The sequence below is a fragment of the Lithobates pipiens genome, unplaced genomic scaffold (genome assembly GCF_037356315.1).
Source record: "Lithobates pipiens isolate NorthernLeopardFrog02 unplaced genomic scaffold, aLitPip1_a1.2 Scaffold_51, whole genome shotgun sequence".
NCBI classification, from domain to species: Eukaryota; Metazoa; Chordata; class Amphibia; order Anura; family Ranidae; genus Lithobates; species Lithobates pipiens.
The window spans coordinates 822,584-894,672 of NW_027507874.1; the positions used below are offsets into that span (position 1 = coordinate 822,584).

Below are 72,089 nucleotides of genomic sequence, written 5' to 3' on the forward strand. Positions count from 1 at the left end.
TGTACACACACAGCCTGGCTTACCACACCGTTGGTAACTCCACCATGGTCGGTCCCAAGTCCATGCTGAGAAAGGAGGAGGGTAGATTTGAAGGGAAATGGCCAGTAGTACAAACCCTAAGTCTCTAAAGGAGTACTGGGGTTGTACACACAGCCTGGCCACTGCAGTGGTTTGACACTTGTCAAACTTTTTGTCCAGGATTGAGTGTGCTACACAACCTAAGTCTGGAAAGTACTGGGGTTGTGTACACACACAGCCTGGCTTACCACACCGTTGGTAACTCCACCATGGCCGGTCCCAAGTCCGTGCTGAGAAAGGAGGAGGGTAGATTTGAAGGGAAAGGGCCAGTAGTACATACCCTAAGTCTCTAAAGGAGTACTGGGGTTGTACACACAGCCTGACCATTGCAGTGGTTTGACACGTCACACTTTTTGTCCAGGATTGAGTGTGCTACATAACCTAAGTCTGGAAAGTACTGGGGTTGTGTACACACACAGCCTGGCTTACCACACCGTTGGTAACTCCACCATGGCCGGTCCCAAGTCCGTGCTGAGAAAGGAGGAGGGTAGATTTGAAGGGAAAGGGCCAGTAGTACATACCCTAAGTCTCTAAAGGAGTACTGGGGTTGTACACACAGCCTGGCCACTGTAGTGGTTTGGCACTTGTCAATTTTTTTGTCCAGGATTGAGCGTGCTACATAGCCTAAGTCTGGAAAGTACTGGGGTTGTACACACACAGCCTGGCTTACCACACCGTTGGTAACTCCACCATGGCCGGTCCCAAGTCCGTGCTGAGAAAGGAGGAGGGTAGATTTGAAGGGAAAGGGCCAGTAGTACATACCCTAAGTCTCTAAAGGAGTACTGGGGTTGTACACACAGCCTGGCCACTGCAGTGGTTTGACACGTCACACTTTTTGTCCAGGATTGAGTGTGCTACATAACCTAAGTCTGGAAAGTACTGGGGTTGTGTACACACACAGCTTGGCTTACCACACCGTTGGTAACTCCCCCATGGCCGGTCCCAAGTCCGTGCTGAGAAAGGAGGAGTGTCAATAACCATTGTTCAATGAGCTTTTAGGCAGTTATCTGTGCAAAGGGCTAAAAAGAGATTGTACAGTCCACTTTAGGACTACATTACATGACAGTAATGTTTACTGTACATCTTTTCTCTGCTGTCCTGTCTGGTGTGCGTAGTCTCTACTGTAAAGTGTGGGAAGAGGGTATACCCCTTTACGGAGGACAGACAGCAGTACCTGTTCGCTCAGTGTGATGAATTGTCTGGAAGACCTTACAGTTAGAAAACATACACATGAGGGAACACAAACTTTTTTTTTTGTCCAGGATTGAGTGTGCTACATAACCTAAGTCTGGAAAGTACTGGGGTTGTGTACACACACAGCCTGGCTTACCACACCGTTGGTAACTCCACCATGGCCGGTCCCAAGTCCGTGCTGAGAAAGGAGGAGGGTAGATTTGAAGGGAAAGGGCCAGTAGTACATACCCTAAGTCTCTTAAGGAGTACTGGGGTTGTACACACAGCCTGGCCACTGTAGTGGTTTGGCACTTGTCGATTTTTTTGTCCAGGATTGAGCATGCTACATAGCCTAAGTCTGGAAAGTACTGGGGTTGCACACACACAGCCTGGCTTACCACACCGTTGGTAACTCCACCATGGCCGGTCCCAAGTCCGTGCTGAGAAAGGAGGAGGGTAGATTTGAAGGGAAATGGCCAGTAGTACAAACCCTAAGTCTCTAAAGGAGTACTGGGGTTGTACACACAGCCTGGCCACTGCAGTGGTTTGACACTTGTCAAACTTTTTGTCCAGGATTGAGTGTGCTACACAACCTAAGTCTGGAAAGTACTGGGGTTGTGTACACACACAGCCTGGCTTACCACACCGTTGGTAACTCCACCATGGCCGGTCCCAAGTCCGTGCTGAGAAAGGAGGAGGGTAGATTTGAAGGGAAAGGGCCAGTAGTACATACCCTAAGTCTCTAAAGGAGTACTGGGGTTGTACACACAGCCTGACCATTGCAGTGGTTTGACACGTCACACTTTTTGTCCAGGATTGAGTGTGCTACATAACCTAAGTCTGGAAAGTACTGGGGTTGTGTACACACACAGCCTGGCTTACCACACCGTTGGTAACTCCACCATGGCCGGTCCCAAGTCCGTGCTGAGAAAGGAGGAGGGTAGATTTGAAGGGAAAGGGCCAGTAGTACATACCCTAAGTCTCTAAAGGAGTACTGGGGTTGTACACACAGCCTGGCCACTGTAGTGGTTTGGCACTTGTCAATTTTTTTGTCCAGGATTGAGCGTGCTACATAGCCTAAGTCTGGAAAGTACTGGGGTTGTACACACACAGCCTGGCTTACCACACCGTTGGTAACTCCACCATGGCCGGTCCCAAGTCCGTGCTGAGAAAGGAGGAGGGTAGATTTGAAGGGAAAGGGCCAGTAGTACATACCCTAAGTCTCTAAAGGAGTACTGGGGTTGTACACACAGCCTGACCATTGCAGTGGTTTGACACGTCACACTTTTTGTCCAGGATTGAGTGTGCTACATAACCTAAGTCTGGAAAGTACTGGGGTTGTGTACACACACAGCCTGGCTTACCACACCGTTGGTAACTCCACCATGGCCGGTCCCAAGTCCGTGCTGAGAAAGGAGGAGGGTAGATTTGAAGGGAAAGGGCCAGTAGTACATACCCTAAGTCTCTAAAGGAGTACTGGGGTAGTACACACAGCCTGGCCACTGCAGTGGTTTGACACGTCACACTTTTTGTCCAGGATTGAGTGTGCTACATAACCTAAGTCTGGAAAGTACTGGGGTTGTGTACACACACAGCTTGGCTTACCACACCGTTGGTAACTCCACCATGGCCGGTCCCAAGTCCGTGCTGAGAAAGGAGGAGTGTCAATAACCATTGTTCAATGAGCTTTTAGGCAGTTATCTGTGCAAAGGGCTAAAAAGAGATTGTACAGTCCACTTTAGGACTACATTACATGACAGTAATGTTTACTGTACATCTTTTCTCTGCTGTCCTGTCTGGTGTGCGTAGTCTCTACTGTAAAGTGTGGGAAGAGGGTATACCCCTTTACGGAGGACAGACAGCAGTACCTGTTCGCTCAGTGTGATGAATTGTCTGGAAGACCTTACAGTTAGAAAACATACACATGAGGGAACACAAACTTTTTTTTTTGTCCAGGATTGAGTGTGCTACATAACCTAAGTCTGGAAAGTACTGGGGTTGTGTACACACACAGCCTGGCTTACCACACCGTTGGTAACTCCACCATGGCCGGTCCCAAGTCCGTGCTGAGAAAGGAGGAGGGTAGATTTGAAGGGAAAGGGCCAGTAGTACATACCCTAAGTCTCTTAAGGAGTACTGGGGTTGTACACACAGCCTGGCCACTGTAGTGGTTTGGCACTTGTCGATTTTTTTGTCCAGGATTGAGCATGCTACATAGCCTAAGTCTGGAAAGTACTGGGGTTGCACACACACAGCCTGGCTTACCACACCGTTGGTAACTCCACCATGGCCGGTCCCAAGTCCGTGCTGAGAAAGGAGGAGGGTAGATTTGAAGGGAAAGGGCCAGTAGTACATACCCTAAGTCTCTAAAGGAGTACTGGGGTTGTACACACAGCCTGACCATTGCAGTGGTTTGACACGTCACACTTTTTGTCCAGGATTGAGTGTGCTACATAACCTAAGTCTGGAAAGTACTGGGGTTGTGTACACACACAGCCTGGCTTACCACACCGTTGGTAACTCCACCATGGCCGGTCCCAAGTCCGTGCTGAGAAAGGAGGAGGGTAGATTTGAAGGGAAAGGGCCAGTAGTACATACCCTAAGTCTCTAAAGGAGTACTGGGGTTGTACACACAGCCTGGCCACTGTAGTGGTTTGGCACTTGTCAATTTTTTTGTCCAGGATTGAGCGTGCTACATAGCCTAAGTCTGGAAAGTACTGGGGTTGTACACACACAGCCTGGCTTACCACACCGTTGGTAACTCCACCATGGCCGGTCCCAAGTCCGTGCTGAGAAAGGAGGAGGGTAGATTTGAAGGGAAAGGGCCAGTAGTACATACCCTAAGTCTCTAAAGGAGTACTGGGGTTGTACACACAGCCTGGCCACTGCAGTGGTTTGACACGTCACACTTTTTGTCCAGGATTGAGTGTGCTACATAACCTAAGTCTGGAAAGTACTGGGGTTGTGTACACACACAGCTTGGCTTACCACACCGTTGGTAACTCCCCCATGGCCGGTCCCAAGTCCGTGCTGAGAAAGGAGGAGTGTCAATAACCATTGTTCAATGAGCTTTTAGGCAGTTATCTGTGCAAAGGGCTAAAAAGAGATTGTACAGTCCACTTTAGGACTACATTACATGACAGTAATGTTTACTGTACATCTTTTCTCTGCTGTCCTGTCTGGTGTGCGTAGTCTCTACTGTAAAGTGTGGGAAGAGGGTATACCCCTTTACGGAGGACAGACAGCAGTACCTGTTCGCTCAGTGTGATGAATTGTCTGGAAGACCTTACAGTTAGAAAACATACACATGAGGGAACACAAACTTTTTTTTTTGTCCAGGATTGAGTGTGCTACATAACCTAAGTCTGGAAAGTACTGGGGTTGTGTACACACACAGCCTGGCTTACCACACCGTTGGTAACTCCACCATGGCCGGTCCCAAGTCCGTGCTGAGAAAGGAGGAGGGTAGATTTGAAGGGAAAGGGCCAGTAGTACATACCCTAAGTCTCTTAAGGAGTACTGGGGTTGTACACACAGCCTGGCCACTGTAGTGGTTTGGCACTTGTCGATTTTTTTGTCCAGGATTGAGCATGCTACATAGCCTAAGTCTGGAAAGTACTGGGGTTGCACACACACAGCCTGGCTTACCACACCGTTGGTAACTCCACCATGGCCGGTCCCAAGTCCGTGCTGAGAAAGGAGGAGGGTAGATTTGAAGGGAAATGGCCAGTAGTACAAACCCTAAGTCTCTAAAGGAGTACTGGGGTTGTACACACAGCCTGGCCACTGCAGTGGTTTGACACTTGTCAAACTTTTTGTCCAGGATTGAGTGTGCTACACAACCTAAGTCTGGAAAGTACTGGGGTTGTGTACACACACAGCCTGGCTTACCACACCGTTGGTAACTCCACCATGGCCGGTCCCAAGTCCGTGCTGAGAAAGGAGGAGGGTAGATTTGAAGGGAAAGGGCCAGTAGTACATACCCTAAGTCTCTAAAGGAGTACTGGGGTTGTACACACAGCCTGACCATTGCAGTGGTTTGACACGTCACACTTTTTGTCCAGGATTGAGTGTGCTACATAACCTAAGTCTGGAAAGTACTGGGGTTGTGTACACACACAGCCTGGCTTACCACACCGTTGGTAACTCCACCATGGCCGGTCCCAAGTCCGTGCTGAGAAAGGAGGAGGGTAGATTTGAAGGGAAAGGGCCAGTAGTACATACCCTAAGTCTCTAAAGGAGTACTGGGGTTGTACACACAGCCTGGCCACTGTAGTGGTTTGGCACTTGTCAATTTTTTTGTCCAGGATTGAGCGTGCTACATAGCCTAAGTCTGGAAAGTACTGGGGTTGTACACACACAGCCTGGCTTACCACACCGTTGGTAACTCCACCATGGCCGGTCCCAAGTCCGTGCTGAGAAAGGAGGAGGGTAGATTTGAAGGGAAAGGGCCAGTAGTACATACCCTAAGTCTCTAAAGGAGTACTGGGGTTGTACACACAGCCTGACCATTGCAGTGGTTTGACACGTCACACTTTTTGTCCAGGATTGAGTGTGCTACATAACCTAAGTCTGGAAAGTACTGGGGTTGTGTACACACACAGCCTGGCTTACCACACCGTTGGTAACTCCACCATGGCCGGTCCCAAGTCCGTGCTGAGAAAGGAGGAGGGTAGATTTGAAGGGAAAGGGCCAGTAGTACATACCCTAAGTCTCTAAAGGAGTACTGGGGTAGTACACACAGCCTGGCCACTGCAGTGGTTTGACACGTCACACTTTTTGTCCAGGATTGAGTGTGCTACATAACCTAAGTCTGGAAAGTACTGGGGTTGTGTACACACACAGCTTGGCTTACCACACCGTTGGTAACTCCACCATGGCCGGTCCCAAGTCCGTGCTGAGAAAGGAGGAGTGTCAATAACCATTGTTCAATGAGCTTTTAGGCAGTTATCTGTGCAAAGGGCTAAAAAGAGATTGTACAGTCCACTTTAGGACTACATTACATGACAGTAATGTTTACTGTACATCTTTTCTCTGCTGTCCTGTCTGGTGTGCGTAGTCTCTACTGTAAAGTGTGGGAAGAGGGTATACCCCTTTACGGAGGACAGACAGCAGTACCTGTTCGCTCAGTGTGATGAATTGTCTGGAAGACCTTACAGTTAGAAAACATACACATGAGGGAACACAAACTTATTTTTTTTGTCCAGGATTGAGTGTGCTACATAACCTAAGTCTGGAAAGTACTGGGGTTGTGTACACACACAGCCTGGCTTACCACACCGTTGGTAACTCCACCATGGCCGGTCCCAAGTCCGTGCTGAGAAATGAGGAGGGTAGATTTGAAGGGAAAGGGCCAGTAGTACATACCCTAAGTCTCTAAAGGAGTACTGGGGTTGTACACACAGCCTGGCCACTGTAGTGGTTTGGCACTTGTCATTTTTTTTGTCCAGGATTGAGCGTGCTACATAGCCTAAGTCTGGAAAGTACTGGGGTTGTACACACACAGCCTGGCTTACCACACCGTTGGTAACTCCACCATGGCCGGTCCCAAGTCCGTGCTGAGAAAGGAGGAGGGTAGATTTGAAGGGAAAGGGCCAGTAGTACATACCCTAAGTCTCTAAAGGAGTACTGGGGTTGTACACACAGCCTGGCCACTGCAGTGGTTTGACACGTCACACTTTTTGTCCAGGATTGAGTGTGCTACATAACCTAAGTCTGGAAAGTACTGGGGTTGTGTACACACACAGCTTGGCTTACCACACCGTTGGTAACTCCACCATGGCCGGTCCCAAGTCCGTGCTGAGAAAGGAGGAGTGTCAATAACCATTGTTCAATGAGCTTTTAGGCAGTTATCTGTGCAAAGGGCTAAAAAGAGATTGTAAGGTCCACTTTAGGACTACATTACATGACAGTAATGTTTACTGTACATCTTTTCTCTGCTGTCCTGTCTGGTGTGCGTAGTCTCTACTGTAAAGTGTGGGAAGAAGGGTATACCCCTTTACGGAGGACAGACAGCAGTACCTGTTCGCTCAGTGTGATGAATTGTCTGGAAGACCTTACAGTTAGAAAACATACACATGAGGGAACACAAACTTATTTTTTTTTGTCCAGGATTGAGTGTGCTACATAACCTAAGTCTGGAAAGTACTGGGGTTGTGTACACACACAGCCTGGCTTACCACACCGTTGGTAACTCCCCCATGGCCGGTCCCAAGTCCGTGCTGAGAAAGGAGGAGTGTCAATAACCATTGTTCAATGAGCTTTTAGGCAGTTATCTGTGCAAAGGGCTAAAAAGAGATTGTACAGTCCACTTTAGGACTACATTACATGACAGTAATGTTTACTGTACATCTTTTCTCTGCTGTCCTGTCTGGTGTGCGTAGTCTCTACTGTAAAGTGTGGGAAGAGGGTATACCCCTTTACGGAGGACAGACAGCAGTACCTGTTCGCTCAGTGTGATGAATTGTCTGGAAGACCTTACAGTTAGAAAACATACACATGAGGGAACACAAACTTTTTTTTTTTGTCCAGGATTGAGTGTGCTACATAACCTAAGTCTGGAAAGTACTGGGGTTGTGTACACACACAGCCTGGCTTACCACACCGTTGGTAACTCCACCATGGCCGGTCCCAAGTCCGTGCTGAGAAAGGAGGAGGGTAGATTTGAAGGGAAAGGGCCAGTAGTACATACCCTAAGTCTCTAAAGGAGTACTGGGGTTGTACACACAGCCTGGCCACTGTAGTGGTTTGGCACTTGTCAATTTTTTTGTCCAGGATTGAGCGTGCTACATAGCCTAAGTCTGGAAAGTACTGGGGTTGTACACACACAGCCTGGCTTACCACACCGTTGGTAACTCCACCATGGTCGGTCCCAAGTCCATGCTGAGAAAGGAGGAGGGTAGATTTGAAGGGAAATGGCCAGTAGTACAAACCCTAAGTCTCTAAAGGAGTACTGGGGTTGTACACACAGCCTGGCCACTGCAGTGGTTTGACACTTGTCAAACTTTTTGTCCAGGATTGAGTGTGCTACACAACCTAAGTCTGGAAAGTACTGGGGTTGTGTACACACACAGCCTGGCTTACCACACCGTTGGTAACTCCACTATGGCCGGTCCCAAGTCCGTGCTGAGAAAGGAGGAGGGTAGATTTGAAGGGAAAGGGCCAGTAGTACATACCCTAAGTCTCTAAAGGAGTACTGGGGTTGTACACACAGCCTGACCATTGCAGTGGTTTGACACGTCACACTTTTTGTCCAGGATTGAGTGTGCTACATAACCTAAGTCTGGAAAGTACTGGGGTTGTGTACACACACAGCCTGGCTTACCACACCGTTGGTAACTCCACCATGGCCGGTCCCAAGTCCGTGCTGAGAAAGGAGGAGGGTAGATTTGAAGGGAAAGGGCCAGTAGTACATACCCTAAGTCTCTAAAGGAGTACTGGGGTTGTACACACAGCCTGGCCACTGTAGTGGTTTGGCACTTGTCAATTTTTTTGTCCAGGATTGAGCGTGCTACATAGCCTAAGTCTGGAAAGTACTGGGGTTGTACACACACAGCCTGGCTTACCACACCGTTGGTAACTCCACCATGGCCGGTCCCAAGTCCGTGCTGAGAAAGGAGGAGGGTAGATTTGAAGGGAAAGGGCCAGTAGTACATACCCTAAGTCTCTAAAGGAGTACTGGGGTTGTACACACAGCCTGGCCACTGCAGTGGTTTGACACGTCACACTTTTTGTCCAGGATTGAGTGTGCTACATAACCTAAGTCTGGAAAGTACTGGGGTTGTGTACACACACAGCTTGGCTTACCACACCGTTGGTAACTCCCCCATGGCCGGTCCCAAGTCCGTGCTGAGAAAGGAGGAGTGTCAATAACCATTGTTCAATGAGCTTTTAGGCAGTTATCTGTGCAAAGGGCTAAAAAGAGATTGTACAGTCCACTTTAGGACTACATTACATGACAGTAATGTTTACTGTACATCTTTTCTCTGCTGTCCTGTCTGGTGTGCGTAGTCTCTACTGTAAAGTGTGGGAAGAGGGTATACCCCTTTACGGAGGACAGACAGCAGTACCTGTTCGCTCAGTGTGATGAATTGTCTGGAAGACCTTACAGTTAGAAAACATACACATGAGGGAACACAAACTTTTTTTTTTGTCCAGGATTGAGTGTGCTACATAACCTAAGTCTGGAAAGTACTGGGGTTGTGTACACACACAGCCTGGCTTACCACACCGTTGGTAACTCCACCATGGCCGGTCCCAAGTCCGTGCTGAGAAAGGAGGAGGGTAGATTTGAAGGGAAAGGGCCAGTAGTACATACCCTAAGTCTCTTAAGGAGTACTGGGGTTGTACACACAGCCTGGCCACTGTAGTGGTTTGGCACTTGTCGATTTTTTTGTCCAGGATTGAGCATGCTACATAGCCTAAGTCTGGAAAGTACTGGGGTTGCACACACACAGCCTGGCTTACCACACCGTTGGTAACTCCACCATGGCCGGTCCCAAGTCCGTGCTGAGAAAGGAGGAGGGTAGATTTGAAGGGAAATGGCCAGTAGTACAAACCCTAAGTCTCTAAAGGAGTACTGGGGTTGTACACACAGCCTGGCCACTGCAGTGGTTTGACACTTGTCAAACTTTTTGTCCAGGATTGAGTGTGCTACACAACCTAAGTCTGGAAAGTACTGGGGTTGTGTACACACACAGCCTGGCTTACCACACCGTTGGTAACTCCACCATGGCCGGTCCCAAGTCCGTGCTGAGAAAGGAGGAGGGTAGATTTGAAGGGAAAGGGCCAGTAGTACATACCCTAAGTCTCTAAAGGAGTACTGGGGTTGTACACACAGCCTGACCATTGCAGTGGTTTGACACGTCACACTTTTTGTCCAGGATTGAGTGTGCTACATAACCTAAGTCTGGAAAGTACTGGGGTTGTGTACACACACAGCCTGGCTTACCACACCGTTGGTAACTCCACCATGGCCGGTCCCAAGTCCGTGCTGAGAAAGGAGGAGGGTAGATTTGAAGGGAAAGGGCCAGTAGTACATACCCTAAGTCTCTAAAGGAGTACTGGGGTTGTACACACAGCCTGGCCACTGTAGTGGTTTGGCACTTGTCAATTTTTTTGTCCAGGATTGAGCGTGCTACATAGCCTAAGTCTGGAAAGTACTGGGGTTGTACACACACAGCCTGGCTTACCACACCGTTGGTAACTCCACCATGGCCGGTCCCAAGTCCGTGCTGAGAAAGGAGGAGGGTAGATTTGAAGGGAAAGGGCCAGTAGTACATACCCTAAGTCTCTAAAGGAGTACTGGGGTTGTACACACAGCCTGACCATTGCAGTGGTTTGACACGTCACACTTTTTGTCCAGGATTGAGTGTGCTACATAACCTAAGTCTGGAAAGTACTGGGGTTGTGTACACACACAGCCTGGCTTACCACACCGTTGGTAACTCCACCATGGCCGGTCCCAAGTCCGTGCTGAGAAAGGAGGAGGGTAGATTTGAAGGGAAAGGGCCAGTAGTACATACCCTAAGTCTCTAAAGGAGTACTGGGGTAGTACACACAGCCTGGCCACTGCAGTGGTTTGACACGTCACACTTTTTGTCCAGGATTGAGTGTGCTACATAACCTAAGTCTGGAAAGTACTGGGGTTGTGTACACACACAGCTTGGCTTACCACACCGTTGGTAACTCCACCATGGCCGGTCCCAAGTCCGTGCTGAGAAAGGAGGAGTGTCAATAACCATTGTTCAATGAGCTTTTAGGCAGTTATCTGTGCAAAGGGCTAAAAAGAGATTGTACAGTCCACTTTAGGACTACATTACATGACAGTAATGTTTACTGTACATCTTTTCTCTGCTGTCCTGTCTGGTGTGCGTAGTCTCTACTGTAAAGTGTGGGAAGAGGGTATACCCCTTTACGGAGGACAGACAGCAGTACCTGTTCGCTCAGTGTGATGAATTGTCTGGAAGACCTTACAGTTAGAAAACATACACATGAGGGAACACAAACTTATTTTTTTTGTCCAGGATTGAGTGTGCTACATAACCTAAGTCTGGAAAGTACTGGGGTTGTGTACACACACAGCCTGGCTTACCACACCGTTGGTAACTCCACCATGGCCGGTCCCAAGTCCGTGCTGAGAAATGAGGAGGGTAGATTTGAAGGGAAAGGGCCAGTAGTACATACCCTAAGTCTCTAAAGGAGTACTGGGGTTGTACACACAGCCTGGCCACTGTAGTGGTTTGGCACTTGTCATTTTTTTTGTCCAGGATTGAGCGTGCTACATAGCCTAAGTCTGGAAAGTACTGGGGTTGTACACACACAGCCTGGCTTACCACACCGTTGGTAACTCCACCATGGCCGGTCCCAAGTCCGTGCTGAGAAAGGAGGAGGGTAGATTTGAAGGGAAAGGGCCAGTAGTACATACCCTAAGTCTCTAAAGGAGTACTGGGGTTGTACACACAGCCTGGCCACTGCAGTGGTTTGACACGTCACACTTTTTGTCCAGGATTGAGTGTGCTACATAACCTAAGTCTGGAAAGTACTGGGGTTGTGTACACACACAGCTTGGCTTACCACACCGTTGGTAACTCCACCATGGCCGGTCCCAAGTCCGTGCTGAGAAAGGAGGAGTGTCAATAACCATTGTTCAATGAGCTTTTAGGCAGTTATCTGTGCAAAGGGCTAAAAAGAGATTGTAAGGTCCACTTTAGGACTACATTACATGACAGTAATGTTTACTGTACATCTTTTCTCTGCTGTCCTGTCTGGTGTGCGTAGTCTCTACTGTAAAGTGTGGGAAGAAGGGTATACCCCTTTACGGAGGACAGACAGCAGTACCTGTTCGCTCAGTGTGATGAATTGTCTGGAAGACCTTACAGTTAGAAAACATACACATGAGGGAACACAAACTTATTTTTTTTTGTCCAGGATTGAGTGTGCTACATAACCTAAGTCTGGAAAGTACTGGGGTTGTGTACACACACAGCCTGGCTTACCACACCGTTGGTAACTCCACCATGGCCGGTCCCAAGTCCGTGCTGAGAAAGGAGGAGGGTAGATTTGAAGGGAAAGGGCCAGTAGTACATACCCTAAGTCTCTAAAGGAGTACTGGGGTTGTACACACAGCCTGGCCACTGCAGTGGTTTGACACGTCACACTTTTTGTCCAGGATTGAGTGTGCTACATAACCTAAGTCTGGAAAGTACTGGGGTTGTGTACACACACAGCTTGGCTTACCACACCGTTGGTAACTCCACCATGGCCGGTCCCAAGTCCGTGCTGAGAAAGGAGGAGTGTCAATAACCATTGTTCAATGAGCTTTTAGGCAGTTATCTGTGCAAAGGGCTAAAAAGAGATTGTACAGTCCACTTTAGGACTACATTACATGACAGTAATGTTTACTGTACATCTTTTCTCTGCTGTCCTGTCTGGTGTGCGTAGTCTCTACTGTAAAGTGTGGGAAGAGGGTATACCCCTTTACGGAGGACAGACAGCAGTACCTGTTCGCTCAGTGTGATGAATTGTCTGGAAGACCTTACAGTTAGAAAACATACACATGAGGGAACACAAACTTATTTTTTTTGTCCAGGATTGAGTGTGCTACATAACCTAAGTCTGGAAAGTACTGGGGTTGTGTACACACACAGCCTGGCTTACCACACCGTTGGTAACTCCACCATGGCCGGTCCCAAGTCCGTGCTGAGAAAGGAGGAGGGTAGATTTGAAGGGAAAGGGCCAGTAGTACATACCCTAAGTCTCTAAAGGAGTACTGGGGTTGTACACACAGCCTGGCCACTGTAGTGGTTTGGCACTTGTCAATTTTTTTGTCCAGGATTGAGCGTGCTACATAGCCTAAGTCTGGAAAGTACTGGGGTTGTACACACACAGCCTGGCTTACCACACCGTTGGTAACTCCACCATGGCCGGTCCCAAGTCCGTGCTGAGAAAGGAGGAGGGTAGATTTGAAGGGAAAGGGCCAGTAGTACATACCCTAAGTCTCTAAAGGAGTACTGGGGTTGTACACACAGCCTGGCCACTGCAGTGGTTTGACACGTCACACTTTTTGTCCAGGATTGAGTGTGCTACATAACCTAAGTCTGGAAAGTACTGGGATTGTGTACACACACAGCTTGGCTTACCACACCGTTGGTAACTCCACCATGGCCGGTCCCAAATCCGTGCTGAGAAAGGAGGAGTGTCAATAACCATTGTTCAATGAGCTTTTAGGCAGTTATCTGTGCAAAGGGCTAAAAAGAGATTGTACAGTCCACTTTAGGACTACATTACATGACAGTAATGTTTACTGTACATCTTTTCTCTGCTGTCCTGTCTGGTGTGCGTAGTCTCTACTGTAAAGTGTGGGAAGAGGGTATACCCCTTTACGGAGGACAGACAGCAGTACCTGTTCGCTCAGTGTGATGAATTGTCTGGAAGACCTTACAGTTAGAAAACATACACATGAGGGAACACACTTGTCAAACTTTTTTTTTTTTGTCCAGGATTGAGTGTGCTACATAACCTAAGTCTGGAAAGTACTGGGGTTGTACACACACAGCCTGGCTTACCACACTGTTGGTAACTCCACCATGGCCGGTCCTAAGTCCGTGCTGAGAAAGGAGGAGGGTAGATTTGAAGGGAAAGGGCCAGTAGTACATACCCTAAGTCTCTAAAGGAGTACTGGGGATGTACACACAGCCTGGCCACTGCAGTGGTTTGACACGTTACACTTTTTGTCCAGGATTGAGTGTGCTACATAACCTAAGTCTGGAAAGTACTGAGGTTGTGTACACACACAGCCTGGCTTACCACACCGTTGGTAACTCCACCATGGCCGGTCCCAAGTCCGTGCTGAGAAAGGAGGAGGGTCAATAACCATTGTTCAATGAGCTTTTAGGCAGTTATCTGTGCAAAGGGCTAAAAAGAGATTGTACAGTCCACTTTAGGACTACATTACATGACAGTAATGTTTACTGTACATCTTTTCTCTGCTGTCCTGTCTGGTGTGCGTAGTCTCTACTGTAAAGTGTGGGAAGAGGGTATACCCCTTTACGGAGGACAGACAGCAGTACCTGTTCGCTCAGTGTGATGAATTGTCTGGAAGACCTTACAGTTAGAAAACATACACATGAGGGAACACACTTGTCAAACTTTTTTTTTTTTGTCCAGGATTGAGTGTGCTACATAACCTAAGTCTGGAAAGTACTGGGGTTGTACACACACAGCCTGGCTTACCACACTGTTGGTAACTCCACCATGGCCGGTCCCAAGTCCGTGCTGAGAAAGGAGGAGGGTAGATTTGAAGGGAAAGGGCCAGTAGTACATACCCTAAGTCTCTAAAGGAGTACTGGGGATGTACACACAGCCTGGCCACTGCAGTGGTTTGACACGTTACACTTTTTGTCCAGGATTGAGTGTGCTACATAACCTAAGTCTGGAAAGTACTGAGGTTGTGTACACACACAGCCTGGCTTACCACACCGTTGGTAACTCCACCATGGCCGGTCCCAAGTCCGTGCTGAGAAAGGAGGAGGGTCAATAACCATTGTTCAATGAGCTTTTAGGCAGTTATCTGTGCAAAGGGCTAAAAAGAGATTGTACAGTCCACTTTAGGACTACATTACATGACAGTAATGTTTACTGTACATCTTTTCTCTGCTGTCCTGTCTGGTGTGCGTAGTCTCTACTGTAAAGTGTGGGAAGAGGGTATACCCCTTTACGGAGGACAGACAGCAGTACCTGTTCGCTCAGTGTGATGAATTGTCTGGAAGACCTTACAGTTAGAAAACATACACATGAGGGAACACAAACTTATTTTTTTTGTCCAGGATTGAGTGTGCTACATAACCTAAGTCTGAAAAGTACTGGGGTTGTGTACACACACAGCCTGGCTTACCACACCGTTGGTAACTCCACCATGGCCGGTCCCAAGTCCGTGCTGAGAAAGGAGGAGGGTAGATTTGAAGGGAAAGGGCCAGTAGTACATACCCTAAGTCTCTAAAGGAGTACTGGGGTTGTACACACAGCCTGGCCACTGTAGTGGTTTGGCACTTGTCAATTTTTTTGTCCAGGATTGAGCGTGCTACATAGTCTAAGTCTGGAAAGTACTGGGGTTGTGTACACACACAGCCTGGCTTACCACACCGTTGGTAACTCCACCATGGCCGGTCCCAAGTCCGTGCTGAGAAAGGAGGTATGTACCCTAAGTCTCTAAAGGAGTACTGGGGTTGTACACACAGCCTGGCCACTGCAGTGGTTTGACACTTGTCAATTTTTTTTGTCCATGATTGAGTGTGCTACATAGCCTAAGTCTGGAAAGTACTGGGGTTGTGTACACACACAGCCTGGCATACCACACCGTTGGTAACTCCACCATGGCCGGTCCCAAGTCTGTGCTGAGAAATGAGGAGGGTAGATTTGAAGGGAAAGGGCCAGTAGTACATACCCTAAGTCTGGAAAGGAGTACTGGGGTTGTACACACAGCCTGGCCACTGCAGTGGTTTGACACTTGTCAAACCCTTTGTCCAGGATTGAGTGTGCTACATAACATAACAGTAGGATCTTATAGGCCATTGGACATTTACATTTTTGTCACGTTTATTCCTGGTCAGCTTGGCACGGGAATCTAAGTAAAAAAAGGGAACATGTTCCTTCCAGGCCATGTAATATATATAGCTCAGCCGTCTGCCTGCCTTCCTTATATACAGCCTGAGCGGACCTGATGGAAACCTTCCGGTGATAGAGTCATACCCATTTATTATTAAAAAACAAAAGAGAGGGAATGTCATTCATTTATAAGGCTCCTATATATTCTATTGCACGGAGAATGCGAATCTTTAACACTTCATAACAGAAAAAAACAATCAGCAGTTCCAATTGTTCATAGTAATTTTATATTTCTAAAACATAATTTTGAAAACGAAACAAAGAAACACATTGCTTCTGACGTCTCTCCTTCCTAAGGATGAGCGGACCTGATGGGAGACAGGAGGAGAATGGGCGGGTCTAGTCATTTATTACCCAGCATAGAATTTCATTTAATTAGAAGCTTTTCAATAGTTTGCTGAATGGAAACTGATGTGATCCATCAGACGCACAACATTATCTTAATTGATTAATTGTACATATTTGTCTGGCATGTCATGATTATTACCTATTTTTATCAATAATATCATATTTATCGATCTTTGTATAGGAAGTGTAAAATATGTGCAATTTGCTATATGTATAAATTATATATCAGACAGTGAGAGAAGGAAAAAAAAAAAAAAAATATATATATATATATATATATATATATATATATATATATATATATATATTACAGTTCCCCATTTAGTTTTCTGAATTCTGAGGACTTGGAATAAAAGAGCACATATGGAAATGTTTTATATTATTATTCAATAATCTTCGGACTCCATTTTTATTTATTCCGGACTAATGGATGAAAATAAAGCTGTGTTAAGTTTTTTTGCAGCCTATGAGTCAAGGCATGTTTAGGCTTTAGGTGGATGGTCAGGGGGCGCTAAAATGGTGGCTCAGCTGCCTGTTTTTACCACCTCTGTAAAATGCCCATAGGAAGGAAGGGCTGGGGTACAGGATGTCCAAAAACAGCAGAAAATGCCCCTCCACTCAGTAGTATCCACTTGTATAGCCATTCTCAGCCAAGGTTCCTCCAGAGGTTGCTAGGGGTTCTAGGAGCCATAGCTGATCGACCTCCCATTTGATGGTACAGTTCCAGGACCAACGTCACTCTGTAGAGTCAGTGGCATGATATCAATTTTTTTAGGGTGGCATTCTGGCCACCACTGTAAGGGGGTAATTTTTCCCACTGACCAACAATGTAAAGGGCATTGTTTAAGTCATTTTCACAGGTGTTCCCCAAGACCTGGAAATAAGCTTAAAGTGGGGTGCCCCCTAAAAAAATAAATAAAAAAAATAAAGTCAGCAGCTACAAATACTGCAGTTGCTGACTTTTAATAATCGGACACTTACCTGTCCTAGGGTCCAGCGATGCGGGGGAACGAAGCCCCCCTCCACTCGCGGCGTCGGCATTCTTACTGTGAAGCCACAGCCGGGCACCCACTGCGCATGCACGAGCAGCACCGCGTGCCGTGATACACCACACAGTCATCTGGGACACATGACAGATCCCAGATGACTGTGCGGCGCTGAGGGGAAATGTTACTAGCCTGGGCACTGAAGGAGGCAGACTACGAGGGACCCCCTAGCAACAGGCATTTAGAGAGTGAGTAATTTTTTTTCCCAATTATTTTTTTTTTTACATTTTGTTTATGAATTTTAAGCTCAGCAACACGTTGTCCAGGACCAGGAGTTTGTAACCTCCCAGTCTCTGGGAATGCGTTGCACAGACCTTTCTGCAAGGCCTCCCGGAGATGTCTCATCCTCTGCGACGGCAAGATAAGGTCGGCAACCTTACCCTTGTAGGGTGGATCAAGGAGAGTGGCCAGCCAGTAATGGTCCCTCTCCTTGATCCGAAGAATACGAGGATCCTTCTGCAGGCTTTGCAGGATCAGGGAGGCCATGCAGCGTAGGTTAGCTGAGACATTCAGTCCGGAATCCCCTGGGTCACTAAGGACAACATGATCCGCAGCTATGCCCCACTGGCGTGGTGAGAAAAAACCCAGCTCCCCTGACCCTGTCCTGGTGCCGTAGTAGCACAGGTACTCATCTGATGGCCCTCTGTTGCGTGTGCAGCTGCTACATCATGGCCAACGTTGAGTTCCACCTGGTGGGCATGTCAATATGCACCTTACCGCTGACCGCCCTGTCCAGCGAGGCAAGGACATTGCCTTCCACATGCCGGTAGAGAGCCAGAATCGCCTTCCGTGAGAAAAAGTGGCGCTTGGGGACCTGCCACTGAGGAACCGCACATTGTACAAACTCACGGAAGGGGGCCGAGTCTACCAACCGAAAAGGCAGCAGTTGAAGTGCTAGCAATTTAGCCAAGCTAACATTCAACTGCTGGGCATGTGGATGGCTGGGAGTGAACTTCTTTCGACAGTCCAGCAGCAGGGGCAGGGAAATTTGCCTGCTATAATTGGACGTTGGTGTACTGCTAGCAGAGTGCCTGCAAGCACTTGGCTGTGACACACCTAATTCTACACCTTCATTCCTCTCAGAGCAGGTTTCAGAGAGGAATGAAGGTCTAGTGGGGTTGAAGATCCCAGCTGATGAGGAGCAAGGAGAGGTCCGCTTTGTTTTTTGGTGTGGGTCTTTGAGGTACGCTTGCCAACGAGCTGCATGGCAGGTCAACATATGTCTGGTCAAGCATGTGGTGCCCAAGAGGCTGATGTTTTGGCCACGCGAGATACGCTTGAGACATATGTTGCAAATAGCAGCGGTGCGATCTGATGCACTCGTCTCAAAAAAGGCCCACACCAAAGAACTTTTAGAATAATGCGCAGCTCCCTGAACAGGCGGAGGTCTGCAGTGTGGGTGTGCTGCCCCTAAGCTGGCCCCCGGAGGGCATCCTGCCTCGTTGGACATGTGCCGCCTTCTCCTCCCTCCTACCAGGCACCCACATGGAGTCAGTGCCCTCATAACCCCCTCCCTCTTCATTGCTGGAGAAAACCTGGCAGTATGCTGCAGCTTGTGGAACATGACTGCCAGATTGCTGTCCTTCTTGAGCATCCCCTCTCTACTGCCTTCCTCTAGCTGAGTGTCATCATCAGAGCCTACAAAACACTGGGCATCCTCCTGGAGCATGTACCCAACACTGTGCTCAAAGAGTTCAGGGGACTCCTCAGGAGGACGTGGTGGGTCTAGGGAAGGAGTCACTGATGATGACATTGAGACGAGGGAAGACAATGCGTTGGCAGCTGCTTTGCTAGTACACTGAGCCTGGGTGACAGAGGATGAGGAGGGTGAAGAGGGCTGGGTCATCCACTCTACCAAGTCTTCGACATGATGCGGCTCAACAAGTCCAGCTGCCGAAAAGAAGGACAAGCATGTCCCATGGCCACATGCTGATGATGACGAAGCACCGCGTCCACGACCAGCACTGGTGTCTCTAGACACAGAGCCTGCTTGCCCTCTTTTATCGGCTCGCGCCTGTCTGCCTCTCCTTGTTGGCCTACCAGACATGGTAATGGCCTGAAGGGAGATGGGAAAACCAGCAATTGGGTAGTGTATATTGTGCTAGAGGCACACAACACCCACTAACTCCTGCAGATGGCTCAATTAGAGAAGAGGTATATAGGTGGATATAATGGTGTATACTGTGGTCATGGCACGCAGACAACACGCACAATCTCCTACAACTGACTGCAAGCTCTATTACAGAAGAGCATATTGCTAGCTATATAGGTGGATATAATGGTGTATACTGCGGTCAGGGCACGCAGACAACACCCACAAACTCCTGCAGATTGCTAACAGCTCAATTACACAAGAGCAAGAATGCAAAATTGGCCGATAACGAACGGTGTATACTGTGTTGAAGGCACACAGAGAACACCCACTAACTCCTACAGACGCCAACACACTACACAAGGCTGTCGCGCTGGCGGCCTTATATAGTGTGGGTCGTGAACTACACAGCCTGAGCTATGATTGGCCACTGGCATCCTGCCTGTGGCCAATCATGGCTCTCCTTGCTGCTGGCGCTGTGATTGGCCAAGCATGCGGGGTCATAGTGCATGCTTGCCCAATCATGAGCCAGCAAAGCACTGCGATGGCGCAGTGCATTGTGGGCAGTGAGTGCCACACGAATTTGGCGCGAATGGCCCATAACGTTCGGTATTCGCCGAACATGCAAACAACCGATGTTCGAGTCGAATGTCTGGAACTGGAGAAAGTGCAGAGAAGGGCAACCAAACTGATAAGAGGCATGGAGGAACTCAGCTATGAGGAGAGATTAGAGGAACTAAATTTATACACTCTTGAGAAGAGGAGATTAAGGGGGGATATGATCAACATGTTCAAATACATTAGGGGTCCATATAGTGAACTTGGTGTTGAGTTGTTCTCTGTACGGTCAACCCAGAGGACACGGGGGCACTCTTTACGTCTAGAGGAAAAGAGATTTCATCTTCAAGTACGGAAAGGTTTCTTCACAGTTAGAGCTGTGGAAATGTGGAATAGACTCCCGCCAGAGGTGGTTCTGGCCAGTTCAGTAGATTGCTTTAAGAAAGGCCTGGATACTTTCCTGATGGTACATAATATAACTAGGTAACTAACATAGGTAAAGTTGATCCAGGGAAAATCCGATCGCCTCTTGGGGGATCAGGAAGGAATTTTTTTCCCCTGCTGTAGCAAATTGGAGTATGCTCTGCTGGGTTTTTTTTCCGCCTTCCTCTGGATCAATTGTGGGCATAAAATTGGGTATCTGGATTGTACGATTATTTTTTATTTTATTTATTTGTTTTTAAGGTTGAACTGGATGGACTTGTGTCTTTTTTCAACCTGACTAACTATGTAACTATGTAACTATGAATGTATGTTCGACTCGAACATGAAGGTCATCCCTATCGATCACATCACACAAGGTTCTCATGGCACCGGCTGATGTTTTTGTTCCCGGCTCCTTCTACTCAGCTATAGATGAGCAGAGTTCTGTATTAGAGGGAAATGTTCCCTGATCTTCACTCATCTAATGTGAACACAATTGTAGTGGGAGATGTGAGAAGATTGTTTTCTGATGAGCATGTGTGTAGAAAAGCAGGTAGAAGGAAGAATGGGACACACACTCAGGAGGATGGATGTGTTTGCAGCCTTTGTGTGCAGCCTCCTGAGCAGATCATGAGAGCGGTAAGTGACAGATCGGTAAGTGACAGTCCAGTGAGCAGATCGGGTCCCCGATTAAGATTGGACATCCTTTTATTTCTTATTATAATAATTTTTCTGTCTGCCAGAGAAACACAACAAGCGAGAGAAGATTCCCCAACACTGGAGTGACAGTCAGTGGGCGTGTTTCTAACGTGTAACCAATAGCAGTGCAGAAAGCAAGTTCTATATCAACCAATAGAAGTGCAGAACGTCTCTATATAAGCCAGAGCACCACACATACACTGTGTTGTAGTGATGGGAAGTCCGGATTTTTAAAGAGGAGGGCCGGTTAAAAAAAAAAAAAGTCAGCAGCTGAAAACACTGCAGCTGCTGACTTAATAAACACACTTACCTGTCCAGGGCGCCCGCGATGTCGGCCGCCCGAGGCCGACCAGTCCCTCGGCTCTCGGGTCCCGGCGCCGCCATTCCCTCTAAGGGAAACAGGCAGCGGAGCCTTATGGCTTCACTGCCCGTTTCCTACTGCGCATGCGCGCGTCCCGCAGCGCTTTCTGAATGGGACGCGCTGTGTTCTGGAACACACAGTTCCCAGAACACAGCACGACCCATTACCCAAAAGACGCCGCGACGAAGAGAGAAGACAGAAGATCTCCACGGAGGAGGAAGATTAGGATAAAGTGCCTAGCAACAGGCATTTCTGGTAAGTAAAAAAAAAAAAATTCATTTTTATTTTTTTTTTGATTTTTTTGTAATTTTTTACATTTTTTGGTTTTCAGGGTGGCCCTCCACTTTAAAGTGAATCGGTTCATTTCGAACTGCTCACTGAAATGAACCGATTCAATGAATCGATTCTTCGGTTCTTCGGTTCACTTGCTGAGTCTACTGACAAGCAAGTGAACTGAAGCTCTGATTCAACCTTCCTAAATGATTAGAATCAGAAGACTGATTCACACAGAAGGTTGGCAGGTCCTGGGGATGTTTACTTTGATTTTGTTCATCGGCGCAGAGCACAATTGTTGTCAATTGACAATTGTTCTATTGTCAGATTAGCGCAGTGTCATGAATTTTGGTGATGCACAAACAGCTGTGTTAGGGTGGGTTCACACTTGTGCGATGCGGGAACCCTGCAATTCCACTACGGGTTCCTGCATCGCACCCGACTCGCACGACAGTTCACAACGACATATGCGAACTGCTGGGGAGTGTCATACAATGTTAATGACATCCCCATTTCAGCTCGCATGTTGCACTGCAAAGTGTCAGTTTGGACATGAATCGGATCACATGGGTGCTATGCGATCCGATTCTGGTGCGGACCAAAAAAAGGGTCCTGTTGCGAGTTTAGTCCGAATGCGATACGATTTCAGCCATACTATCTGTATGGATGAAATCGCATTGCACGGACATTGCATGCGATTTTGCACTATGCAGCAGTGTGAACTGGCCCTGAGCCTAGGTTTCTGCAAATTTGATGGATAGCAATGTTACCTGTGAAGTTGCCCCAGAATGCAGTTCACATGCACACAAACCCCCCTTTTCATGTAGGCTCTGTTTCCACGTGTGCAACTTGTCCTGCGACTTGGGACTGCATAGTTGCATGACAAGAAGTACCCGATTTCCAATGAGTACCATTCATATCTGTGCGACTTCAAGTCACAGCGACTTCAAAGTAGTCCCTGCACTACTTTGGTCCCATTTTAATGTGACTTGAGGTCCATAAACCTCCAGAATACACAGGCATGGCTTCAAGTCGTGGCAGAATCGTGCAACTTTCAGGCTTTTCAGGCTAACGCAGCCTGAAAGTTGCACAATTCTGCTTCAATTTTGATGCAACTTTAAAGCAATGCCTGTGTATTCCGGAGGTCTATGGATCTCAAATTGCATCAAAGTGGGACCAAAGTAGTGCAGGGACTACTTTTAAGTCGCACAGATACGAATAATACTCATTGGAAATCATAGAGTACAAAGTCGCAGGCCAAGTTGCACAAGTGGAAATGGAGCCTAAATGAAAAGCGGGTTTTTGTGCATGTGAACTGCATTCTGATGGGCCAACTTCACAGGTAACATTGCTAGCCATCATATTTTCCCATAGTCTTTACAGCGCATGCGCAGGAATGATGATCAGATTTTACTACCACTACCATGGGCGAAGTACCCCTGGTAGTAAAATTCAATCATTATGGCTATTTTCACACTTGTGCGACTTGAAAGTCAAGTGCTTTTGCCATGATTTTTGCCACGACTTGAAGCAATGTCTGTGTAATCTGGAGGTCTCTGCCACAAGTCGCATCAAAGTCGGACAAAAGTAGTACAAAAACTACTTTGAAGTCACACAGATAAGAACTGAACTCATTGGAAATCACGGGTTATGACTTGTCATGTGACTTTGCAGTCTCAAGTCGCAGGACAAGTCGCACGAGTGTGAAAGGGACTTAGGCTGTCCGTACCACCTGATCACTGCTGCTACCTCATTGGTTTAGTGTATTGTTTTACTGGTGGTGACTTGTGGTTCTTTCAGTGTACTGGGTTCTAAAAACTGATCTGATTCTTTAACTCGGTAACTTGTACGATTCTTTAACTCGGTAACTTGTACGATTCTTTAACTCGGTAACTTGTACGATTCTTTAACTCGGTGTACTGTGTACTCCTTGCTCTTGTTTTAAGTTTGTATCCAGTTCCTGAGTGTCACTGTGCTTGGAGTCAGCTGATTGGTTGCAGGGAGGGGCGGATTACCACTGCCAGCTCTGCTATGTACTGAGTGCAGAGTGAACTGTTTCAAACGAATCAGTTCACTGAAAAGAATCGATTCATCCAGTTCACTAAAAAGAACCGATTCATAAGAACGATTCGTTCATGAACTGGACATCACTACTGTGTTGATCTATTTTCAAAACCTCATCATTGAGAATCATGACTGAGACTGAGACTGCCCCAGCCGCCGCTCCTCCAGCGGAGCCCGCCACCAAGAAGAAGGCGACTAAGAAGGCGGCAGCCGGAGGAGCCAAGAAAGGCAGCAAGAAGCCGCCCGGTCCCAGCGTGTCCGACCTCATCGTCACAGCCGTGGCCGCTTCCAAGGAGCGCAGCGGGGTCTCCCTGGCCGCCCTCAAGTAGCTCCTGGCCACCGGAGGATACGATGTGGACAAGAACAACAGCCGCCTGAAGATCGCCATCAGGGCGCTGGTGACTAAGGGGAGCCTCGTCCAGGTCAAAGGACATGGAGCCTCCGGATCCTTCAAGATCAACAAGAAGCAGCAAGAGGGCGACAAGGCCAAGAAAGTCACCATCAAGAAGAAGCCATCGGCTGCGGCCAAGCCCAAGAAACCTGCAGCCGCCAAGAAGCCAGCCAAGTCCCCCAAGAAGAAAGTCCCCAGCAAAGCCGCCAAGAGCCCCAAGAAGGCCACCAAGAAACCGGCAAAGGCTGCAGCTGCTCCCGCCAAGAAGGCGACAAAGAGCCCCAAGAAGCCCAAAGCTGCAGCCAAGCCGAAAAAAGCCGCCAAGAGTCCGGCTAAGAAGGCGGCTAAAGCCAAGACAGCAGCCAAGCCCAAGAAGGCCGCTCCGAAGAAGAAATAAGAATACCTCCCTCATCTCCACCCCCTCAAAGGCTCTTCTCAGAGCCATCCACCTCCTCCTAACAGAGCTATACCTACCTACACCCACCTCCTCCTAACCGAGCCACAGCTACCTACCAACACCCACCTCCTCCTAACAGAGCCACACCTACCTACCAACACCCACCTCCTTCTAACAGAGCCACACCTACCTACCTACACCCACCTCCTCCTAACAGAGCTACACCTACCTACCTACAGCCACCTCCTCCTAACAGAGCCACACCTGACTACCTACAGCCACCTCCTCCTAACAGAGCCACACCTGCCTACCTACAGCCACCAGGGGCCGCATAGCTTTTACACACGTGAGATGTTCCCATCACACATTGTACATTTGTCCCTTGCAGGGAATCCCCGATTACATTTTATGATAAATCCCACAAATGATCACTAGAGATCCTGTAGATCGGAAATCCCTCCTGCTATAAAGGATCGTTTCAGGGGCCCCATCCCACCCACATCTGTCATGTGAAGATAGGAGACCTGGAGGTTTTCCCGCACACTGGCTGTGGGGTCTCCCCGGGGGAGAGACATTCACACTACAATATGTCATCTGATCGGTAGAAGGGAAATCATTGTACTGATCGGGAATGTTAGAATGATCAGCAACAAGAACATTGTGTTATGCGGAGAATGGACTCTCCACTGTCATAGAATTCCATATTTTTTACCCAAATTATGAAGAGGATTAGCAGCCCCGATGTCACATTCAGGTTAGAAATTTTATCTCCCGGCTCCACTTTTAGAAAGTTCCCCGTATGATGATAATAGTCTTATTGGCTGATCGGAATATATGTAATTTGTCGCAACAGATAGTGGAGGGTGTTTCGCACACACTATCTGCTGATTGGCTGACATAAAATAATTTGACGCTTGCAATGAGAAATGTACAAATCTCTGCAGGGTGCCAATAATTGTCTTCTGTAGATAATGAATGAGAATAAAGAAGAGAGTGTAAGATGTGCTGATGGGAAGGTGTAACAATGTGATCGGTGTGTGTGTGGGGGGAAGAGATTGGAGAAAGTTGTAGAATAGCAGAGGAGAGGTTCCTGATAGATCGGGGAGAGGAAATGTCTTCTTCCTACAGAAGAATGAATAGTGAGTGAGATTTCTTACTAGTCATTTGTATGATTTATACACCGGAGCGGAGAAAGAGGTGATCCCGGGATCTGTGTACAGGAGGGAGGAGGTGACTTCTTATTTATCTTGAACACATTTCCTTTCCCCGATCTGGTAATGAGATAAGTATAGAGAATCTTTCTAGGAACTTGTCTTCCTCTCCTTTATATTATTACATTGTATTATGGTGGGAAAAGATCGGCAGGAGAAAAGCTCTTCTTCCTAGAGAAGTGAGAATTGTTACTTTGTAATCGTCTTAGAAATGTTAGAGATCAGCGTGCAGAGAAGAGTGAGAAGAATGAAGAGATGTGGTGGGAAGGATTTGTATGATGTAGTGGCGATGAGATAGTATGGAGCTCTCTGAGGAGGATGTGGTGGCTCTGAGAAGAGCCTTTGTTGTGTGGGGTGGGGTGGCGATGAGGAGGTCGGTGGGGGGTGTATTAGGCCCTCTCTCCACGGATGCGGCGTGCCAGCTGGATGTCTTTGGACATGATGGTGACCCTCTTGGCATGGATGGCGCAGAGGTTGGTGTCCTCGAAGAGTCCTACGAGATAAGCCTCAGAGGCTTCCTGCAGAGCCATGACGGCGGAGCTCTGGAAGCGCAGGTCGGTCTTGAAGTCCTGGGCGATCTCTCGGACGAGGCGCTGGAAGGGCAGCTTGCGGATGAGCAGCTCGGTGGATTTCTGGTAGCGGCGGATCTCTCGGAGAGCCACGGTGCCGGGCCTGTAGTGGTGAGGCTTCTTCACTCCGCCGGTGGCCGGGGCGCTCTTGCGGGCGGCTTTGGTGGCCAGCTGCTTGCGGGGAGCTTTCCCTCCGGTGGACTTACGAGCGGTCTGCTTGGTCCTTGCCATGGCCGATCAATGCTTCCAATTTCCACAAGGAATACATTACAAGTGTGAGAACACAGGCTGTGCGGCGTCTATATACATCACTGCCTTCTGATTGGACAACTAAAACACACCCCTTTTCATGATTGGTTTACTTTTTTTTTTTAAAGCGGCATTTTTAAAATGTCCGCCATGATCTGTCTGTTATCTGTGTTAGTAGAGTTACCTTCTTTGTGTGGGGTGGGGGAGGGGAGTTCCTCCACATCATACAATGTGTAAGAATTAGGAGCTCTGACATTGGACTGCTTGTCTCCATAATAAATGAGATGACAGAAAATTCTCACTGATCGGATTATTCCGTTCTTAGTGAATAACAAGTAGAAAGGTGACTTGTACAGCTTGTTCCGTCCAGCACAATTCTGTACTAACATGAAGGGACAGATCGCTGAGCAGACAATGAATCGTGTCCCCCCAGCACATCTTGGATCGGTTGGTGTTCCCATTGGTTTCCATCAGATCCATGTGGATACAATTCAACTAATCGGCTCCAATGTATCCTCTATGGAAGAGCAACACTGACATCTGCTGGTGACAAGAGAAATGGCTTCTGTGCTGGGATCTAGAAAGCGCTACAATAAGATTTCATTGTTTTCTTTCCGAATCCCACTTATAGGAAAAATAGATGATTACAACGTGATCTTTGGGAACAGAATTAGAACTCATACCGGGAAATTGGAGGGAATGGACACGGGCGACATCTAGATTGCATAATTAATCTGATGAATTTGCATTAAGGTTTTGTCAGAAAATTCACTAAAAACATTATTTGAACCATATTGCTCACCATATCTTCATCATGTTTACTTTACAATGAAATCGCAGCTCTGATATGGTGTATGTGTTCTACAAGAACCTTTTTGTCCTGTTGGGATGATGGGGGGTGTCGGGGAATTACTTGGCGCTGGTGTGTTCGACTTTAATACGAATTATTCTAACATTAATATAATACAGAATATATATATATATATATATATATATATATATATATATATATATATATATATATAATGCCAACTATTTACACAACTCTTTACAATAAAAATGGTGATAGTTCAATCACAATAGATTTCAATACACAAGTAATAGGAGGGACCCTGCTCATGGAGTTTACAATCTAAAGAAATGTTTTTATAATGAAAGATTAGAAATCCTTATCAGTGTAAGCTTTAGAAACATTGAGATTGCATTATGTTTGCCCATATCTCAGCAAATTAGATGACAGAGGGAGGGAGTTAAGAGGGTTAAATGTTCCCTGTAACCGTCACTTTCCAATCTGAGTATTGTAATCTGAGGCACCTGATATTTACCAAATACTCCTTTTTTTTTTTATTAGAGAAAAGACACACACACACACACACACACACACACACACACACACACACACACACACACACACACACACACACACACACACACACACACACACACACACACACACACACACACACACTTATATACATAGAGAGATACACAACAGGAAAGTCAATGTGTGCCCAGCTGATGATCTAAATCCCCCACCCATCTAAGGTGAGATGATCATGTATAATAGTTGGACTCCCATGAAGAAAATAAATGCTATATGACACATTTGAATCAAACACAATGTGATGTATAAGTAATATTTCTAAGCAGATGATCCCTAAACGATGTCGTAAAAGTAAGCATCCCCTTTTATGTGTCTCTGCAGACATTAGCATGCCTTGTACAGTCTTACATAGTCCATAAAACAAAAAAGTAAACGTGTAGGTGAAAATGATGTATACAAAACGGAAAATTGTATACTCACCTTTCCGTAATTTTCCTTTCCTGTTGCATCTCATGGCAGCATACACCTATGGGTTGTGGCTCCGCCCCCGCAACCTGATAGGACCGTTTAACTATTAAATCTTGAGAGGGCCCCTGCTTCAGCATTCTCAATATATAGATACCTCACCTTAGACGGGTGGGCATCTGTATGCTGCCATGAGATGCAACAGGAAAGGAAAATTACGGAAAGGTGAGTATACAATTTTCCGTTTTCCTGTCGCATCATGGCAGCATACACCTATGGGGAATAACTCGCAAAACTGGGTGGGTCTAAGCAGAAAAAGTTTATTTACAAGGAATGGAGGAATTGGACTGAATAATCGCTCTACCAAAATCCACCGTGGACAACCTAGCGGAGTCCACTTTGTAGTGGGATATAAAAGTACTTTTTGAAGACCATGTGGCTGCCTTGCAGATGGTTTCTGAGGACACTTTGCAGAAGGCTGCCCAGGAGGTTGCCATTGCCCTTGTAGAGTGCGCCTTTAAGCCCTCAGGTATCTGAGCTTGATTAGAAGAGTAGGATTTCTTTATGATTTTCACAAGCCATGCTGCGATGGTGCGGGAAGTAGCTGCCTGTCCTCTTCTGGAGCCATGAGGGATGACTAGGAGGTTTTCCACTTTCCTGAAGTCACTGGTCTTCGAGAGGTAGGCCAGTAAGTTAGATTTTACATCCAGTGGATGAGGGCCGCCCTGCTCTGTAGAAAGAGTGGGAAGGCATATTTCCTGATTAAAATGAAAGGAGGAAGCCACTTTGGGGACGAAGCGGTCTGAAGGTTTCAGAACTACCTTGTCTGGGTAGATGGTAAGGTATGGTTCCTTTGCCATTAGTGCATGCATTTCCGACACCCTCTTGGCTGATGTAATCGCTATCAGAAAGGTGATTTTGAGGGTTAGATTCCAAAGGGAAGCTTTTTCAACTGGAAAGAATGGGTCATGGGATAGGAAGTCCAGTACTATCGAAAGATCCCAAGTTGGAAATGAGGGCTTTCTGGGAGGTCTCAATCTTAGACAAGCCTTCTGGAATTGAGAAATAAGAGGTTCTTGAGCCCATTTCACCCCCGTAATGGCAGATAGAGCTGATACGTGTACTTTCAAGGTGCTTGAACCAAGACCTTTGTCAAGACCTAGCTGAAGGAACTCTAGGACCTGAGCAAATGTAGGGGATGAAGGGTCCCAGGTTTGTTGTTGTGCGACCGAGAGGAACTTATCCCAGATTCTCTTGTAAGTGTTATTAGTGGTAAACCTTCTGGCTTGGAGAAGGGTGTTTATCACTTTGTGGGAACATCCGTGAGCTATGAACCTAGCCCTTTCAGTCTCCATGCTGTTAGGTGTAACTTCTCTGGGCATGGATGGAGGAATTGACCTTGAGAGAGTAGATCCGCTGTCACAGGGAGCGGCAATGGTTCTGCTGTACTCAATTGGAGTAGGGTCGTGAACCACGGCCTCCTCTGCCAAAAGGGCAGGACTGCTAAAACTGTGGCACTTGATTTCCTGAGTCTGAGTAGAAGCCTCGATATGATTGGAGTTGGTGGAAACACGTAACCTAGGTGGAAATTCCAGTTGTGTTGTAAACAATCCGTGCCTTCCGCCGAAGGAAAGGGAACTCTCGCCAGGTACCTCTGACACTTTGCGTTGTTTGGAGTTGCTGCCAGATCGATATCCGGAACCCCCCAAGTCTTTGTTATCAGAGAAAAGGCCTGACTGCTTAGGGCCCATTCGTGGTTGCATACGAACTGTCGACTCAAGGTGTCTGCTATCTAATTCTGGACACCTGGTACGTATGTTGCCCTGAGACTGGTTAAATTCAGTTGCGCCCATTGGAAGACTGGTTGGACTTCTTGCAACATGGAGCGACTCCTGGTGCCTCCTTGCCTGTTGATATAGGCCACAGCCACTCGATTGTCCATCTTTAGCAGGACATCTTTTCCCTCCAGAAATGGGCTGAAGGCTAGTAGTGCCTGGAATGCTGCTTTCATCTCCAATAAGTTGGAAACCACATCGTGTGTCCTGAATGGCCAACAACCTTGGGCTGTGTGGTGACGATAGTGTGCTCCCCATCCTTCCATGCTGGCATCCGAGGTGATTACTTCTTGAGAGAGAAGGACTAAGCGTTTACACCTCTTCAGATTGTGTGGTTTTGTCCACCATGATAGCGATTGCTTCACCTCTTCCCGGATCACTATCGGCTGGGTCATTGACACGCCGTTCCATTGTTTGAGGAATGATATTTGAAGAGGCCTGGCATTCCACTGGGCCCATTGTACCATTGGGATAGTCGCCGAGAATGACCCTAAAATACTGAGACATTCCCTGGCGGGGATGGTAGTGGCCACGAGTAACCTCTTTACTTTCTGGATTAGGATGGGAACTTTCTCCTCCGGGAGTTCTACTGTATTGAGTCGGGTATCCAGCTCTGCCCCCAGAAAAATCATTCGCTGTGTGGGATTTAGACTGCTCTTCCCCCAATTTATCAGCCACCCAAATTTTTGCAGGGTGGAAATTAGGATTGCGCGGTGAAGTAGGAGGGAATCTCGGTTGTCGGCCAGGAGAAGGATATCGTCTAGGTAGTGGTGCACCCTCAGGCCTTGCTCCCTTAATAGGGCAATTACTGGCAGTAACACTTTTGTAAATGTTCTTGGAGCAGTGGATATTCCGAACGGGAAACTTTGGAATTGGAAATGTTGATGACCTACAACAAAACTGAGAAATTTCTGAAATGAGGTGTGAATGGGAACGTGCAGGTAGGCGTCTTGTAAATCGATGGAGAGCATCCAATCTCCTATGTTGATGGCCTGGAGGATTGTCTGCAGACTCTCCATTTTGAATGCCTCCACCAGGATTCGGTGATTGAGTTTCTTTAAGTCCATGACAGGACGTAAGTCTCCTGTCTTCTTTTTTACCAGAAATAGAGGAGAATATAATCCTCTCCCTCTCTGTGGTAGAGGAACTTCCCTTATAGCTTGCTTCTGGATTAGGTCCTGAACATATCCGTTCAGTAGTACTCTCTTTTGGTGAGATGATGGTATCCTTGTTATTCGGAAATGGTCCCTTGGGTGCTTTCGGAACCTCCATCCGTGTCCGAATTGGACAGTCGCCACTGCCCATGGATCCTTTATTGTCCCCGCCCATACCTGCTTGAACAACCTTAGCCTGGCTCCTACTACAGCTGGTTGGGCGGGCGCACCTTCAAAAAGACTTTTGATCCCCTGAAGTAGGGGTCTTGGCTTTCTGGAGCTTGAGGAAGGATGATTGAGGGTTCTTCCAGTTTCTCCTGTACTCCTTGCCAGGTCTATAGGATCTTGCCTCCCTATATTTGTCTGGGAGGTTACGTCTGGGGGCTGACAGTCTTTGCTATTTAGATCTTCTATCTGAAGGGATCAGACCCGATTTTCCCCCGGTAACTTTAGAAATCGCAGAATCTAGCTTTTCTCCAAAGAGATTTGCTCCGTCAAAGGGAATCTTGCACCAGTTTGTCTTCGAGGATGGGTCTGCAGACCAGGGTTTCAGCCAAAGTGCCCTTCTGGCCATTACTGAGCTCAGCATTGCTCTAGATGTAGATTTAATTATATCTACAGAGGCTTCTGCGACAAAGTCGCCTGCGAGAGATCCTGTAGGGCTGAGATTACCTTCTCTTGTTCCCCTCCTTCTGACACCAGTCTCTCGGTATTGGCGGACCAGTTGGAAATGGCTCTACCCACAGCTGCTAGGGCCACAGCTGGTCTGCATGCGCCTCCTGCTGATAGGTAAGATCTTTTCAGATCTAGGTCAATTTTCCTATCTAGTACATCTTTAAATGTAACCGCATCTTCGATTGGAAGTGTCACATGTCTGGCAAGACGCATCAGAGAAGAATCCACCACTGGCGGGGTCACTAATGGAGTGACACTAGGCTCCTTCAGGGGATAAAGTTTTGCTAACCTGTTAGTTAGACTGATCTTCTTATCCGGCTTTTGCCATTCCTCTTTAATCAAATCCTCTAGTTCCTCAATAAATGGGAAGGTCTCAGGATCTTTCTTGAGATTTGGAAAATATTTCCTCAGCTTCTGAGGAGTTTGTTTTTCTTCCACCCAATTGATCGCTTCCTTCACTGATTTAATGAAGGGTTCAACTAGTGCAAAGTCGAAGCCGTTAGAGGCGTCAATGTCATCATTATCTGACAAAGGATCTGACATCCTTGAAGTGGAGGGAACAGCAGATGTGGTGCCTTGCAAAGGTCTGCTAGTTTCCGGTCCTGCGATTTGGAGGGGCAATTCAGTAGCTGGAGTACTAGGATCTAATTCCCTGTCTTTTGTTGCTTCATTGAAGCATGAACGACAGGCCAGCTTATCTGGGAGTGCTATTGCGCCACAAACCCAGCATGAGTTTCCAGAGGGATGGAGACTTTGAGCGCGAGAAGAGTGTCTGCTAGTAGGGGATCTTCTGTGGTAGGAGTGTCCATGTCGGGAGTAGGACCTTGATCGCCTCCTCCTGTGATCTCCGCTCTCTCTGCGCCTTGAGCGGCTTCTGCTATGGTCTCGGTCCCGTCTATGACTTGAGCGGCTTCTTCTTGAGCGCCTTGAGTGCGACGATCTGGATGACCTGATAGGGCTGTGCAATTTAGACAGCGTTAGTGACAGGCTCTCTTTTTCCTCTTCGTACTTACCATGTTGACCCCACTTACCTAATAGGCTGGCGATGGTCTGCTGGGGCAGCGGCCTCCAAGAAGAGTGAATCCTAAAAACGAACGGAAATCAGTGTGCAAAGACAGGTAGGGAGATATGCCAGTTGCAGAAAAATAACTTTAGAAACGAAGAGACTGACCTGAGATCCGAAGGAAACGATATGTAAGAAACGATCGGAATGACGAAGACGATCTTGGTCGTGAAGCAGCAGCCACGGTACACAAAGCAAAAATGCCATTTTTAAACCCCGCGCTAATGCCGTCGTAACGCCGACGTCATCCCGCACATGCGCAGAAATGTCCCACGACGTTCGGCTCCATTTTGGAAAGTGGCGAACCGGCAATACAACGAGGCACTGAACGCCAGCGCATGCGTAGAGGAGATCAATCATCGGCGCCCGAGGAGCAAGGTTCTACAGAGCTTGACAGGAAAGGAACAGAAAATACCTAGATAGCACAGGTTAGAGGCCGCTGCATAATAAATCTGTTTAAGATTTGTAAAGATAAATAACGATACCCCTGAGACCATCAGAGTGGGGATTCCTCCATTAAGCTCATTTAGAGGCTGTACAGGTAGGACTTCCACCCAGGAGAGGCTTGAACCTGGCTGGGGCGATAGCGGTAAGGGGTGATGTCCGGTCTTCTCAGGTGAGGAAAAAAAGGAGAATGCTGAAGCAGGGGCCCTCTCAAGATTTAATAGTTAAACGGTCCTATCAGGTTGCGGGGGCGGAGCCACAACCCATAGGTGTATGCTGCCATGATGCGACAGGAAAATAAGATTATATACGCATCATCCTTATATAAATAGATATCCGCTTTCAATTTACGAAAAAAAAAAAAAGTTCCCATGTGTTCTCTGAGGAGGAGCAACACTGACACCTAGTGGTTATGAAAATGTATGTCTTCTATACGGAGCTATGGAAAGATATGCAATGTGACTGGATGGAAATAAAATGTCAGGAATTTCTGAATAAAGGGAATCTGCAACACCAGTTTGTACTGGGATTATTATTATATATAGTATTTCTTACTATAACACAGCTTCAAATGTCCAAATTCATTAGATTTTACAATCGGTATAATCGGTTGATTTTTCATTTAATGTATTTAGAATTTTTAATTGCGATAAAATGTGATGAGAGCTCATTGATGGAAATGGTGGGCGGCTCTTAGAAGAGCCTTTGTGTCTTGTGTTGGGATGATGATGATGGGGGATTACTTGGCGCTGGTGTACTTGGTGACGGCCTTGGTGCCCTCGGAGACGGCGTGCTTGGCCAGCTCTCCGGGCAGGAGGAGGCGGACGGCGGTCTGGATCTCCCGGGAGGTGATGGTGCGGCGCTTGTTGTAATGAGCCAGGCGGGAAGATTCGCCGGCGATGCGCTCGAAGATGTCATTGACGAAGGAGTTCATGATGCCCATGGCCTTGGACGAGATGCCGGTGTCGGGGTGGACCTGCTTGAGCACCTTGTACACGTAGATGGCATAACTCTCCTTCCTGCTCTTCCTCCGCTTCTTGCCGTCCTTCTTCTGGCTCTTGGTCACGGCTTTCTTGGAGCCCTTCTTGGGTGCCGGGGCGGACTTGGCTGGTTCAGGCATGATAAGGGTTAATGTGATCTCCGCTGTGTGGAGGGAATGTGTGCTGGAGCCGCCCTCATGTGCTGCTTTTATAGGCGCCCTATGCAAATGAAGTCTCTTCCCTCCTCACGCTTCTATTGGAGGATTCAGTCATGTGGTGGGGAGGAGTGTTTTGCTTCCCTTGCTCGTTTACTGATTGGTGTAGAAACAAGTCAGAACATAATTGGCTGGCTTGGAAATTAACCAACCACAGTGTATGATGTCAGAGCATTGACTGTATAAACATAAGGAAGCTGCAGAAATGAGCGATCTTTAGCAGAGTAACAGAAGAATCTCACAATGTCTGGCCGTGGAAAACAAGGAGGCAAGGTTCGGGCTAAGGCCAAGACCCGATCATCCCGGGCTGGTCTGCAGTTCCCAGTTGGTCGTGTTCACCGTCTGCTCAGGAAGGGCAACTATGCGGAGCGGGTCGGGGCCGGAGCTCCCGTCTATCTGGCCGCCGTCCTCGAGTATCTCACGGCTGAGATCCTCGAGCTGGCCGGCAACGCCGCCCGCGACAACAAGAAGACCCGCATCATCCCCCGACACCTCCAGCTGGCCGTCCGCAACGACGAGGAGCTCAACAAGCTGCTGGGCGGCGTCACCATCGCCCAGGGAGGAGTCCTGCCCAACATCCAGGCCGTGCTGCTGCCCAAGAAGACCGAGAGCCACAAGGCCGCCGCCAAATCCAAGTAATCCCGACAACTCCTTTCTACTCCCAAATCCATTCATTTCTACAACACAAAGGCTCTTCTCAGAGCCCCCCACATCTCTCTACAAAGAGCCCCCCACACACCCCTCATTGTGTCTACCACATCGCATGCAATCAGCCCTCAATTGTCTGCATAGCTTTACACGGGAAATACATTCTTATTTATTCACACTTCTAGTACAGGAGATCTGTACAGGGAGGACAATTACTACATATAAAGAGCCTGCAATGTATTATTGGAGGACCTGGTTCTCTTATAGGGACTGATCGGCATTGTCCTTCAAACTAGTTGTGCTGAATCTAATACAGATCAGAAAATTGTAGTAAAACAATCATCCTCCGACTGATCGGGAACACAGATCTCAGAATGTTCCTATTATGCCGGGCGGGGTATGGAACGGATTTCACTTCATTTTAAATAGAACCTCACAATCATCTCAGATCGGCTAACCTGACACAGAAATGTAATGAAACAAAATTTAAATTCTTCCGGGGAACATTCCAGACACTTGATAAACGCGCTGACATATTATATTTCCCGGGGTTTACAGAATCCTAGAGAATGTTTTCTATAGAGATCAATGAAAAGTCTACAGAACAAGCATTTTCTGGGCTGAAAACGGAGAAAGATCAGAACACATTTCTTTGGATTCCTCATCAAAAACATCATTGGCTGATGAAGGAAACGCCGACAGTTCTGATTGGCTCATATTTCAAACTGCTACATTCCCCATTTGCCCGCCAGAATTCTTTAGAACGTTACAGACAAATAATCGGTCATTTTATACCGCCAAATCCGACACTGAGACCATCAGATGAGACAATTATCTGAGAAATATCATCAGCGCTTTGTTCCCAAACTGATTCATCGATTAGTCTGGAATAGAAATCGATTCAGAAGATTGTTGAATGATGTAAAATATGTTCTCTGTTACTAGATTTCTAAAAAGTGAAAGGACTGGTAGAAAACATGACACTCCCAGATACATATGTACAATGAATCAATAAAACAAACAGATCGTTATCCACTGTAACGAGAAATCAGCAAAATATTAACAATGTTTCTAAGTAATTATCTTAGAAACATTTCTTTACTAATCTTTTATAAATATTAACAATAGTAACTGTTGATTTGTGTTCTCTCCGAAAAAGAATTGGAAGAATAGGTTTGTCATGAGATCTGTATAGGATCATGGGATTGGCCTCTATCAGATGTAGCAGTAACAGATTTCCCCCATATTACATTTAGAGAATATATATATAATGTGAATGGACTGGTAGAAATCATGACACTGCCAGATATATAACAGTATGTACAATACATAATCAGATCTGCATAGGATTATGTAACTGAAAAAAAGATACAAATATGTACTATGAATCAATACAGACAATATTGCGCTTCTGATGAATTACATCGGTTTCCATTCAGCAAAATATTTAAAAGTTTCTAAAATGAATAGAGCCGCCCTTCTCATCTCCGCTCAGCTTTACACCCAGGAAGGAGAGATGTGGGAATAAAATACATTTCTTTGTTTCCTTTTCAAAATAATCTTTATAAATATGAAATATTGGAACTGGTGTTAGGGAGTGTTAAAGATTCATGTTTTCCATGTAATCTCCAGGTACACGTGAGATCTGCTTTACCAAAGAGTCGTAAGAACACAACAAAATGATCTATCCAATGTTGTATCCAATTGGGTAGAGAGTTGATCTTCAAGACTGTACAATCTGTACTCCGGATGAAATATGAAAACTTCTTCCACCCTAACAAATGAACGAATCCGATGATAATTGTACAGAAATCCTCCATCCGTTTCCTGCTGAGATTTGGCGCTACAATAGATCTGGTTCTCTGGATGGAACGTTCTTAGGAGCCATACACGCTATTCGATTGTTTATCAAAACCATATAATAAGAGATTCAACCTCAAGTTTCAATTTGTAAACAATCAGGCAGGCCCTTACACTGCGTGGTTTAGGTAAATCTGAAGAGAAATATCTGCAGAAAATCGAATCGTGTGTATGGGGCTTTAGACTTAGGGGAGAAATGTCCAGCTAAAGCTGATCCGATCCCAGTTCTGGACGTTTCCCAACAAACCCAAACGGCTGTTTGCGTTGAATCTTTAATAGGCCAATTAAAAGCAATCACCCCTTTCATCTCCTAGTGTGATCACACTTAGATCGCCTATATAGGGCAAATGTCACGTGTCCAACCCCCAGAACAAACCCTCCCGCTACAGAAGTGTGTACGACGCGTCATTTAGATTTCATTTACTTCTCCTGATAACGTAAATAGCGGTATGTAGTTCTTTGTACGAGAAGGTGGGTGGCCCTGAGAAGGGCCTTTGTGTAGATGAAGTAGGTAGGTGTCTATGAGGGTTTAGCCTCCGAATCCATAAAGCGTGCGCCCCTGGCGTTTGAGAGCATAGACGACATCCATGGCGGTGACGGTCTTCCTCTTGGCGTGCTCGGTGTAGGTGACGGCATCGCGGATGACATTCTCCAGGAAAACCTTCAGCACTCCGCGGGTCTCCTCATAGATGAGTCCGGAGATGCGCTTGACACCCCCTCTGCGGGCCAAACGTCGGATGGCGGGTTTGGTGATGCCCTGGATGTTGTCCCGGAGCACCTTCCTGTGCCGCTTGGCGCCTCCTTTCCCCAGACCCTTCCCTCCTTTACCGCGACCAGACATGACGACTATTTCCTGCACAAACAGAAACGGAGCTCAGCCGTCTGCCTGCCCTCCTTATATACAGCCTGAGCGGACCTGATGGAAACCTTCCGGTGATAGAGTCATTCCCATTTATTATTAAAAAACAAAAGAGAGGGAATGTCATTCATTTATAAGGCTCCTATATATTCTATTGCACGGAGAATGCGAATCTTTAACACTTCATAACAGAAAAACAATCAGCAGTTCCAATTGTTCATAGTAATTTTATATTTCTAAAACATAATTTTGAAAACGAAACAAAGAAACACATTGCTTCTGACGTCTCTCCTTCCTAAGGATGAGCGGACCTGATGGGAGACAGGAGGAGAATGGGCGGGTCTAGTCATTTATTACCCAGCATAGAATTTCATTTAATTAGAAGCTTTTCAATAGTTTGCTGAATGGAAACTGATGTGATCCATCAGACGCACAACATTATCTTTATTGATTAATTGTACATATTTGTCTGGCATGTCATGATTATTACCTATTTTTATCAATAATATCATATTTATCGATCTTTGGATAGGAAGTGTAAAATATGTGCAATCTGCTATATGTATAAATTATATATCAGACAGTGAGAGAAGGAAAAAAAAAAAAAAATATATATATATATATATATATATATATTACAGTTCCCCATTTAGTTTTCTGAATTCTGAGGACTTGGAATAAAAGAGCACATATGGAAATGTTTTATATTATTATTCAATAAGCTTCGGACTCCATTTTTATTTATTCCGGACTAATGGATGAAAATAAAGCTGTGTTAAGTTTTTTTGCAGCCTATGAGTCAAGGCATGTTTAGGCTTTAGGTGGATGGTCAGGGGGCGCTAAAATGGTGGCTCAGCTGGGAAAGGAAAAAAAAATAAATAAATAAATAAAAAAAAAATTATATATATATATATATATATATATATATATATATATATATATAGATAGATAGATATATTACAGTTCCCCATTTAGTTTTCTGAATTCTGAGGACTTGGAATAAAAGAGCACATATGGAAATGTTTTATATTATTATTCAATAATCTTCGGACTCCATTTTTATTTATTCCGGACTAATGGATGAAAATAAAGCATCGATGATATCTCTTGGATAAATGTCTCATCTGATGATCTCAGTGTCGGATTTGGCGGTATAATAGGGCTGATTATTTGTCTGTAACATTCTAAAGAATTCTGGCGGGCAAGTTTGAATGTAGCAGTTTGAAATATGAGCCAATTAAAGCTGTTGGGCATTTCCTTCATCAGCCATTAATGTCTTTCTGATGAAAATTTCAAAGAAATGTGTTCTGAGATCTTTTTTGGTTTTCAACCCAGAAAATACTTGTTCTATAGACTTTTCATTGATTTCTATAGAAAACATTCTCTAGCAGGGCGGATTCTCTATTGTGAAGTACGAGAAAAAGATTAGAAGAAATGGTAACATTCATATTTCTAATGGATTTATTATTCTTGGTTAGATAAACTGCCCGACAATTCAGAGAAGCGTTGATCGATGTTCCCGAAGGAAGAGATATCAGGTTTTAGTGTCGGATTATTCCATCTGAGATCATTGGAAGGTTCCATGATATTCTGGCGGGACAATTGAATGAATCAGTTTAATAGTTGCATCAATCACAAATCTGGGCAATTTCTTCAGATAATAAAATGCATTTTCCTCCCAAAGAGTGTGAAGGAGGATCTGAGATCTGTGTTCCTTTCAGCTGGGGGATGTTTGTTTGGTATTGAATATTGAATGATCTCTGAGCCCCAGAAGATATTCAGCAGATTTAAAGGACAATAAAAAGCAGTCCCTGTAAGGAGATCACATCGTTCCTTCACATGAAATACGTTCTAATAAATGATACAAATCATAGAAACTCTGAATTACTGTTAGGACGGACGGGTAAGGAGGGGTGGATGGTTTTGGTTGGAGGGTTTAGCGGTGAGTAGACAATCAGCATAGAATGATTGGAATGAAAAGAGATGAGAGAATGATGTACTGTGATCACATTTCCTGTCATTACTCCTCACCTCTATTACAAGCCTGAGTGTGATAAGAAGACAAAGGCTTTGCCTTTACAGGGAACTTTATCTGACAGTATTAATAATATATAACTTAATTGAAGAATAGGAATAGAAACCAGGAATGTCCCGCTCTATATAGAGCATGTTTGTGAGGCAATGCTAAAATAATAATAATATTGATCTTTAGACGCGGAGTAGATCGCTCAGACTGGGGAGGGGGTGAATAAACCTCCCTTCTATTCCCATCCTTATTCTAGATTTATCGCGGAGATCATCTCCACTTTCTGTCTGTATATACATCCCCTATTCACCTCCTTGTACTGCGCACACACACCCCAGTGTTCTATCAGAAATGACCACAAGGTGGCAGAGCTGAATAACACTTATGCCGCACTCACACATTGTTACAATAAAAGATCCTCCACAATATCCCGCCTTATATTGTTACTTTACATGAAGTCACAAAAAGAGAAGATCGTGGAGTTCTAACCCTCAACACAATGGAGGAAAGAAGCAAGAACAACAAAACATTGTATCTACTCAATCAGCCCAGACAAATCTTTGTCTATTTGTATCTATTTCAATCAACAGCAGATCAATGTACAGGGGGGGGGGGGGGGGGGGGGGTTGAGCTCATTCTGTGTACTTATAGTTCTAATTAACAATAATAATAATAAACATAATTCACATGTACAAAGTATCAGATACATACAAATCTGATCACAATATCACCCCGGGCAGCACACAGTCCTAAAAAAAAAAATGTTTCCTAAATCATTGGACGTGTTTATCACCATAATGAGTTTACACATGATCTCCAATCCAAATCTGCGAACCATTTTATTCCCAATCATTCCAGTGTCTGAATGTCTTAGTATATATATATATATATATATATATATATATATATATATATATATATATATATTCAATACATTTCTATGTATTACATCCTAAATGACTATATACCAGTGATGGCGAACCTTGGCACCCCAGATGTTTTAAAACTACATTTCCCATGATGCTCCACTACACTGCAGAGTGGATGAGCATCATGGGAAATGTAGTTCCAAAACATCTGGGGTGCCAAGGTTCGCCATCACTGCTATATACCATACAGAAGGGATGAGCCGAACACCCCCGGTTCGGTTCGCACCAGAACTTTCGAACGGAACAAAAATTCGTACGAACTTCAGAACCCCATTGAAGTCTATGGGACTCGAATGTTTGAAATACAAAGTGCTAATTTTAATGGATAATATGTAAGATACAGTCCTAAAAAGGGTTTGGAGACCTGTCTCCTGCCCCTGGGGACATGGGTCAATGCTTAAAATGTTTTTAAAAATGGGCGTTTGGCAGGAGCACTGATTTTAATGATGATTAACCACTTGAGATCTGCGCTATAGCCAAATGACGGCTACAGCGCGGATCTCCTTTTCCGGGACTACGTCGTCCCGTGCACGAGTGGCCTGCGCGCCCCCCCGAGGGGCGTGCGCGGCGCGCTCTGCGATCGGCGAGTCCATGAGACTCACCTGATCACCGATCCGTGCAAGGGGTCGATCCCGACCCCTTATCACGTGATCAGCTGTCAGCCAATGACAGCTGATCATGTGATATAACGGAGCCGGTAATCAGCTATTATTCCTCCTCGCGCTGTCAGCGCGAGGAGAAAAAAAAAGCCGATCCAGCCCTGCTAGTGCCCATCTGCCCCCTGCCAGTGCCCACCTGCCCCCTGCCAGTGCCACATATATAAAAAGTAAGTGCCCCCTGTCAGTGCCACCCAGCAGTGCCCATAGTGCCACCCATCAGTGCCCACAGTGCCACCCAGCAGTGCCCACAGTCTGTCTCAAAGGTGCTGCACCCCAGTGCCACATATCCGTGCCCATCAGTGTCATCTACCAGTGCCCAGCAGTGCCACCCATCAGTGCCCAGCAGTGCCACCTATCAGAGCCACCTATCAGTGCCACCTATCAGTGCCCATCAGTCCCATCTATCAGTGGTACCTATCAGTGCCCATCCATGCCACCCATCCGTGCCACCCATCTGTGCCACTCATCCATGTCATCTTATCTGTGCCCATCTTTGCCCATCAGTGCCGCCTTATCTGTGCCCATCGGTGCCGCCTTATCTGTGCCTATTAGTGCCACCTTAACTATGCCTATCAGTGCCCACCAGTGCAGCCTATCAGTGCCTACCAATGCAGCCCATCAGTGCCCACCCATGCAGCCTATCAGTGCCGCCTAATCAGCGCACTTCAATGAAGGAGAAAAATGACCCGTTTGCAAAATTTTATAACAAACTATTAAACATGATTTTTTTTTTTTACATCTTTTTTTGTTTGTTTAGCAAAAAATAAAACTCTGAGCTGTAACTAAATATCACCAAAAGAAAGCTCTATTTGTGGGAAAAAAATGATAATAATTTCATTTGGGTACAGTGTTGTATGCCCGCACAATTGTCATTCAAAGTGCATCAGCGCTGAAAGCTGAAAATTGGTCTGGGACTAAGGGGGGTTTAAGTGCCCAGTAAGCAAGTGGTTAAAGTGAAAATAAAAGTGAAATATTCCTTTAAATATCATGCCTGGGGGGTGTCTATAGTATGCCTGTGAAGTGCCACGTGTTTCCCGTGTTTAGAACAGTCCCTGCACAACATTACATTACGGAAAAAAAGTCATTTCAAACTGCTTGTGTTTTAAATGTAATATATGGTTCCAGCAATATGGATGAAAATCATTGAGAAAAATGGCATGGGTAATTCCTTGATCCAAAGAATACGAGGATCCTTCCGCAGGCTTTGCAGGACCAGGGAGGCCATGCAGCCTAGGTTAGCTGAGGCATTCATTCCGAAGTCCTCTGGGTCACTAAGGACAAGATGATCCACAGCTACCTCCTCCCAGCCACGTACAAGTCCATGGTTTCTTGGGACTGTAAATCATCCCTACAAGACTGCTGCTGCTGCTGCTGATGCTGAGTGCCAGCCTCCACCTCCATGCTGACACAATCCTCCTCCTCCTCCTCCTCCTCCTCCTCCTCTTCCTGTGTGATGGGTGGGACAGCAGGAACACTGTCTGGATAAAGGGGGCCTTGAGAGGCAAGGAAGTCCTCCTCTTCCTGCCTCTGTTCTGTCTCAAGTGCCCTGTCCATTATTCCACGCAGCGTATGCTCCAACAGGTGAACCTCTTGTTCAGTGTCACTGATGCATGCACTGTCACTGCTCACCATCCTTGTGGCCTCCTCAAATGGTGACAGGACAGTGCATGCATCCCTGATCATGCCCCACTGGCATGGTGAGAAAAAAAAAACAAGCTCCTGGTGCCGTAGTCGCACAGGTACTCATTGACGGCCCTCTGCTGTGTGTGCAGCTGCTGCAGCATGGCCAACGTTGAGTTCCACCTGGTGGGCATGTCACATATAAGGCGGTTCTTGGGCAGGTTCAACTCCTTTTGGAGTTCAGCCAGCCAAGCACAGGCATTAAATGATCGGCGGAAAGATGGATTTAATATAGGAAAAGCTTGGCTTCTTATTCAGAATTTCCCACTGAAATGCATGGGTGACAGGCTGACCAGTTTGGTGTCATATTTTATTATTTCCAGCACTTGGCTCAGGCCAAATTGAACTATCTTATATAGTAGGATGCCAAATGAGTTTAAAACAAATGGAATTTGGGTGAGACAGGATCTATTTCATATAGGAATAGCTTGGTTTCTTATTCAGAATTTCCCTTTGAAATGCATGGCTGTCATGGTGCCATGTTTAGTGACATATTTTATGATTACCAGCACTTGGCTAAGGACAAATTGAACTATACTATATAGTAGGATGTCTAATGAGTATAAAACACGTGGAATTTGATTGAGCCAAGATCTATTTCATTTAGGAATAGCTTGGTTTCTTATTCAGAATTCCCCTCTGAAATGCATGGGTGAAAGGCTGACCAGTTTGGTGCCATACTGTATTATTTGCATAACCTGACTGGGGCCAAATTGAACTGTGCTATATAGTATGATGCCCATTGAGTATAAAACAAGTGAAATTTGGCTGAGCAAAGACGGATTTCATATAGGATAAGATTGGCTTTTTATTCAAAATTTCCCATTGAAATGCATGGGTGAAAGGGTGACAAGTTTGGTGCCATCATTTCATTTCCAGCACTTGGCTCATGCCAAATTGAATTATCTTATATATTAGGATTCCCAATGAGTTTACAACAAGTGGAATTTGGGTGAGCCAAGATCTATTTCATATAGGAATAACTTACTTTTTTTCTTATTCAGAATTCCCCATGAAAAGCATGGCTGTCATGGTGCCATGTTTGGTGCCATATTTTCTGATTTCCAGCGCTTGGCTCAGGTCAAATTGAACTATCCTATATAGTAGGATGCCCAATGAGTATAAAAACAAGTGGAATTTGGGTGAGCCAAGATCAATTTCATATAGGAATAGTTTGGTATCTTATTCAGAATTCCCCATGAAATGCATGGCTGTCATGGTGCCATGTTTGGTGCCATATTTTCTGATTTCCAGCACTTGGCTCAGGCCAAATTGAACTATCCTATATAGTAGGATGCCAAGTGAGTATAAAACAAGTGGAATTTGGGTGAGCCAAGATCAATTTCTTATAGGATTAGTTTGGTTTCTTATTCAAAATTTCCCATTGAAATGCATGGGTGACAGGGTGACAAGTTTAGTGCCATATTTTAATTTCCAGAACTTGGCTCATGCCAAATTAAATTATCCTATATAGTAGGATTCCCAATGAGTTTACAACAAGTGGAAGGTGGGGCGGGCTTGGGGTGGTGGTAGAGAAGGCCCGCTGGGCAAAATTTGGAGCCCCTAGGATTAATGGCTCAGGAGATATTGAATCTGCCAAATGTCAATATCAGGCAGAATTTAACTTTGTCGCCTATGGGAATGTTTTGTTCAGTTGGTGTAATTTTAAAATGCACTGCTACCGAACCATATGGGGTGGCGACACAAAACTTGGGAGACATGTAGAAGGGGTAGAGAAGACTCATTGTACCAAATTTGGTGTCTCTGTGATTAATGGTTCAGGAGATATTGAACCGGGAAAAGCCAATATCGGGCACATTTTTCCATTGCTGGCTATGGGGATATTTTGTTCAGTTGGTGTAGTTTAAAAATTAATTGCTGCCGAAGCATATGGAGCGGCGACACAAAACTTGGGAGACATGTAGAGTGGCTATAGAAGACCGACTGTACCAAATTTGGAGTCTCTGTGATTAATGGTTCAGGAGATATTGAACCGGGAAAAGCCAATATCGGGCACATTTTTTCCATTGCTGGCTATGGGGATATTTTGTTCAGTTGGTGTAGTTTAAAAATTAATTGCTGCCGAAGCATATGGAGCGGCGACACAAAACTTGGGAGACATGTAGAGTGGCTATAGAAGACCGACTGTACCAAATTTGGAGTCTCTGTGATTAATGGTTCAGGAGGTATTGAACCGGGAAAAGCCAATATCGGGCACATTTTTTCCATTGCTGGCTATGGGGATATTTTGTTCAGTTGGTGTAGTTTATAAATTAACTGCTGCCGAACCATATGGAGCGGCGACACAAAACTTTAAAGACACGTATGGGGGGCTAGTGAAGACCACATGTGCCAAATTTGGAGTCTCTAACATTAATGGTTCAGGAGATATTGACTGAAACATATCCAATGAGCGAAATCTCGGAAGTCCTGGATGAGGTTAAATCCGCCTGACACGGCCGGGAGGGAGTTCTAGAAGCCCGGCAGTGGAGTGCTTGGCAGACCCCTAGATGCAGTAAGCTAACTCATTTTTGAGGGCGGCGGGAAAGGTTGCTGCGGATATATAGGAGGATGCTTTTTCTTAGCGCCTCCACCATGGGACCTCACCGACAGGCACTTGACAGCTCCCCCTTGCGGGAAACATAGCGGTAAGAGGTCAGAAGGCTAGCCGGGCTCTGGTGCCACCTTGTGGGCATGAATTTAGGATATTTACCGGTCAATATCTCTGGAGCCATAAGTCTTAGGAACTTGAAACTTGATAGAGTGGGACACCTTAACCTATTACATGTATTTGCCAAGTATGCTGTCCATGGCACCAGAGGGTTCAGGAGATATTGAACCGGGAAAAGCCAATATCGGGCACATTTTACCATTGCTGGCTATGGGGATATTTTGTTCAGTTGGTGTAGTTTAAAAATTAACTGCTGCCGAACCATATGGAGCGACGACACAAAACTTGGGAGACATGTAGAGTGGGTAGAGAAGACTCATTGTACCAAATTTGGTGTCTCTGTGATTAATGGTTCAGGAGATATTGAACCGGGAAAAGCCAATATCGGGCACATTTTTCCATTGCTGTCTATGGGGATATTTTGTTCAGTTGGTGTAGTTTAAAAATTAATTGCTGCCGAAGCATATGGAGCGGCGACACAAAACTTGGGAGACGTGTAGAGTGGCTATAGAAGACCGATTGTACCAAATTTGGAGTCTCTGTGATTAATGGTTCAGGAGATATTGAACCGGGAAAAGCCAATATCGGGCACATTTTTTCCATTGCTGGCTATGGGGATATTTTGTTCAGTTGGTGTAGTTTATAAATTAACTGCTGCCGAACCATATGGAGCGGCGACACAAAACTTGGGGGACATGTAGAGTGGCTATAGAAGACCGACTGTACCAAATTTGGAGTCTCTGTGATTAATGGTTCAGGAGGTATTGAACCGGGAAAAGCCAATATCGGGCACATTTTTTCCATTGCTGGCTATGGGGATATTTTGTTCAGTTGGTGTAGTTTATAAATTAACTGCTGCCGAACCATATGGAGCGGCGACACAAAACTTGGGAGACATGTAGAGTGGCTATAGAAGACCGACTGTACCAAATTTGGAGTCTCTGTGATTAATGCTTCAGGAGGTATTGAACCGGGAAAAGCCAATATCGGGCACATTTTTCCATTGCTGTCTATGGGGATATTTTGTTCAGTTGGTGTAGTTTAAAAATTAATTGCTGCCGAAGCATATGGAGCGGCGACACAAAACTTGGGAGACATGTAGAGTGGCTATAGAAGACCGACTGTACCAAATTTGGAGTCTCTGTGATTAATGGTTCAGGAGGTATTGAACCGGGAAAAGCCAATATCGGGCACATTTTTCCATTGCTGGCTATGGGGATATTTTGTTCAGTTGATGTAGTTTAAAAATGAACTGCTGCTGAACCATATGGAGCGGCGACACAAAACTTGGGGGACATGTAGAGTGGCTAGAGAAGACTCTTTGTACCAAATTTGGTGTCTCTGTGATTAATGGTTCAGGAGATATTGAACCGGGAAAAGCCAATATCGGGCACATTTTTTCCATTGCTGGCTATGGGGATATTTTGTTCAGTTGGTGTAGTTTATAAATTAACTGCTGCCGAACCATATGGAGCGGCGACACAAAACTTGGGAGACATGTAGAGTGGCTATAGAAGACCGACTGTACCAAATTTGAAGTCTCTGTGATTAATGGTTCAGGAGGTATTGAACCGGAAAAAGCCAATATCGGGCACATTTTTTCCATTGCTGGCTATGGGGATATTTTGTTCAGTTGGTGTAGTTTATAAATTAACTGCTGCCGAACCATATGGAGCGGCGACACAAAACTTGGGAGACATGTAGAGTGGCTATAGAAGACCGACTGTACCAAATTTGGAGTCTCTGTGATTAATGGTTCAGGAGATATTGAACCGGGAAAAGCCAATATCGGGCACATTTTTCCATTGCTGGCTATGGGGATATTTTGTTCAGTTGATGTAGTTTAAAAATGAACTGCTGCTGAACCATTTGGAGCGACGACACAAAACCTGGGAGACATGTAGAGTGGGTAGAGAAGACTCATTGTACCAAATTTGGTGTCTCTGTGATTAATGGTTCAGGAGATATTGAACCGGGAAAAGCCAATATCGGGCACATTTTTTCCATTGCTGGCTATGGGGATATTTTGTTCAGTTGGTGTAGTTTATAAATTAACTGCTGCCGAACCATATGGAGCGGCGACACAAAACTTGGGAGACATGTAGAGTGGCTATAGAAGACCGACTGTACCAAATTTGGAGTCTCTGTGATTAATGGTTCAGGAGGTATTGAACCGGGAATAGCCAATATCGGGCACATTTTTCCATTGCTGGCTATGGGGATATTTTGTTCAGTTGATGTAGTTTAAAAATGAACTGCTGCTGAACCATATGGAGCGGCGACATAAAACCTGGGAGACATGTAGAGTGGGTAGAGAAGACTCTTTGTACCAAATTTGGTGTCTCTGTGATTAATGGTTCAGGAGATATTGAACCGGGAAAAGCCAATATCGGGCACATTTTTCCATTGCTGTCTATGGGGATATTTTGTTCAGTTGGTGTAGTTTAAAAATTAATTGCTGCCGAAGCATATGGAGCGGCGACACAAAACTTGGGAGACATGTAGAGTGGCTATAGAAGACCGACTGTACCAAATTTGGAGTCTCTGTGATTAATGGTTCAGGAGGTATTGAACCGGGAATAGCCAATATCGGGCACATTTTTCCATTGCTGGCTATGGGGATATTTTGTTCAGTTGATGTAGTTTAAAAATGAACTGCTGCTGAACCATATGGAGCGGCGACATAAAACCTGGGAGACATGTAGAGTGGGTAGAGAAGACTCTTTGTACAAAATTTGGTGTCTCTGTGATTAATGGTTCAGGAGATATTGAACCGGGAAAAGCCAATATCGGGCACATTTTTTCCATTGCTGGCTATGGGGATATTTTGTTCAGTTGGTGTAGTTTATAAATTAACTGCTGCCGAAGCATATGGAGCGGCGACACAAAACTTGGGAGACATGTAGAGTGGCTATAGAAGACCGACTGTACCAAATTTGGAGTCTCTGTGATTAATGGTTCAGGAGATATTGAACCGGGAAAAGCCAATATCGGGCACATTTTTTCCATTGCTGGCTATGGGGATATTTTGTTCAGTTGGTGTAGTTTAAAAATTAATTGCTGCCGAACCATATGGAGCGGCGACACAAAACTTGGGAGACATGTAGAGTGGCTATAGAAGACCGACTGTACCAAATTTGGAGTCTCTGTGATTAATGGTTCAGGAGATATTGAACCGGGAAAAGCCAATATCGGGCACATTTTTTCCATTGCTGGCTATGGGGATATTTTGTTCAGTTGGTGTAGTTTAAAAATTAATTGCTGCCGAAGCATATGGAGCGGCGACACAAAACTTGGGAAACGTGTAGAGTGGCTATAGAAGACCGACTGTACCAAATTTGGAGTCTCTGTGATTAATGGTTCAGGAGGTATTGAACCGGGAAAAGCCAATATCGGGCACATTTTTCCATTGCTGGCTATGGGGATATTTTGTTCAGTTGATGTAGTTTAAAAATGAACTGCTGCTGAACCATATGGAGCGGCGACACAAAACCTGGGAGACATGTAGAGTGGGTAGAGAAGACTCTTTGTACCAAATTTGGTGTCTCTGTGATTAATGGTTCAGGAGATATTGAACCGGGAAAAGCCAATATCGGGCACATTTTTCCATTGCTGTCTATGGGGATATTTTGTTCAGTTGGTGTAGTTTATAAATTAACTGCTGCCGAACCATATGGAGCGGCGACACAAAACTTTAAAGACACGTAGGGGGGCTAGTGAAGACCACGTGTGCCAAATTTGGAGTCTCTAACATTAATGGTTCAGGAGATATTGACTGAAACATATCCAATGAGCGAAATCTCGGAAGTCCTGGATGAGGTTAAATCCGCCTGACACGGCCGGGAGGGAGTTCCAGAAGCCCGGCAGTGGAGTGCTTGGCAGTCTCCTAGATGCAGTAAGCTAACTCATTTTTGAGGGCGGCGGGAAAGGTTGCTGCGGATATATAGGAGGATGCTTTTTCTTAGCGCCTCCACCATGGGACCTCACCGACGGGCACTTGACAGCTCCCTCTTGCGGGAAACATAGCGGTAAGAGGTCAGAAGGCTAGCCGGGCTCTGGTGCCACCTTGTGGGCATGAATTTAGGATATTTACCGGTCAATATCTCTGGAGCCATAAGTCTTAGGAACTTGAAACTTGATAGAGTGGGACACCTTAACCTATTACATGTATTTGCCAAGTATGCTGTCCATGGCACCAGAGGGTTCAGGAGATATTGAACCGGGAAAAGCCAATATCGGGCACATTTTTCCATTGCTGGCTATGGGGATATTTTGTTCAGTTGATGTAGTTTAAAAATGAACTGCTGCTGAACCATTTGGAGCGACGACACAAAACCTGGGAGACATGTAGAGTGGGTAGAGAAGACTCATTGTACCAAATTTGGTGTCTCTGTGATTAATGGTTCAGGAGATATTGAACCGGGAAAAGCCAATATCGGGCACATTTTTTCCATTGCTGGCTATGGGGATATTTTGTTCAGTTGGTGTAGTTTATAAATTAACTGCTGCCGAACCATATGGAGCGGCGACACAAAACTTGGGAGACATGTAGAGTGGCTATAGAAGACCGACTGTACCAAATTTGGAGTCTCTGTGATTAATGGTTCAGGAGGTATTGAACCGGGAATAGCCAATATCGGGCACATTTTTCCATTGCTGGCTATGGGGATATTTTGTTCAGTTGATGTAGTTTAAAAATGAACTGCTGCTGAACCATATGGAGCGGCGACATAAAACCTGGGAGACATGTAGAGTGGGTAGAGAAGACTCTTTGTACCAAATTTGGTGTCTCTGTGATTAATGGTTCAGGAGATATTGAACCGGGAAAAGCCAATATCGGGCACATTTTTCCATTGCTGTCTATGGGGATATTTTGTTCAGTTGGTGTAGTTTAAAAATTAATTGCTGCCGAAGCATATGGAGCGGCGACACAAAACCTGGGAGACATGTAGAGTGGGTAGAGAAGACTCTTTGTACAAAATTTGGTGTCTCTGTGATTAATGGTTCAGGAGATATTGAACCGGGAAAAGCCAATATCGGGCACATTTTTTCCATTGCTGGCTATGGGGATATTTTGTTCAGTTGGTGTAGTTTATAAATTAACTGCTGCCGAACCATATGGAGCGGCGACACAAAACTTGGGAGACATGTAGAGTGGCTATAGAAGACCGACTGTACCAAATTTGGAGTCTCTGTGATTAATGGTTCAGGAGATATTGAACCGGGAAAAGCCAATATCGGGCACATTTTTTCCATTGCTGGCTATGGGGATATTTTGTTCAGTTGGTGTAGTTTAAAAATTAATTGCTGCCGAACCATATGGAGCGGCGACACAAAACTTGGGAGACATGTAGAGTGGCTATAGAAGACCGACTGTACCAAATTTGGAGTCTCTGTGATTAATGGTTCAGGAGATATTGAACCGGGAAAAGCCAATATCGGGCACATTTTTTCCATTGCTGGCTATGGGGATATTTTGTTCAGTTGGTGTAGTTTAAAAATTAATTGCTGCCGAAGCATATGGAGCGGCGACACAAAACTTGGGAAACGTGTAGAGTGGCTATAGAAGACCGACTGTACCAAATTTGGAGTCTCTGTGATTAATGGTTCAGGAGGTATTGAACCGGGAAAAGCCAATATCGGGCACATTTTTCCATTGCTGGCTATGGGGATATTTTGTTCAGTTGATGTAGTTTAAAAATGAACTGCTGCTGAACCATATGGAGCGGCGACACAAAACCTGGGAGACATGTAGAGTGGGTAGAGAAGACTCTTTGTACCAAATTTGGTGTCTCTGTGATTAATGGTTCAGGAGATATTGAACCGGGAAAAGCCAATATCGGGCACATTTTTCCATTGCTGTCTATGGGGATATTTTGTTCAGTTGGTGTAGTTTATAAATTAACTGCTGCCGAACCATATGGAGCGGCGACACAAAACTTTAAAGACACGTAGGGGGGCTAGTGAAGACCACGTGTGCCAAATTTGGAGTCTCTAACATTAATGGTTCAGGAGATATTGACTGAAACATATCCAATGAGCGAAATCTCGGAAGTCCTGGATGAGGTTAAATCCGCCTGACACGGCCGGGAGGGAGTTCCAGAAGCCCGGCAGTGGAGTGCTTGGCAGTCCCCTAGATGCAGTAAGCTAACTCATTTTTGAGGGCGGCGGGAAAGGTTGCTGCGGATATATAGGAGGATGCTTTTTCTTAGCGCCTCCACCATGGGACCTCACCGACGGGCACTTGACAGCTCCCTCTTGCGGGAAACATAGCGGTAAGAGGTCAGAAGGCTAGCCGGGCTCTGGTGCCACCTTGTGGGCATGAATTTAGGATATTTACCGGTCAATATCTCTGGAGCCATAAGTCTTAGGAACTTGAAACTTGATAGAGTGGGACACCTTAACCTATTACATGTATTTGCCAAGTATGCTGTCCATGGCACCAGAGGGTTCAGGAGATATTGAACCGGGAAAAGCCAATATCGGGCACATTTTACCATTGCTGGCTATGGGGATTTTTTGTTCAGATGGTGTAGTTTAAAAATTAACTGCTGCCGAACCATATGGAGCGACGACACAAAACTTGGGAGACATATAGAGTGGGTAGAGAAGACTCATTGTACCAAATTTGGTGTCTCTGTGATTAATGGTTCAGGAGATATTGAACCGGGAAAAGCCAATATCGGGCACATTTTTTCCATTGCTGGCTATGGGGATATTTTGTTCAGTTGGTGTAGTTTAAAAATTAATTGCTGCCGAAGCATATGGAGCGGCGACACAAAACTTGGGAGACATGTAGAGTGGCTATAGAAGACCGACTGTACCAAATTTGGAGTCTCTGTGATTAATGGTTCAGGAGGTATTGAACCGGGAAAAGCCAATATCGGGCACATTTTTTCCATTGCTGGCTATGGGGATATTTTGTTCAGTTGGTGTAGTTTATAAATTAACTGCTGCCGAACCATATGGAGCGGCGACACAAAACTTTAAAGACACGTAGGGGGGCTAGTGAAGACCACGTGTGCCAAATTTGGAGTCTCTAACATTAATGGTTCAGGAGATATTGACTGAAACATATCCAATGAGCGAAATCTCGGAAGTCCTGGATGAGGTTAAATCCGCCTGACACGGCCGGGAGGGAGTTCCAGAAGCCCGGCAGTGGAGTGCTTGGCAGTCCCCTAGATGCAGTAAGCTAACTCATTTTTGAGGGCGGCGGGAAAGGTTGCTGCGGATATATAGGAGGATGCTTTTTCTTAGCGCCTCCACCATGGGACCTCACCGACGGGCACTTGACAGCTCCACCTTGCGGGAAACATAGCGGTAAGAGGTCAGAAGGCTAGCCGGGCTCTGGTGCCACCTTGTGGGCATGAATTTAGGATATTTACCGGTCAATATCTCTGGAGCCATAAGTCTTAGGAACTTGAAACTTGATAGAGTGGGACACCTTAACCTATTACATGTATTTGCCAAGTATGCTGTCCATGGCACCAGAGGGTTCAGGAGATATTTAACCAGGAAAAGCCAATATCGGGCACATTTTTCCATTGCTGGCTATGGGGATATTTTGTTCAGATGGTGTAGTTTAAAAATTAACTGCTGCCGAACCATATGGAGCGACGACACAAAACTTGGGAGACATGTAGAGTGGGTAGAGAAGACTCATTGTACCAAATTTGGTGTCTCTGTGATTAATGGTTCAGGAGATATTGAACCGGGAAAAGCCAATATCGGGCACATTTTTCCATTGCTGGCTATGGGGATATTTTGTTCAGTTGGTGTAGTTTATAAATTAACTGCTGCCGAACCATATGGGGCGGCGACACAAAACTTTAAAGACACGTAGGGGGGCTAGTGAAGACCACGTGTGCCAAATTTGGAGTATCTAACATTAATGGTTCAGGAGATATTGACTGAAACATATCCAATGAGCGAAATTTTGGAAGTCCTGGATGAGGTTAAATCCGCCTGACACGGCCGGGAGGGAGTTCCAGAAGCCCGGCAGTGGAGTGCTTGGCAGTCCCCTAGATGCAGTAAGCTAACTCATTTTTGAGGGCGGCGGGAAAGGTTGCTGCGGATATATAGGAGGATGCTTTTTCTTAGCGCCTCCACCATGGGACCTCACCGACGGGCACTTGACAGCTCCCCCTTGCGGGAAACATAGCGGTAAGTGGTCAGAAGGCTAGCCGGGCTCTGGTGCCACCTTGTGGGCATGAATTTAGGATATTTACCGGTCAATATCTCTGGAGCCATAAGTCTTAGGAACTTGAAACTTGATAGAGTGGGACACCTTAACCTATTACATGTATTTGCCAAGTATGCTGTCCATGGCACCAGAGGGTTCAGGAGATATTGAACCAGGAAAAGCCAATATCGGGCACATTTTTCCATTGCTGGCTATGGGGATATTTTGTTCAGTTGATGTAGTTTAAAAATGAACTGCTGCTGAACCATATGGAGCGGCGACATAAAACCTGGGAGACATGTAGAGTGGGTAGAGAAGACTCTTTGTACCAAATTTGGTGTCTCTGTGATTAATGGTTCAGGAGATATTGAACCGGGAAAAGCCAATATCGGGCACATTTTTCCATTGCTGGCTATGGGGATATTTTGTTCAGTTGGTGTAGTTTAAAAATTAATTGCTGCCGAAGCATATGGAGCGGCGACACAAAACTTGGGAGACGTGTAGAGTGGCTATAGAAGACCGACTGTACCAAATTTGGAGTCTCTGAGATGAATGGTTCAGGAGATATTGAACCGGGAAAAGCCAATATCGGGCACATTTTTTCCATTGCTGGCTATGGGGATATTTTGTTCAGTTGGTGTAGTTTATAAATTAACTGCTGCCGAACCATATGGAGCGGCGACACAAAACTTGGGAGACATGTAGAGTGGCTATAGAAGACCGACTGTACCAAATTTGGAGTCTCTGTGATTAATGGTTCAGGAGGTATTGAACCGGGAAAAGCCAATATCGGGCACATTTTTCCATTGCTGGCTATGGGGATATTTTGTTCAGTTGATGTAGTTTAAAAATGAACTGCTGCTGAACCATATGGAGCGGCGACACAAAACCTGGGAGACATGTAGAGTGGGTAGAGAAGACTCTTTGTACCAAATTTGGTGTCTCTGTGATTAATGGTTCAGGAGATATTGAACCGGGAAAAGCCAATATCGGGCACATTTTTTCCATTGCTGGCTATGGGGATATTTTGTTCAGTTGGTGTAGTTTATAAATTAACTGCTGCCGAACCATATGGAGCGGCGACACAAAACTTGGGAGACATGTAGAGTGGCTATAGAAGACCGACTGTACCAAATTTGGAGTCTCTGTGATTAATGGTTCAGGAGATATTGAACCGGGAAAAGCCAATATCGGGCACATTTTTTCCATTGCTGGCTATGGGGATATTTTGTTCAGTTGGTGTAGTTTAAAAATTAATTACTGCCGAAGCATATGGAGCGGCGACACAAAACTTGGGAGACATGTAGAGTGGCTATAGAAGACCGACTGTACCAAATTTGGAGTCTCTGAGATTAATGGTTCAGGAGATATTGAACCGGGAAAAGCCAATATCGGGCACATTTTTTCCATTGCTGGCTATGGGGATATTTTGTTCAGTTGGTGTAGTTTATAAATTAACTGCTGCCGAACCATATGGAGCGGCGACACAAAACTTTAAAGACACGTAGGGGGGGCTAGTGAAGACCACGTGTGCCAAATTTGGAGTCTCTAACATTAATGGTTCAGGAGATATTGACTGAAACATATCCAATGAGCGAAATCTCGGAAGTCCTGGATGAGGTTAAATCCGCCTGACACGGCCGGGAGGGAGTTCCAGAAGCCCGGCAGTGGAGTGCTTGGCAGTCCCCTAGATGCAGTAAGCTAACTCATTTTTGAGGGCGGCGGGAAAGGTTGCTGCGGATATATAGGAGGATGCTTTTTCTTAGCGCCTCCACCATGGGACCTCACCGACGGGCACTTGACAGCTCCCCCTTGCGGGAAACATAGCGGTAAGAGGTCAGAAGGCTAGCCGGGCTCTGGTGCCACCTTGTGGGCATGAATTTAGGATATTTACCGGTCAATATCTCTGGAGCCATAAGTCTTAGGAACTTGAAATTTGATAGAGTGGGACACCTTAACCTATTACATGTATTTGCCAAGTATGCTGTCCATGGCACCAGAGGGTTCAGGAGATATTGAACCGGGAAAAGCCAATATCGGGCACATTTTTTCCATTGCTGGCTATGGGGATATTTTGTTCAGTTGGTGTAGTTTATAAATTAACTGCTGCCGAACCATATGGAGCGGCGACACAAAACTTTAAAGACACGTAGGGGGGCTAGTGAAGACCACGTGTGCCAAATTTGGAGTCTCTAACATTAATGGTTCAGGAGATATTGACTGAAACATATCCAATGAGCGAAATCTCGGAAGTCCTGGATGAGGTTAAATCCGCCTGACACGGCCGGGAGGGAGTTCCAGAAGCCCGGCAGTGGAGTGCTTGGCAGTCCCCTAGATGCAGTAAGCTAACTCATTTTTGAGGGCGGCGGGAAAGGTTGCTGCGGATATATAGGAGGATGCTTTTTCTTAGCGCCTCCACCATGGGACCTCACCGACGGGCACTTGACAGCTCCCCCTTGCGGGAAACATAGCGGTAAGAGGTCAGAAGGCTAGCCGGGCTCTGGTGCCACCTTGTGGGCATGAATTTAGGATATTTACCGGTCAATATCTCTGGAGCCATAAGTCTTAGGAACTTGAAATTTGATAGAGTGGGACACCTTAACCTATTACATGTATTTGCCAAGTATGCTGTCCATGGCACCAGAGGGTTCAGGAGATATTGAACCGGGAAAAGCCAATATCGGGCACATTTTACCATTGCTGGCTATGGGGATATTTTGTTCAGATGGTGTAGTTTAAAAATTAACTGCTGCCGAACCATATGGAGCGACGACACAAAACTTGGGAGACATGTAGAGTGGGTAGAGAAGACTCATTGTACCAAATTTGGTGTCTCTGTGATTAATGGTTCAGGAGATATTGAACCGGGAAAAGCCAATATCGGGCACATTTTTTCCATTGCTGGCTATGGGGATATTTTGTTCAGTTGGTGTAGTTTAAAAATTAATTGCTGCCGAAGCATATGGAGCGGCGACACAAAACTTGGGAGACATGTAGAGTGGCTATAGAAGACCGACTGTACCAAATTTGGAGTCTCTGTGATTAATGGTTCAGGAGGTATTGAACCGGGAAAAGCCAATATCGGGCACATTTTTTCCATTGCTGGCTATGGGGATATTTTGTTCAGTTGGTGTAGTTTATAAATTAACTGCTGCCGAACCATATGGAGCGGCGACACAAAACTTTAAAGACACGTAGGGGGGCTAGTGAAGACCACGTGTGCCAAATTTGGAGTCTCTAACATTAATGGTTCAGGAGATATTGACTGAAACATATCCAATGAGCGAAATCTCGGAAGTCCTGGATGAGGTTAAATCCGCCTGACACGGCCGGGAGGGAGTTCCAGAAGCCCGGCAGTGGAGTGCTTGGCAGTCCCCTAGATGCAGTAAGCTAACTCATTTTTGAGGGCGGCGGGAAAGGTTGCTGCGGATATATAGGAGGATGCTTTTTCTTAGCGCCTCCACCATGGGACCTCACCGACGGGCACTTGACAGCTCCACCTTGCGGGAAACATAGCGGTAAGAGGTCAGAAGGCTAGCCGGGCTCTGGTGCCACCTTGTGGGCATGAATTTAGGATATTTACCGGTCAATATCTCTGGAGCCATAAGTCTTAGGAACTTGAAACTTGATAGAGTGGGACACCTTAACCTATTACATGTATTTGCCAAGTATGCTGTCCATGGCACCAGAGGGTTCAGGAGATATTGAACCAGGAAAAGCCAATATCGGGCACATTTTTCCATTGCTGGCTATGGGGATATTTTGTTCAGATGGTGTAGTTTAAAAATTAACTGCTGCCGAACCATATGGAGCGACGACACAAAACTTGGGAGACATGTAGAGTGGGTAGAGAAGACTCATTGTACCAAATTTGGTGTCTCTGTGATTAATGGTTCAGGAGATATTGAACCGGGAAAAGCCAATATCGGGCACATTTTTCCATTGCTGGCTATGGGGATATTTTGTTCAGTTGGTGTAGTTTAAAAATTATTTGCTGCCGAAGCATATGGAGCGGCGACACAAAACTTGGGAGACGTGTAGAGTGGCTATAGAAGACCGACTGTACCAAATTTGGAGTCTCTGAGATTAATGGTTCAGGAGATATTGAACCGGGAAAAGTCAATATCGGGAACATTTTTTCCATTGCTGGCTATGGGGACATTTTGTTCAGTTGGTGTAGTTTATAAATTAACTGCTGCCGAACCATATGGAGCGGCGACACAAAACTTTAAAGACACGTAGGGGGGCTAGTGAAGACCACGTGTGCCAAATTTGGAGTCTCTAACATTAATGGTTCAGGAGATATTGACTGAAACATATCCAATGAGCGAAATCTCGGAAGTCCTGGATGAGGTTAAATCCGCCTGACACGGCCGGGAGGGAGTTCCAGAAGCCCGGCAGTGGAGTGCTTGGCAGTCCCCTAGATGCAGTAAGCTAACTCATTTTTGAGGGCGGCGGGAAAGGTTGCTGCGGATATATAGGAGGATGCTTTTTCTTAGCGCCTCCACCATGGGACCTCACCGACGGGCACTTGACAGCTCCCCCTTGCGGGAAACATAGCGGTAAGAGGTCAGAAGGCTAGCCGGGCTCTGGTGCCACCTTGTGGGCATGAATTTAGGATATTTACCGGTCAATATCTCTGGAGCCATAAGTCTTAGGAACTTGAAACTTGATAGAGTGGGACACCTTAACCTATTACATGTATTTGCCAAGTATGCTGTCCATGGCACCAGAGGGTTCAGGAGATATTGAACCAGGAAAAGCCAATATCGGGCACATTTTTCCATTGCTGGCTATGGGGATATTTTGTTCAGTTGATGTAGTTTAAAAATGAACTGCTGCTGAACCATATGGAGCGGCGACATAAAACCTGGGAGACATGTAGAGTGGGTAGAGAAGACTCTTTGTACCAAATTTGGTGTCTCTGTGATTAATGGTTCAGGAGATATTGAACCGGGAAAAGCCAATATCGGGCACATTTTTCCATTGCTGGCTATGGGGATATTTTGTTCAGTTGGTGTAGTTTAAAAATTAATTGCTGCCGAAGCATATGGAGCGGCGACACAAAACTTGGGAGACGTGTAGAGTGGCTATAGAAGACCGACTGTACCAAATTTGGAGTCTCTGAGATGAATGGTTCAGGAGATATTGAACCGGGAAAAGCCAATATCGGGCATATTTTTTCCATTGCTGGCTATGGGGATATTTTGTTCAGTTGGTGTAGTTTATAAATTAACTGCTGCCGAACCATATGGAGCGGCGACACAAAACTTGGGAGACATGTAGAGTGGCTATAGAAGACCGACTGTACCAAATTTGGAGTCTCTGTGATTAATGGTTCAGGAGGTATTGAACCGGGAAAAGCCAATATCGGGCACATTTTTCCATTGCTGGCTATGGGGATATTTTGTTCAGTTGATGTAGTTTAAAAATGAACTGCTGCTGAACCATATGGAGCGGCGACACAAAACTTGGGAGACATGTAGAGTGGCTATAGAAGACCGACTGTACCAAATTTGGAGTCTCTGAGATTAATGGTTCAGGAGATATTGAACCGGGAAAAGCCAATATCGGGCACATTTTTTCCATTGCTGTCTATGGGGATATTTTGTTCAGTTGGTGTAGTTTAAAAATTAATTGCTGCCGAAGCATATGGAGCGGCGACACAAAACTTGGGAGACATGTAGAGTGGCTATAGAAGACCGACTGTACCAAATTTGGAGTCTCTGAGATTAATGGTTCAGGAGATATTGAACCGGGAAAAGCCAATATCGGGCACATTTTTTCCATTGCTGGCTATGGGGATATTTTGTTCAGTTGGTGTAGTTTATAAATTAACTGCTGCCGAACCATATGGAGCGGCGACAAAAAACTTGGGAGACATGTAGAGTGGCTATAGAAGACCGACTGTACCAAATTTGGAGTCTCTGTGATTAATGGTTCAGGAGGTATTGAACCGGGAAAAGCCAATATCGGGCACATTTTTCCATTGCTGGCCATGGGGATATTTTGTTCAGTTGATGTAGTTTAAAAATGAACTGCTGCTGAACCATATGGAGCGGCGACACAAAACCTGGGAGACATATAGAGTGGGTAGAGAAGACTCTTTGTACCAAATTTGGTGTCTCTGTGATTAATGGTTCAGGAGATATTGAACCGGGAAAAGCCAATATCGGGCACATTTTTTCCATTGCTGGCTATGGGGATATTTTGTTCAGTTGGTGTAGTTTAAAAATTAATTGCTGCCGAAGCATATGGAGCGGCGACACAAAACTTGGGAGACATGTAGAGTGGCTATAGAAGACCGACTGTACCAAATTTGGAGTCTCTGTGATTAATGGTTCAGGAGGTATTGAACCGGGAAAAGCCAATATCGGGCACATTTTTTCCATTGCTGGCTATGGGGATATTTTGTTCAGTTGGTGTAGTTTATAAATTAACTGCTGCCGAACCATATGGAGCGGCGACACAAAACTTTAAAGACACGTAGGGGGGCTAGTGAAGACCACGTGTGCCAAATTTGGAGTCTCTAACATTAATGGTTCAGGAGATATTGACTGAAACATATCCAATGAGCGAAATCTCGGAAGTCCTGGATGAGGTTAAATCCGCCTGACACGGCCGGGAGGGAGTTCCAGAAGCCCGGCAGTGGAGTGCTTGGCAGTCCCCTAGATGCAGTAAGCTAACTCATTTTTGAGGGCGGCGGGAAAGGTTGCTGCGGATATATAGGAGGATGCTTTTTCTTAGCGCCTCCACCATGGGACCTCACCGACGGGCACTTGACAGCTCCCCCTTGCGGGAAACATAGCGGTAAGAGGTCAGAAGGCTAGCCGGGCTCTGGTGCCACCTTGTGGGCATGAATTTAGGATATTTACCGGTCAATATCTCTGGAGCCATAAGTCTTAGGAACTTGAAACTTGATAGAGTGGGACACCTTAACCTATTACATGTATTTGCCAAGTATGCTGTCCATGGCACCAGAGGGTTCAGGAGATATTGAACCGGGAAAAGCCAATATCGGGCACATTTTACCATTGCTGGCTATGGGGATATTTTGTTCAGATGGTGTAGTTTAAAAATTAACTGCTGCCGAACCATATGGAGCGACGACACAAAACTTGGGAGACATGTAGAGTGGGTAGAGAAGACTCATTGTACCAAATTTGGTGTCTCTGTGATTAATGGTTCAGGAGATATTGAACCGGGAAAAGCCAATATCGGGCACATTTTTTCCATTGCTGGCTATGGGGATATTTTGTTCAGTTGGTGTAGTTTAAAAATTAATTGCTGCCGAAGCATATGGAGCGGCGACACAAAACTTGGGAGACATGTAGAGTGGCTATAGAAGACCGACTGTACCAAATTTGGAGTCTCTGTGATTAATGGTTCAGGAGGTATTGAACCGGGAAAAGCCAATATCGGGCACATTTTTTCCATTGCTGGCTATGGGGATATTTTGTTCAGTTGGTGTAGTTTATAAATTAACTGCTGCCGAACCATATGGAGCGGCGACACAAAACTTTAAAGACACGTAGGGGGGCTAGTGAAGACCACGTGTGCCAAATTTGGAGTCTCTAACATTAATGGTTCAGGAGATATTGACTGAAACATATCCAATGAGCGAAATCTCGGAAGTCCTGGATGAGGTTAAATCCGCCTGACACGGCCGGGAGGGAGTTCCAGAAGCCCGGCAGTGGAGTGCTTGGCAGTCCCCTAGATGCAGTAAGCTAACTCATTTTTGAGGGCGGCGGGAAAGGTTGCTGCGGATATATAGGAGGATGCTTTTTCTTAGCGCCTCCACCATGGGACCTCACCGACGGGCACTTGACAGCTCCACCTTGCGGGAAACATAGCGGTAAGAGGTCAGAAGGCTAGCCGGGCTCTGGTGCCACCTTGTGGGCATGAATTTAGGATATTTACCGGTCAATATCTCTGGAGCCATAAGTCTTAGGAACTTGAAACTTGATAGAGTGGGACACCTTAACCTATTACATGTATTTGCCAAGTATGCTGTCCATGGCACCAGAGGGTTCAGGAGATATTGAACCAGGAAAAGCCAATATCGGGCACATTTTTCCATTGCTGGCTATGGGGATATTTTGTTCAGTTGATGTAGTTTAAAAATGAACTGCTGCTGAACCATATGGAGCGGCGACACAAAACCTGGGAGACATGTAGAGTGGGTAGAGAAGACTCATTGTACCAAATTTGGTGTCTCTGTGATTAATGGTTCAGGAGATATTGAACCGGGAAAAGCCAATATCGGGCACATTTTTCCATTGCTGGCTATGGGGATATTTTGTTCAGTTGGTGTAGTTTAAAAATTAATTGCTGCCGAAGCATATGGAGCGGCGACACAAAACTTGGGAGACATGTAGAGTGGCTATAGAAGACCGACTGTACCAAATTTGGAGTCTATGTGATTAATGGTTCAGGAGGTATTGAACCGGGAAAAGCCAATATCGGGCACATTTTTTCCATTGCTGGCTATGGGGATATTTTGTTCAGTTGGTGTAGTTTATAAATTAACTGCTGCCGAACCATATGGAGCGGCGACACAAAACTTTAAAGACACGTAGGGGGGCTAGTGAAGACCACGTGTGCCAAATTTGGAGTCTCTAACATTAATGGTTCAGGAGATATTGACTGAAACATATCCAATGAGCGAAATCTCGGAAGTCCTGGATGAGGTTAAATCCGCCTGACACGGCCGGGAGGGAGTTCCAGAAGCCCGGCAGTGGAGTGCTTGGCAGTCCCCTAGATGCAGTAAGCTAACTCATTTTTGAGGGCGGCGGGAAAGGTTGCTGCGGATATATAGGAGGATGCTTTTTCTTAGCGCCTCCACCATGGGACCTCACCGACGGGCACTTGACAGCTCCACCTTGCGGGAAACATAGCGGTAAGAGGTCAGAAGGCTAGCCGGGCTCTGGTGCCACCTTGTGGGCATGAATTTAGGATATTTACCGGTCAATATCTCTGGAGCCATAAGTCTTAGGAACTTGAAACTTGATAGAGTGGGACACCTTAACCTATTACATGTATTTGCCAAGTATGCTGTCCATGGCACCAGAGGGTTCAGGAGATATTGAACCAGGAAAAGCCAATATCGGGCACATTTTTCCATTGCTGGCTATGGGGATATTTTGTTCAGTTGATGTAGTTTAAAAATGAACTGCTGCTGAACCATATGGAGCGGCGACACAAAACCTGGGAGACATGTAGAGTGGGTAGAGAAGACTCATTGTACCAAATTTGGTGTCTCTGTGATTAATGGTTCAGGAGATATTGAACCGGGAAAAGCCAATATCGGGCACATTTTTCCATTGCTGGCTATGGGGATATTTTGTTCAGTTGGTGTAGTTTAAAAATTAATTGCTGCCGAAGCATATGGAGCGGCGACACAAAACTTGGGAGACGTGTAGAGTGGCTATAGAAGACCGACTGTACCAAATTTGGAGTCTCTGTGATTAATGGTTCAGGAGATATTTAACCGGGAAAAGCCAATATCGGGCACATTTTTTCCATTGCTGGCTATGGGGATATTTTGTTCAGTTGGTGTAGTTTATAAATTAACTGCTGCCGAACCATATGGAGCGGCGACACAAAACTTGGGAGACATGTAGAGTGGCTATAGAAGACCAACTGTACCAAATTTGGAGTCTCTGTAATTAATGGTTCAGGAGGTATTGAACCGGGAAAAGCCAATATCGGGCACATTTTTCCATTGCTGGCTATGGGGATATTTTGTTCAGTTGATGTAGTTTAAAAATGAACTGCTGCTGAACCATATGGAGCGGCGACACAAAACCTGGGAGACATGTAGAGTGGGTAGAGAAGACTCATAGTACCAAATTTGGTGTCTCTGTGATTAATGGTTCAGGAGATATTGAACCGGGAAAAGCCAATATCGGGCACATTTTACCATTGCTGGCTATGGGGATATTTTGTTCAGTTGGTGTAGTTTAAAAATGAATTGCTGCCGAAGCATATGGAGCGACGACACAAAACTTGGGAGACATGTAGAGTGGGTAGAGAAGACTCATTGTACCAAATTTGGTGTCTCTGTGATTAATGGTTCAGGAGATATTGAACCGGGAAAAGCCAACATCGGGCACATTTTTCCATTGCTGGCTATGGGGATATTTTGTTCAGTTGGTGTAGTTTAAAAATGAATTGCTGCCGAACCATATGCAGCGGCGACACAAAACTTGGGAGACATGTAGTGTGGCTATAGAAGACCGACTGTACCAAATTTGGAGTCTCTGTGATTAATGGTTCAGGAGATATTGAACCGGGAAAAGCCAATATCGGGCACATTTTTTCCATTGCTGGCTATGGGGATATTTTGTTCAGTTGGTGTAGTTTATAAATTAACTGCTGCCGAACCATATGGAGCGGCGACACAAAACTTTGGGAGACATGTAGAGTGGGTAGAGAAGACTCATTGTACCAAATTTGGTGTCTCTGTGATTAATGGTTCAGGAGATATTGAACCGGGAAAAGCCCATATCGGGCACATTTTACCATTGCTGGCTATGGGGATATTTTGTCCAGTTGGTGTAGTTTAAAAATTAACTGCTGCCGAACCATATGGAACGGCGACACAAAACTTGGGAGACATGTAGAGTGGGTATAGAAGACTGACTGTACCAAATTTGGAGTCTCTGTGATTAATGGTTCAGGAGATATTGAATCGGTAAAAGCCAATATTGGGCGACATTTTACCATTGCTGTCTATGGGGATATTTTGTTCAGTTGGTGTATTTAAAAAAAAAAAAAACTGCTGCCGAACCATATATAGCGGCGACACAAAACTTTAAAGACACGTAGGGGGGCTAGTGAAGACCACGTGTGCCAAATTTGGAGTCTCTAACATTAATGGTTCAGGAGATATTGACTGAAACGTATCCAATGAGCGAAATTTCGGAAGTCCTGGATGAGGTTAAATCCGCCTGACACGGCCGGGAGGGAGTTCCAGAAGCCCGGCAGTGGAGTGCTTGGTTGTCCCCTAGATGCAGTAAGCTAACTCATTTTTGAGGGCGGCGGGAAAGATTGCTGCGGATATATAGGAGGATGCATAATTGAGTGTGCTACATAGCCTAAGTCTGGAAAGTTGTACACACAGCCTGGCCATTGCAGTGGTTTGACACGTCACACTTTTTGTCCAGGGTTGAGTGTGCTACATAACCTAAGTCTGGAAAGTACTGGGGTTGTGTACACACACAGCCTGGCTTACCACACCGTTGGTAACTCCACCATGGCCGGTCCCAAGTCCGTGCTGAGAAAGGAGGAGGGTAGATTTGAAGGGAAAGGGCCAGTAGTACATACCCTAAGTCTCTAAAGGAGTACTGGGGTTGTACACACAGCCTGGCCACTGTAGTGGTTTGGCACTTGTCAATTTTTTTGTCCAGGATTGAGCGTGCTACATAGCCTAAGTCTGGAAAGTACTGGGGTTGTACACACACAGCCTGGCTTACCACACCGTTGGTAACTCCACCATGGCCGGTCCCAAGTCCGTGCTGAGAAAGGAGGAGGGTAGATTTGAAGGGAAAGGGCCAGTAGTACATACCCTAGGTCTCTAAAGGAGTACTGGGGTTGTATACACAGCCTGGCCATTGCAGTAGTTTGACACGTCACACTTTTTGTCCAGGATTGAGTGTGCTACATAATCTAAGTCTGGAAAGTACTGGGGTTGTGTACACACACAGCCTGGCTTACCACACCGTTGGTAACTCCACCATGGCCGGTCCCAAGTCCGTGCTGAGAAAGGAGGAGGGTCAATAACCATTGTTCAATGAGCTTTTAGGCAGTTATCTGTGCAAAGGGCTAAAAAGAGATTGTACAGTCCACTTTAGGACTACATTACATGACAGTAATGTTTACTGTACATCTTTTCTCTGCTGTCCTGTCTGGTGTGCGTAGTCTCTACTGTAAAGTGTGGGAAGAGGGTATACCCCTTTACGGAGGACAGACAGCAGTACCTGTTCGCTCAGTGTGATGAATTGTCTGGAAGACCTTACAGTTAGAAAACATACACATGAGGGAACACAAACTTATTTTTTTTTGTCCAGGATTGAGTGTGCTACATAACCTAAGTCTGGAAAGTACTGGGGTTGTGTACACACACAGCCTGGCTTACCACACCGTTGGTAACTCCACCATGGCCGGTCCCAAGTCCGTGCTGAGAAAGGAGGAGGGTAGATTTGAAGGGAAAGGGCCAGTAGTACATACCCTAAGTCTCTAAAGGAGTACTGGGGTTGTACACACAGCCTGGCCACTGTAGTGGTTTGGCACTTGTCAATTTTTTTGTCCAGGATTGAGCGTGCTACATAGCCTAAGTCTGGAAAGTACTGGGGTTGTACACACACAGCCTGGCTTACCACACCGTTGGTAACTCCACCATGGCCGGTCCCAAGTCCGTGCTGAGAAAGGAGGAGGGTAGATTTGAAGGGAAAGGGCCAGTAGTACATACCCTAAGTCTCTAAAGGAGTACTGGGGTTGTACACACAGCCTGGCCACTGCAGTGGTTTGACACGTCACACTTTTTGTCCAGGGTTGAGTGTGCTACATAACCTAAGTCTGGAAAGTACTGGGGTTGTGTACACACACAGCCTGGCTTACCACACCGTTGGTAACTCCACCATGGCCGGTCCCAAGTCCGTGCTGAGAAAGGAGGAGGGTAGATTTGAAGGGAAAGGGCCAGTAGTACATACCCTAAGTCTCTAAAGGAGTACTGGGGTTGTACACACAGCCTGGCCACTGTAGTGGTTTGGCACTTGTCAATTTTTTTGTCCAGGATTGAGCGTGCTACATAGCCTAAGTCTGGAAAGTACTGGGGTTGTACACACACAGCCTGGCTTACCACACCGTTGGTAACTCCACCATGGCCGGTCCCAAGTCCGTGCTGAGAAAGGAGGAGGGTAGATTTGAAGGGAAAGGGCCAGTAGTACATACCCTAAGTCTCTAAAGGAGTACTGGGGTTGTACACACAGCCTGGCCACTGCAGTGGTTTGACACGTCACACTTTTTGTTCAGGATTGAGTGTGCTACATAACCTAAGTCTGGAAAGTACTGGGGTTGTGTACACACACAGCTTGGCTTACCACACCGTTGGTAACTCCACCATGGCCGGTCCCAAGTCCGTGCTGAGAAAGGAGGAGTGTCAATAACCATTGTTCAATGAGCTTTTAGGCAGTTATCTGTGCAAAGGGCTAAAAAGAGATTGTACAGTCCACTTTAGGACTACATTACATGACAGTAATGTTTACTGTACATCTTTTCTCTGCTGTCCTGTCTGGTGTGCGTAGTCTCTACTGTAAAGTGTGGGAAGAGGGTATACCCCTTTACGGAGGACAGACAGCAGTACCTGTTCGCTCAGTGTGATGAATTGTCTGGAAGACCTTACAGTTAGAAAACATACACATGAGGGAACACAAACTTATTTTTTTTTGTCCAGGATTGAGTGTGCTACATAACCTAAGTCTGGAAAGTACTGGGGTTGTGTACACACACAGCCTGGCTTACCACACCGTTGGTAACTCCACCATGGCCGGTCCCAAGTCCGTGCTGAGAAAGGAGGAGGGTAGATTTGAAGGGAAAGGGCCAGTAGTACATACCCTAAGTCTCTAAAGGAGTACTGGGGTTGTACACACAGCCTGGCCACTGTAGTGGTTTGGCACTTGTCAATTTTTTGTCCAGGATTGAGCGTGCTACATAGCCTAAGTCTGGAAAGTACTGGGGTTGTACACACACAGCCTGGCTTACCACACCGTTGGTAACTCCACCATGGCCGGTCCCAAGTCCGTGCTGAGAAAGGAGGAGGGTAGATTTGAAGGGAAAGGGCCAGTAGTACATACCCTAGGTCTCTAAAGGAGTACTGGGGTTGTATACACAGCCTGGCCATTGCAGTAGTTTGACACGTCACACTTTTTGTCCAGGATTGAGTGTGCTACATAATCTAAGTCTGGAAAGTACTGGGGTTGTGTACACACACAGCCTGGCTTACCACACCATTGGTAACTCCACCATGGCCGGTCCCAAGTCCGTGCTGAGAAAGGAGGAGGGTCAATAACCATTGTTCAATGAGCTTTTAGGCAGTTATCTGTGCAAAGGGCTAAAAAGAGATTGTACAGTCCACTTTAGGACTACATTACATGACAGTAATGTTTACTGTACATCTTTTCTCTGCTGTCCTGTCTGGTGTGCGTAGTCTCTACTGTAAAGTGTGGGAAGAGGGTATACCCCTTTACGGAGGACAGACAGCAGTACCTGTTCGCTCAGTGTGATGAATTGTCTGGAAGACCTTACAGTTAGAAAACATACACATGAGGGAACACAAACTTATTTTTTTTGTCCAGGATTGAGTGTGCTACATAACCTAAGTCTGGAAAGTACTGGGGTTGTGTACACACACAGCCTGGCTTACCACACCGTTGGTAACTCCACCATGGCCGGTCCCAAGTCCGTGCTGAGAAAGGAGGAGGGTAGATTTGAAGGGAAAGGGCCAGTAGTACATACCCTAAGTCTCTAAAGGAGTACTGGGGTTGTACACACAGCCTGGCCACTGTAGTGGTTTGGCACTTGTCAATTTTTTTGTCCAGGATTGAGCGTGCTACATAGCCTAAGTCTGGAAAGTACTGGGGTTGTACACACACAGCCTGGCTTACCACACCGTTGGTAACTCCACCATGGCTGGTCCCAAGTCCGTGCTGAGAAAGGAGGAGGGTAGATTTGAAGGGAAATGGCCAGTAGTACAAACCCTAAGTCTCTAAAGGAGTACTGGGGTTGTACACACAGCCTGGCCACTGCAGTGGTTTGACACTTGTCAAACTTTTTGTCCAGGATTGAGTGTGCTACACAACCTAAGTCTGGAAAGTACTGAGGTTGTGTACACACACAGCCTGGCTTACCACACCGTTGGTAACTCCACCAAGTCTGGAAGCAATAATTTTAGCAAATACTTTTATATCGGTGTTGAGGAGAGAGATAGGTCTGTAATTTTTTGTGGAGGTGTGGTCTTTTTCCGGTTTGGGGATAGTGGTGATGGTGGAACGCAGCATATCTACCGGTAGAGAACCAGAGGTGTTAGCAGAGTTGAAGAGGTCTGTAAGATGGGGAGCAATAATGGCGGCAAATGATTTATAGAATTCATTAGTGTATCCATCTTCACCTGGAGATTTGTGAAGCGGAAGAGAGTTGATGGCCTTTAGGGTTTCATCTAAGGAGAATGGACGGGAGAGCTCCTCTAGTTGATGGCTATTTATAGTCGGAAGATCCAGTGAGGATAGAAAATTTTGGATAATTTGGTCATTTGGTTGAGGGGTATCTGCATCTTTAGACAGGTTGTATAGCGAAGAGTAATAGTCGCTAAAGGCATTAGCTATATCCTGAGGATTTGTCAATAGTGTGTCAGAGGTAGGGTGCCTGAGGGAACTTATCTTATTTTTAAGACGTTGGGCTTTGACCTGTCTGGCTAGTAGAGCACCAGCCTTATTGCCTAAGGCATAGTATTTGGCTTTGATCAATTTGAGGTTGTGCTCAAATTTGGAAAGTAAAAGAGATCGGAGTTTCTGCCTCTGTTCTAGGAGCTCAGCAGTCAATTTTTGGGAGGGTTTCTGTTTATTTTGATGTTCCAGGAGAGCAATTTGGCGGAGGACCTCGTCAACTTGCTGAGACCTCTGGTATTTAACATTACTATGTAACTTAATTAGAATGCCACGCATGTAAGCTTTATAAGCTGACCAAAGTACAAACTTATCAGTGTTCGGTTGATCATTAGTTTGGAAATACAATTGATGTTCATCAGTGAGAAGTTGAATAACCTTGGGATCCGAGAGGAGAGAAGAGTCAAGTCTCCACAACCGAGCAGTGTTAAGTCTGCAGTTTCCCACATGAAGGGAGACAGGTGCGTGATCCGACCACGTGATACTGCCTATCTCAGATTTCGTTACATCTTGCAAGGTAAGTCTATCAACAACAAAGAAGTCAATTCTGGAATAGGAAAGTTGGGATGAGGAGAAGTAGGAGAAGTCCCGTTCATTGCTGTGGAGGCACCTCCAAGGATCATAAAGGTCATTTGCATGAAGAAAGGGATTCAGTATGGACCGTTGGGTTTTAGGCTTAGAGGTAGTGTCTAAAGAGGAATCTCCAATAATGTTAAAGTCTCCGCCCATGAGGAGCCTCCCTTTTCGAATTTGCGTGACTTTTTTGTATAGTCGGTTGAGAAAACGCAGTTGATGTGTATTTGGACCGTATACATTCACCAGAGTGTAGGTAGTTTGGTTAATGTCGCAGACAATAATTAGGAATCTGCCTTGTGGATCGACAATTGATTGATGTAGCATAAACTGTACAGTGTTTCGTATAGCAGTGAGTACACCATTTCTTTTCCTCGGCCCTGAGGCTAAGATAATATGGTCATAGTTTGTTATCTTGAGTGTAGGAGATTTTGCAGCTGCAAAATGAGTCTCTTGTACTAAGAGGATGTCAGCTTTGTTGTTGGTAGCCTCTTTAATGAGTGCAGATCTTTTTTGAGGGGAGTTTAAGCCCCTGGCGTTAATAGAGACTAGTTTGAAAGCCATTCTTAGGATTGGATAGAAGTATGGACGTCCGTAGAAACAGCAGAGTAGTAAGATATGTAGGGCTGTTTTGCTAGTCCGACTGCGGGAGGGGTGCGCTGTATGTTACAGTGCTAGATACCTGATGCAATGCAGGAGTAGAAGTGAGAGAAGAGTAACTGGTGCTGGGTGTGGACGAGGGATAGGGATTAAAAAATGAGAGCTCAGTAACGAAAAAGGGTCTGAGCTCAATGTGCAGAAATTACTGCAAAAAAGAGAGTGGGGTAGAGAGATCTTACGTCCGCAACGTGGGACAGGGATCTCTGAACAGGCAAGCAAGTGCTGGATAGGAATGCTGCAGTTAGCCAGCCATAGTGGCTTTGTAGAGAAGGGTAACGTTTACGCAGGATGTCCATCAGAGGGATCCCCTCCGGTTTCCATGAGAGTCGGCATTTGGACAGAAGGGGTCATCGAGTCGTCTGGGATGATACGCCATTGCTTCAGGAGAGAAAGCCCCATAGGGAGGGTACGCACTGCATGAGTTTTGTTTTGATGCGTGATAAGAAGCTTAGTAGGGAAGCCCCATTTATAGGGTATATTATGATTTCAAAGCGCTTTTCTTATGGTGACTAGTTGTCTGCGATTATCCATCGTTGCTTTTGAGAGATCCGCATACAATGCAATGTTGGTGAAGGGGTCCGGGAGATTCATTGCTCGTTTGGCTGCGTTTAGAATTCTGTCTTTGACAGAAAAAAAATGGATGCGCGCCAATACATCCCTGGGAGTAGAAGCAGGAAGGTGCGACGGCTTGGGGATTCTGTGTGCTCTGTCAATTTCCAGATCACGGGTAGTCAGGTCAGGTAAAAGAGCCTGCATCAATGCTTGTATAAATTGTATGAGCTCGGGTTGTTGGATCGATTCTGGGACATTGCAGAATTTAATATTGTTCCTTCTGGAACGATCTTCCAAATCTGCGATTTTAAGGTTGATTAATTGGAGCTCGTCTTCATGGTCTGCAAATCCGTCAACAAAATCATTATGTGCAGTAAGCATGTCTCCCATTTTATTCTCTAAATGAGTGATAGTAGTGTCATGTTGGTTCACTACTATAGATAGTGATGAGACTGCTGAGGATATGTCAGAATACAGTGTCTGCCTCAGTGAGAGCAGCATGCTCTTCATAGTGCTTTCTGATAAAGGTTGATCTGAGGCAGGGAAAGTCTCCAGCACAGAGGCCTGTTGCGGTGGGGGGAGGGGGGACATGCTGG

General features: G+C 45.9%; 4 protein-coding genes and 1 pseudogene across 4 annotated transcripts; 2 read left to right on the top strand and 3 right to left on the bottom strand.

Moving 5' to 3' along the window:
* Positions 1-23,907: 23,907 nt before the first annotated feature.
* On the top strand, positions 23,908-24,587 carry LOC143957030 (histone H1B-like; annotated as a pseudogene).
* A 1,580-nt stretch (positions 24,588-26,167) lies between these two features.
* On the bottom strand, positions 26,168-26,578 carry LOC143957031 (histone H3-like). Its single transcript, XM_077467174.1, has one exon. The coding sequence runs from the start codon at positions 26,576-26,578 to the stop codon at positions 26,168-26,170; it is 411 nt and encodes a 136-aa protein (XP_077323300.1).
* Positions 26,579-34,212: 7,634 nt separating this feature from the next.
* LOC143957032 (histone H2B 1.1-like) lies at positions 34,213-34,700 on the bottom strand. Its single transcript, XM_077467175.1, has one exon. The coding sequence runs from the start codon at positions 34,674-34,676 to the stop codon at positions 34,296-34,298; it is 381 nt and encodes a 126-aa protein (XP_077323301.1). The 5' UTR covers positions 34,677-34,700; the 3' UTR covers positions 34,213-34,295.
* A 277-nt stretch (positions 34,701-34,977) lies between these two features.
* On the top strand, positions 34,978-35,461 carry LOC143957072 (histone H2A.J). Its single transcript, XM_077467209.1, has one exon. The coding sequence runs from the start codon at positions 34,995-34,997 to the stop codon at positions 35,388-35,390; it is 396 nt and encodes a 131-aa protein (XP_077323335.1). The 5' UTR covers positions 34,978-34,994; the 3' UTR covers positions 35,391-35,461.
* Positions 35,462-37,628: 2,167 nt separating this feature from the next.
* Positions 37,629-38,115, bottom strand: LOC143957033 (histone H4). Its single transcript, XM_077467176.1, has one exon. It carries the CDS (start codon positions 38,098-38,100, stop codon positions 37,789-37,791), a length of 312 nt encoding a protein of 103 aa, XP_077323302.1. The 5' UTR covers positions 38,101-38,115; the 3' UTR covers positions 37,629-37,788.
* Between the last annotated feature and the right edge of the window lie 33,974 nt (positions 38,116-72,089).

What these genes read in the sequence shown, in the direction of transcription:
- LOC143957031 (XM_077467174.1), bottom strand. Translation starts at nt 26,578, where the DNA reads ATGGCAAGGACCAAGCAGACCGCTCGTAAGTCCACCGGAGGGAAAGCT.
- LOC143957072 (XM_077467209.1), top strand. Translation starts at nt 34,995, where the DNA reads ATGTCTGGCCGTGGAAAACAAGGAGGCAAGGTTCGGGCTAAGGCCAAG.
- LOC143957032 (XM_077467175.1), bottom strand. Translation starts at nt 34,676, where the DNA reads ATGCCTGAACCAGCCAAGTCCGCCCCGGCACCCAAGAAGGGCTCCAAG.
- LOC143957033 (XM_077467176.1), bottom strand. Translation starts at nt 38,100, where the DNA reads ATGTCTGGTCGCGGTAAAGGAGGGAAGGGTCTGGGGAAAGGAGGCGCC.